Source organism: Passer montanus, unplaced genomic scaffold (genome assembly GCF_014805655.1).
Source record: "Passer montanus isolate IOZ18808 unplaced genomic scaffold, ASM1480565v1 scaffold20, whole genome shotgun sequence".
In the NCBI taxonomy this organism is placed as follows: Eukaryota; Metazoa; Chordata; class Aves; order Passeriformes; family Passeridae; genus Passer; species Passer montanus.
The window spans coordinates 13,697,354-13,751,463 of NW_024366592.1; the positions used below are offsets into that span (position 1 = coordinate 13,697,354).

Below are 54,110 nucleotides of genomic sequence, written 5' to 3' on the forward strand. Positions count from 1 at the left end.
TTTATTGGGCTGTTGGTAATGGTTACACTGTGTCACATTTTGGGTTAAAACCTTAGGTATTTCTGTCAGCTCTCCTTCAACAACAAACAAATTCATCTGCTTGATTTGGCTCTACCATGGTTCATTTCAGGATGAGCATTTGGTTGTAAGTTTCTTTAGGTGTGCAAACCTTCAAACACTACGGACAACTCCAATATTCAAGAGGCACCAGCCCACTAACTTCAACTGCTACAGTAGTGAGCCCATTAATCACACTTTTATAGCAGTGAGATAACCTTCTATGCATACAGCTCTGTTAAAAATATATATTTAAAATTAGAAAATTAAAATAAACCATGTGTGTTTTGCGATGGCATGTCTGCTCCCATAAATACTTTTACAGCCGCATAAAAATAGAAATATGAAATACTTAGCTTTTCCATAGGTTTGTTAAGGAACAGCCAGTGCTTTTATTAATATACTGTTTCTCTTTTTAATTGCACTTTTATTTAGAAAAATTCACAATCCTGACTTATGAGGAAAGTTATATGGAATCATACAGAAAACTGGAAATGCAAACAGACATGCCTCATTCCTCTAAAAGAAGACACCAGTTCTTTATATGCCAGTAATTTTTTAGTCTTAGGTAGCCATTTTCCCCCCTTTCTCTCTTGGAAATAATTAAATAAATTGAAGTTTGCTCCACTTCCTCCCTCATACATCCACATACATGCACAGGACCAACAAAACTCAGTAATTTTCCACTGGTACAACAGCCTTTCAGTGTTGCCATCTGCTGTGCTGGCAGGACCCACCAGAGGAGCATGGGCAGCAAGGCAGGAACTGGAATGTCACATTGTGAATATTCATTCCATTTTCACAGCTGGGCCTCAGTATCTCTCCCAGACTGATCTAGCCTCCTCCAGCTTCCTGGTGGCAGCTTTGGGGAGCAGACAGGAGTAAGGTACTGAAATCAAAGCTTACAACTTACAAACACCCAAAATCCCCAGTCAAAACCAGTCCTCATTCCTGCTAGGGGGTAGGGATGTCTGTCACTCCCACTGACCACCGTTACTGACACAGCTTTTTTAAGACTTCTGCTCTGGGAAGAGAACCTTAGTGAAATACCTCTTTTCTATCTCCATAACCAGTTTATTTTGAATTTATTTTATGTAGAGTGTCTTTTTCCTTCTTGCTAATTGTGTTTCTGGGTTATGTGTCCATACTTCCAACACGGTGAATGTGAGTGCACAACTTCATTAGCTTAGGTTTCAAATGCGGGACCTGTCACAGACATATTTTATGAAAAATCCTTTTGCCAGGATTGTTTTTCCTGAGAATCTGGGAAGCTTCAACTTTTCCATGTTTTGCTGCTTTGGAATGTGATTTGGAGAATTGTTTACCCAGCATGTGAAACTGTTTTTACTTGATGACCAATGGCAGCCACCTGTGCTGAGGCTGTGAGCAGTCACAAGATTTTATTATCTTCCTTTTTCCTTTCCTCCTTCTGAAGGATCCTTTATCTCTAAATATAATATAATATAATATAATATAATATAATATAATATAATATAATATAATATAATATAATATAATATAATATAATATAATATAATATAATATAATATAATATAATATAATATAATATAATATAATATAATATAATATAATATAATATAATATAATATAATATAATATAATATAATATAATATAATATAATATAATATAATATAATATAATATAATATAATATAATATAATATAATATAATATAATATAATATAATATAATATATCTAAATATAATATAATATAATATAATATAATATAATATAATATAATATAATATAATATAATATAATATAATATAATATAATATAATATAATAATCAGTCTTCTGAAGCATGGAGTCAAGATTTTCATCTCTTCCCCCCTCTTGGGACCCTCAAACACAACCACAGGACTGAAATTCAGATGTCCTAAAGGACAGTCAGTCTCTTCAGGAAGCACTCCTGCACCTCATTCAAGTTAAAACATGCTAAATTTAGGCTTCTGTTATTTCAAACCTACCAAGCAGGTAGGTTCAGAGTGCTCTGGAAGGTCCATGGTGGATTCTCTGGGTCTGCCTGTAGATCCTGAAATTGTGAGGTCTCTGGGCATGAAATCTGCTTTAGCGCATGGAACTCTACGTTCCTTATTTCTACATAAAGACTAACAAGGTAAAATAAATCAAATATGTCAGTTAAGTCCTCCTCATCAGCAACTCTCCTCAAGTGATGACATCAAGACAAAATTTCCCTCACTTCCACATGCTCCATGTCATGATGGGAGCAGATGATTGTCCTTTGTCACTCCTCCAAATGTGAGCTCACAGATCTGCTTTCTGCATAGCGCTGAGGCCAGCCTAACGCCTGACTGTGAGACCTGTCACAACCATGAGCCTTCAGTGAGTCTCCACTAGCAGAGCTTGCTGAGCGCCAAGGTTTATGCTGGGCTGGAGGGACAGGATCGTGGGATGCACTGGGAGGAGCATGGATTGCAGGTAGAGGGAGATCATCCTGCCCCTCTGCCCAGCCCTGTGTGACATATCTGGAGTGCTGTGTCCAGTCCTGGGCTCCTCAGCACAGAAGGGACATGGAGCTCCTGGAGCAGGGCCAGTGGAGGATGCACAGATGATTTAGGGCCTGGAGCATCTCTGGCAGGGAAAGGCTGAGGGAGCCGGGGCTGTCCAGCCTGGAGAGGAGCCCCAGCTGAGAGGGGCCCTCAGCCCTGGGTGTCCCTGTCTGCAGGGAGGGCTCTGAGCAGGGCCCAGGCTCTGCTCCAGGGTCCCAGCGATGGCACCAGAGGAACGGGCAGGGACTGATCCCAGCAGGCTCCACCTGGGCAGGAGGCAGAACTTCTGTCCTGGGCAGTGACCGAGTCCGGAAAGCATGGCAAGTCTCCCTCGCTGGGGATATTCCAGAACCGTCTGGACACAATCCTCTGCGGTGCGCTCAGGAATGGCACAACTGGAGCAGCGAACAACAGCCCCTACGCCCGCCGACGCCGACCGAAACACTGCCGCCGCTACCTCGGGACGGGGCTGGGCGGGGCGGGCAGGGGCGGGGCGGGGCGGGCGATGCGCGCCGGCGGGCACGACCAATGGCGGAGTGGGGCTCGGCGGTGCATGGCTCTCGCGAGAGCCGGCGGGTAAACATCGGCCCCCGCCGCGGGTCCGCCCGCTGCCATTAGCGCGGGGGCGGCGCCGCGCTCGGAGGTGGTGGGAGGTGAGTCCTGCGGCGTGTCGGGTCCTGAGGGGAGCCGGGCACCCTCTGTCCCGGCGCTGCCCGCGGAAGCAGCCCCGGCACGCTGCCACTGGAAATTGGAGATCTCCCCCCGCACCGTGAGGCAGCAAAAGCAGCCATCGCCGTGGAGGCTGTGGGAGCGCAGCTTCAGCCTCGGCTGCGGGGACGATCTGGGCTGGCTCTGGGCTGCGGGGCAGTTCGCCCGCCTTCGTCTCGGGTGACTCGTCCCGCAGCCCCCGGGGTGGCTTGTTCCCCTGCCGCCGGCTGGGAGGCTGAGGTGCCCCCGGGGGTGTCGGTGCGGGGACAGAGGTGAGCCCGGCGCGGGGAGCAGGGCCGGAGCTGTGCGGACATCCCGCCGGCAGGGTCAGGGCTGGGCTGTACTCGTGTTACAGAACGTGGCTCTGGGCTTAAGGGTGTCCTGCCCGCTTTAGAAATAACTAAGTAAAGGGACGAAATTATCTCCGTAACGCGCTTAGAACAACCTTCACAAGTTTCTACCCGCGGGAGGAGCAAATCCCAAACCTGCCGAGCCGGAGGAGTTTGGGGTTCAGGCCCCCGTGGTTTGGCTGTCCGGCTCGTTCTCTATGTCTTTAGACAATTCTCATTGACTCGGGTATAAGTTAAATGCTGGGAGCTTACAGAGGTCGCGCAGTTGTTGTTTGGTTTTACTTGATCTGGAACGCCTTGGATTAGAATAGCAGAGTTCACACGCGTGCCTCCGCTGATGTACCTGGCTTGCTCTTGCAAAATCCAGACTAGGAATAAGTGAGTCTTGCTGTAGCCTCTGAATCAAAAGCAATGCCGACGTTTATTTTTTGTTTGCTTGTTTTTTTTAGGAGAAGTTTACTGTAAGATATTTGGTGGGATCTTACTGTAAGATACTGGTTTTGCTTTTACTTTCTTTTTGGAGAGCAGTGGCGTTTTTTGTTGACTGTAGATGTTGGGGTTTGTCAGGTATACTGATTGAGTGTTTTGATTACAGTTTTTTTAAGTCACTTAAAACAGAGGGATCTTGTTTATGAGTGTTTATGACACTAATAAATCTCGCTAGAGTTGTGCCTGCTCCATAAAAGATGCCTGAATATATGCAGGAATCTGAAAAATTGTTTTCATTCTTTATCCTTCAGGAATGAAAGAATATCAGCTTTTAATTTTACTCTGAAGAGTGAAAAGAAATAGGAGCCCACAGGCTACTGACCTGAGAGGTCATGATCAGCAGGCACCCTCATTGTATTTGAGAAATATGTTACTGTATCCAATAGAATTGCTGCAGTTTTACCTTCTGTGCCATATGTCGGCATGTTTTCCTGTCTTTGTTAAAAAATGTCTTGGATAGGAAAAGTCAGATTTGCATACCTCTGTGAACTCATTTGTTTTTCATAATGTGCATGGCATGCTGTATGTTCAATTTAATATTTTTGCTTAACAGAGCTTAAAAAAATTCTAAACACTTATTTCTCAAACATTTCAGGGGAAAACATATCCCAAGCCACTAGCTAAGCAGTATTCTGACGCAAATATTTACAGAAGACAGGTATCATGCTTTATTTCTTTCTGCCCTTCTTTTTCAGGAAGTTAGTCTGTCTTAAACAAACAGCAAATGCACACCCCATCATTAACTTGCAGTGGACTTGGGCCGGCCTGTGGTCTTGGTGAGGGAATGTTCCCAGAAGAACAGAAATTTTGGATTTCTGTCAGATGATCTGTTGTGGACTTGCTTGTGTGACCTGACCTTGAATCTGCAGTGGAGTCCCTGGTGGGACTCTCCTGGGTTGGAACAATGTGGCATGTCACACTGGAGTTCAGTACATGTGACTGAGATGTGCTCACCTGTTCTTTCTCAGGAGCTCTGTGAAGCCTCCCTTGGCTCATCTGTCTTTTTGTCCCTAAACTTTGAATGATGGGTAGGAGTTTTTTTTAATCATTTAGGTTACTACTGTAGTTTGGGATGGCTCTTGAATCCTGTGGTGACCACAAGGAGCTTAGTCACTGTCTGTGTCCTCTGGATCTGTCTAGGCAGTGGGTTTGTCTTGCTTTCAAAGCTTATGTTCTCCCTACAGATTCAGCTTTTTCTCAGTCCATGTTTATTCCAATAAAAATGTTATTCTTCCCACCAAGTTTAAGCTGAGTGTTAGTTAAAATGTGAAGCCAGTTGATAAACTTTAATATTTGTATTCCAGGAGGTGCAGGGTAGACGTGGAAATTGCAATGAAAATAATTGCTTCTCTGAATGCAGTATTCATCAGCACAAAGCCTGCTAAGCTGATATTATATGGTAAATGGTTTGCTTTTAGCCTCCCAGAAAGAGGCTTTATGTCTTAGGGTAATGGCAGTTGACATAAATCAAACACACAATTGTCCACAAAATCATTTAATCTCCTCTTGTTGCTTGTTTTAACATATAGCTGCACTTAGAGCAGACCTGCCACTAGTGGTAATTGCATTGCTGTGGCTTGAAAATATGGGTTTGATAAATAAGTGGAGTCTAATTTTTGAGATGGGTTGGTGCAGGATTTTTTCAAGTCTGGTGATTAAATAACAGCTTTTGTTGTGCAAAAAATTGTTGTACTGGGGTAAGCCAATTTAGTATTGTGGGGGAGGAACTCGGGGAAGAGTTATTTATTTTGTGTTATGAATTTAAATAGTGAACTGTATTTAAGGTGGCAGAGTCTTGTCTTGAAGACTCAGAAATTAGTTGTCAAATGCAGTAGAGCAGACTTTATCATTTGATTGGTGCAGAAGTCCTGCAAGTCTGTAGTTTAAAACTACAGAATAACTTCTGGCAGTCCCACTGCTCCAATATTTGCATGGGGAAGTAATAGAACCTTTTCCTCTTAACAATAGAAAACAAAACAGGAAGTAGGGGAAGAAATAAATGATCAAGAAAAACTGAATTTCCTTGTCATAAATAATTTGAAGTATTAGTATGGGAAGTATGTGGTATGGAAAGCATTAAAATGGGTAGTTGTCATAGTTAACACTGTCTTACTTGTGAAATCGGGTAATCTTGTAAGGCATGCATTGATATCTCATTGAATACTTCTTACATATTAAAAAAGCAAAAGAAGATGGCAGATCAGGAAATAATATAAATTTTTATGCTTCAAGTAGCTGATTTTCAGATTTCTTGGTAATTTAGATGGTGGATTTTGTGTTCTGGTTTGTACTGTAGACCTGAAACTTTTGTTTGTGTTGTGTATCTTTAATATTTTTACCTACAGACTTGGAAATTTGTTAGCTGATCCATGGTTTCATGAAAGCTACAATTGATCAGAATGTGAAGAAAAGAGACCTAGAATTTGGAAGACTACTTCTGTGGGATTTTGATGGTCTAAGGAACAAGAATTGTCTTTATGTTTTTATTAGTTAAAAGAGCAGTAGTTGATTAAAATGGTAGCCTGGGTTTGTGGGATTTCACAAGAGTGAGAATGTCCTGAAGTAGTAAAAAGGGAATCAACTATTCACCTTTTAGTAACAGGGAACAGCCATGATGAAGTAATAGTTTGGTGTGTGCAGGTTGTGTGAACAAGTGGAGTTTATCAAAGGTGACAGAATGAATGGGAGGGAAGAATTAAAGGGATAACTCGAATCTGTATGGGAGAGGAAGAGTGTTTACTGTATTGCAACTTATATTAGCTATGTCTCTTATGCTCCAGAGTTTGAGCTTGTGATCACTGATATGCTGTAGAGGAGCTCCAGTCTTAGCAAAGACCTTGGCATATTGGAATATGTTAAATTTCATTCCACAGAAGGGGAAACGAAATTTTTCTTGTCTTTGACCAGATGAAAGGTTGTGAAACCTTTTTCTACTCTGTGTAATAAAGAGAGCTGTTTACAATTCTGAGAGTGCTGTGTGTAATGTCACATTAAGTACTGCATTTATAGAATGTGCCAAGGTATTTTAGCAATTAAGTCTCCTGGTAGGAAAACAAAACCCAGCCAGCCATCCCACAGACGAACCCTTGGAAAAATTTCTGGGCCTTCCCAGAAAAGTGTACTTTGTTGAAGGCCCTTTTAATGAGCCATTGTAGTAGAATAATGCTTATGAGAAACACAGTTATGCATCAGTTGGTTGCAGTTAAAATAAAGATACTGCATCACACCAAACCATAGGACACTCAGCTTCTGTATACAGGAATGTTTGGAAGGGGCAGGAGTCATAACTTCCATTCCCATAGCCAAGGGATGAGGAGGGAATGAAAGTCATCACTTCAGTAGGACACCTGACTACCCTGAATGGCTGCTGAAGGCAGAAACAGGAAAACAAAGGGGCTTGACAGGAGCAGCTTGTCACAAGTGGGGATCTGTGTGTGCTTAGGGGGCTCTGCTGGTGGTACAGGCTCCATGACCCTGTCCCTGTTGCAACAGAGAAGGAGACAGCTTCTTGGCATGCTTGTGCTGTGCCATGAACTTCCTCCAGGATCACTGAGAAACCTCCCAAAGTGCCAGATCACTGTCACTCTGGAGACTTGAGTCTGTTCTGTGGGTAAAAAGTCTCAGTGTTTTTATGGTTTTACTGGTAAAAACCTACTTAAATCTGAACTGTTAAATTCCAAAGGATATTTCCTTGTCTGCAGAAGGGCTGGTTTGTACAAACCAGCCAAAATGTGGATGGCCTCACCACAGAACCCTTTACCCTTTACTTGGGACTAGATGTCTTAGATTTCCATGGATCACACCTGCACACAGAGGAGGGGACAGTATGCAGGTGTCCCAGTGTTGCCACTTCATTACCCAGGGCAGAGCTGCCTCTTAGGCTGATTAGCTAGATTTGAACCAGACTCTGGAGAAGGCAGGGGCAGTTCATAGGTGTCAGTGTTCCACTATTTCCCATAAAAACTCAGGAAAACCTTTCCTTTCAGGAGAAATTCGCTTTTCCCAGGTTAGCCCAGTAGAAATGACAGACCTTAGACCAATGGCATCAGACTCCTTTTGCCTTTTTATATTGGAAGAGTGTTTATTACAGACGTTTCTTAAAAATTTGTTTTAATTACTTTTTACAACGAGCAGTTGCATAATGTGTTCCCTGCCCTTCCCTCTTGCTGATGCCTTATAAGGGAGTAACCAGAATGGCAGCCAAATATCAACCTGATGGTGAAAGAATTGTTCCACTTAAAATGTCACTAATTTTTAGCCTGCTGAGTCCTGTATGAAGAGGAAAGCTTACTTTAGTAGCTCCCCAGACAAAAGCATTGCACTGCATTGTTTAAAGACAGTTGTTGTTTCTTACAACAGAAACAACAGCTGAAGTTAAAGATTGCTCCGTTCTGTGCTCTGTGGTGTTCACAGAGCAGGAAAGGAGAACAAATTTAATCACAAGGTAAGGATTTAGTGGGATTACCTGTTTCTTCAAACAGTAGCAACTAGATATGTAGAATGAAGCCTGTTTAACAGTAATTAAAAGCATAATTTAACAAGCTGTAAAATCTGGAACTTTCAGGGAATTTTGTGTTCTCCATACGAGGTTCTCTGTGGGATGTGGGATGCTGCAGTCATTCAGCAGTGAGAGTCATGGCTGGTACAGACAGGTAACAGGCAGCTGTTACAGCACATTCCTATTCAGTGGAGGTAATGGCTGTGGTTTATCAGACACGGTGTAGCAAATACTCTTGGTGAGACTTAGCAAGGCAGTTTAAAAGGCTGGGAGAACTGGGGTGGGTCAGCCTGGAAAAGAGAAGGTTTTGGGGTGACTTTATTGTGGTCTTGCAGTGCCTGAAGGGAACACACAGGAAAGATGGAGAGAGATTATTGACAATGGCCTGGGGCAAGGGCCAAGGGCTCCAAAGTGACAGAGGGGTGGTTTAGTTTGGATATGAGGAAGAAACTGTCCCTGTAAGGGTGGTGAGGCCTTGGCACACATTGCCCAGAGAAGCTGTGGCTGCCCCATCCCTGGCAATGTTCAAGGATGGAAGGGGCTCTGAGCAAGCTGGGATAGTGGAAGGTGTCCCCACCCATGGCAGGGGGCTGGAATTGGATGTTCTTTAAGGTCCCTTCCAGCCCCAACAGTCTGTGATTTTCTGAAGTAAGGTTGCCTTGTGGTGCACATCCTATAGTTCTGTGTCTTGGAAGGTAGTCAAGTGCATCGCAGCAAGTTCTGACATTCAAGACAAGGAGAAAGAAAGGAATTGTATAATTTCTGATGTCATTAACTTGGATCTTTGTCACTGGTTTTTATTGGTTTTGTTTGTACTTGGTTGGTTCCACTAAAATGATAAAAAGCTCTGATTGAATAGGTATGTGGCTGTTCTTTGACTGACTTGCCATATTTCACTTGGGTAAATCAGAAGTTTTATTATGCCTAAGGAAAATTTCTCTTGCTAAACTAATGTCTGCTGATAGTTTAATTTATTGCCTTCACTTCATGAAATTAGTTATAACATGTATCTACATTTCCATGAATGCTGTTGGAAAGGAAATATTAATATTCAGGTTTATCGTGGGGGAGAGGAGAGAAAGAAACCAACCAACCATGGTCATATTGTAATCACAATTTCTAGTAAAGTCTTATTGTTTAGTCCTTCCCCAATCTTCACAGCCATAGGTAGTCTTAGGAAGTAGTGATTAAGGGCAGAGAAATGAGGCTTATTAAAATAGGAGTTCTTCATGAATTTGTCTCTCAAATCTCCTGTGAGCAAGGAATATAAATGACCACTTTATGTTGTGTTAGATGGTTCCTCTTATGGTTAATTATTGTATGGAAACTCCTGCTCTGTGTTTAATTTAACAGAAAAGGAGAGATCATATAAAGCCTGTATCACTTGAGCATTTTAGCCCACTTGTAGTCTGGATATGGTGACCTCACTGCACAAACAAAACAAAAACCTGCAAGAATTATGTTAAGGACACCTGGAATAATCCCCTGTAAGTTGCTTATTCTTTATGAAATCAAAGGAAATTGAAGTTGGACAAAATGACAATAAGCAACAGAGATTGAGGCGGTGGTTCCCAAGCCCAGTGATCCCCAGACTGCTGTCAAAGCACGGCACGTTCTCAGCCCATCATCCACCTCTCAGCCCTCTAGAGCAGGTGTTGGATATCACTAAGTTGTGATCAGCTGTGGTAGTAGGAACGAGCATCTTCCGAAATAGTTTCAGGTAGGAGATTGAATTGCAGGAAGATTTTGAGAAGGAGATCTGGAGAAACCAGTTGTTTGGAAGATGAATGGAATACAGAAGGGGATTATTCTGGCTGTTAAATCTTTCTTCTCTTTTCTCTTAGTCTTTTTTTTTCCCATGAGCCTGTGATAAAGGGAGAAGAACAAAGTGGAATGCTTTAAATTGTCAAGCTTTACTGGCAAATCTTCAAAGAAATTGGAAAATTTTTTACCTCTCTTATATTGCACCAGTTCTTGACTGCTCTAGTTCTCAGTAATTAACAGTGTTTACAGGCAACATTCACCCATTCCTTCAAGAGGAAGGAACACGCTGAAGTCACTGTGAGCCCCATATGCAAGGCTGTCTCCAGTATTTGAGGCCAGGTAGCTATGGTTTTGTTACAGGCGAGCAAATCTGCGGAATGAATCCTTGGATTCCAGCTGTGCTAGGCTGGAATGTAAGGAGGTGTCCAGATGAGGATTAGAATGTGTTTACCAGCTAATCAGTTTGAGCAGGTAAATCCTAGCCCTTCCAAGTGGTTGCTTATAGCTGGCATGTAATTTAGATGCAAGTGAACTTGTATAAAAGTTTCTTGTGACAGGAATAATGATGTGTGCTCTTCCCAGCCTTTCTCTGGGCTTTATCATGATGAGGAGTGTGAAATGAATGCCATTCTGATATGATCAGTTTAGAGGATTTCAGGCCATGGCTGTGTCAGTGAGCTAGACGAGTATGTGGATATTTAAGTTAACATATTCCAGCCCTAATCCCAGTTCCTTCCATGGGGATTGTTGGTGCTGATGCTGCTGTAGAGTGACCTAAAGGAACTTTCCACTTGGTTTTTCAGGAGGCATCTGAGTACAACCTGCCCAGTTCCCTGCTCCCAGATCAGGCAGGAAGCATTGTTGTAGTATTGCATTTTATTTAAATGGTATGTTCTGTCTCACCCCTCCAAAATGTATGGTATATCTGAAGCCTGTGGTCCTGCCCTGAACCATTATGTATCTGTAATCCCATTAGCCCAAGTCTGATTCTGTGCCCATTTTCATTCTCCCTCTCAAACAGTGCGAGTGAGACCAGTCGTACTCTTAGCCTTTCTTCCCTCTTAGCCCTTTTTTCTTCCCTCTTGTCCCTCTTCTAGGCCCTTCCCCCCCTTCTCCCTCAGTAACTATGCTGTTCCCGGGGATAGGACCCCAAATAAACCCTCTTCTAATCAGCACCCTCAGAAGCCGTGTGGAGTCTCCTTGCCTGCCTGCTGCTGCCAGTGAACTCACAGCCTAGGGGGCCCTCCGGGGACACCCTGGGGTGTCCCCCTCCAAAACGAACTACAACACATTGTAAGCATTGTCTCTGGCAGCCAGAGTCTTAGGCTCACACTTGGATACCTTTATGCCCCATTTAATCTCAGAGAGCACCTGATTCACATGAACTGACTGCTTTTACTCACAGACACGTAAACCACTTTTGTGGTGGCAGATGAAAAAAGAAAGAACAAATCCCTTTCAGAGTTCAGGAGAAAGAGGTGAACATTATATCACCAAAACCAGGGAAGAGAGGATTTCTTCTGTCTGAATACACACTGACCTACAGCATTGACTGGAGCTGCTGCTCACAGCTTGTGCTGCAGCCTGGCTGCTGGCAGAATAACTTTGCTGAGCATCTCTGTGCAAAGAGGTTCCTTGGAGCCTGTCAAAAATACTACTGCCTTCACCTTTGGTCCTCAGTAAGATAAAAAACTGGCGTTTCTGAGGGTACAAAGAAGAAATATACTTGTCCTTTTTATGTTCAAATAAGCAAAATAACATTTACTCTGTAAAAAAATCTTTACAGTCAAAAGGAACATTGGGGGGGAACGACCAATGGACACATTTTTTAAATGTGTATTTTGGATCACTGCATTTGAATTGATTGAAATAATAGTGGAATGTGACAAAGGAAAAAGGAAGTAATTATGAAGTAATTGAGAGGGAGGAATTGTTATACTCTAATAAAGATAAGTAGTTTTAGCTAGTTTTCTCTTTGCCTTTTTTGTTAAATGGCAATATTTAGAAGCCAATTTCTAAATTTGTTTATGGTTTAGTCCAGTTTCAGGTGTTGACCCCCAGGAACAGAATGAGCTTGTGCTGCTTGGGGAGAAAGGGCTGCGGGAGAAGAATCATAATAAGAATTTTGCTTATAATGTTTAAGAAAAAATATCCAAGAAGAAGAAACTTAAAGCTGTTAATATTATTTGTATTTTTTTCCCTGTAGAAGCAAATTTTTGAAATGAGTCCTGACAGTGTCTTTCTTATTTCTCTATGCCTGTAATTTTCTCAGTCTGAGAGCCAGAGTATAAATGTATTTTCTTGGTTCTTTTGCTGAGGTGCTCCTCATAAGTCCCGTCATCTTTAAAGATGTACAGACTAAGAAGACAAAAGCTTCTGTATCCTTACTTAGGACATTAGGGAGAGTGAATCTGCATCTGCCTGTGTGCAGCTGGAGAATGTAGTTGCAGGATGAGATTTTCTTAAGTCACTGTGGAATCCAAGTGCTTTCCTTCCCTCTCTTGTGTGCCAATACAAGGCTGGGTTTTGCCACAAAGGCTGGTTAATTAAGGACCACCCACCCCTCTTCTCCTTGAATCCTAAAGTAAATCCTCTTCAGATATTGCAAACTGGGAAACCCCAAGTAGAAACATTGCAGCTAAAGCTCCATATTTGTCTTGGATGGTAGGCCAGACTCCTGTCTGGAACATCTGAATGGGTACTTTGGGTGCAGCTTCCTTCTCTTCAGGGGTGGGGATGATCTTGTCAACAAAGCTGTTTTACAAGATGAAGTCACTGACACAAGTGGGCTGCCAGTATTTATGTACATCAAGGCAGGCAAACAGAAGCTTTTTGTCCTGTGCTATAGCAAGCATCTGCCTTTGCTTTCTCTTCCTTGGATAGATCAGGAAGGTAGTTTCTGTTTGACCCTCACTGTAGGGTCTTTAGTGAAAAAAAATTTAGCTAAGAAAGCTTTACTGAATGCATTCCAGTGATTTTCCAGATTAACGGCTATATATTTTTATATACTATTTATCTCCACGAATTACTAATATTCCTAACAACGGCATTGACTAATGTGTGAATAAAATAAACACATTTTTTTTTCATACAAATTTCTTGTAATTCTTGATTTCCTTTGGTACCTCAGTCAATGCTAATTCTAACCAGGAAGCCTCTTTTTTTTTTTTTTTATGGATCTACTATCCATATTGAATTTGGTGGTATAATTCTCATCAGCTTTGAGGGAGAGGGGACTGACAAAGAATAATCCTGCCTCTGTTGTGGATACTTAGCACATTTTTTAAGTGCTAGGCAGATAAGGGTATGCTGAGATGTTTTTCACAAGTGCTTTTTCAGTATTGAAATGTACTCTTTGAGGTACTGACCACATTTGACCTTGTGTACTTCACAGGCATTGTTCAATCAGTTTAGCAGCTGTTCACAAAGCACCAAAATTCAGAAGGCTTTCATCTCTGAATGAAACTCATTATTTTTGCTCAACTTGGCATCTCTGAATTTACTGAGCAGCACCAATCCCCTAATGTTGTGTGATTACATTCAGTTACCTTGTGCCATCCCAAAAAGTTCTGGTTAATTAATGGAGTTGACTGATGCTTTCAAAGCTATTGCTCTCAACTGTGACACATTCAGCTAAAATTACTTGTTTTCTTAAAGCAGAGTCTGAAATATTGTTACTTAGTTTTCTAAATTTGCCTTGCTTGCTTCATGCCCTTTTACTGGCAAGATAGAAGGCAAATGCAACTAATGATTGATTTCTTTGAAATGAAGTGGGTGATTCAAGGGGAACCTCTGCTTCTGTGCTAAATTTTCTTGAAGAAAAATGCTTGAGAGCTCTGAAACTTCTGTTCACTCCAGAAAGAAATACAGTTAGAATGGGGATGGGAATATTCCTGGTCTCCTTTTGCATGGTTCTGGCATGTTGGAAGTCAGTAAGTCTTGGTCTTCACTACCGGTGAAGTGCTGGATTTCAGGTATTACTTAAAGGAATACTTAGATTAGTTAATATTTAGCAAAAATGCACTGGGTTGCTTTCACAAAAGATGCTGGATAGAAGCAATTCATGTTTTGAAGAGTGCTATTTTGAGGGAGGAAAATTCTGAAGGGCAAGGACTCAACAAGGTAGGGAAAAAGAATGGTATCAACAAGCTCTTACAGATGCTTTTGTGATGTGGTTCCTAATTTGCTGAGAGCTGGACTGTGATCCGTTGACTCATTTCACATAAGCCACCGAGGAGCTATTTCCAGTTACTGCCTGGACCAGCTCTTGGAGCTGAAAGATGCCATCTCTACCTGCCAGCCATGCCTCACAAGAATCATAACAACTTGCATTTCAAATATTTCAACATGATAATTCAGCTTTTGAAGTTTTGGCACCTGTTTGGCAAGGGATGTCTCGAAAGAGGTATTTTTAGCAAATACTATATATAGAGCTTCAGATCTTCATCTTTCTTTATGTGAAGAATATTTTTACTGTCTGTAAGGTGAAATAAATGGGCAGGAGATCTTTCTCCTTTTTAATGCCTTTATTAAGAAGAATCAGCTCAGGTGGGGAGAAATCGACGGGTTGCGCTCTCGCCGCCGCTGCTCCCAGGCGTGGCACGAAGGAGGAGGACGATGCAGTTTTGTCCGCTGGTCTGCAGACAGAACTGGGGACTCTGTCATCACGGGAGAGTGGTTGAGTCCTTGGTTTGTTGGTTTACAAACCCGGGAGGTCTCTTTAATCAGTTTCTTTTCAGGTTAGGGTGAGAAATAAAAAGATTCAAGCAGGTACGGGACAATGCTCCCATGCTTAGACGTCACTTTAAGTCACTTTGTTGGCTCGTGATTTTAGGGGTTTTTCTTATAAAAACTGTGAAACTAAAAATCCAGGGTGCACTGCGTTTCTTATTTGCATGTTGTCTTTGGTGTCACTGCTCATCTCTTTACCCTGGAGGGTTTCCCTTGGTATCTTCTTGGCATGCGGCTAGCATCAGGGAAACAATCAGTTAATCACCCGCCATTAACAGGTATTGGAAAAGCTTTCTTTCGGCAGCGAACCTAAAGGAGGCTGACTCGGTCTGGCTTGGTTTTTTTTAACTCTGAAACTAAAAAAAATTACAATTTTCTATTCATAACATAAGGTGCCCAGAGTTAAAGGCTGTAAAAATGACAAGATGCTCAAGCCACAGCTGGATTAGCTGGATTCCAAGTGTCTTAAATTAGGTGAAAAGTCCACATTACAGACTTGCCTGGCCCTCTTCTGCTGGAGGGTCCAGTGTCCTGTGGTTGGAGTTGGGAATGAGGGATGCCACCTATTTTGTTCGCTTCATTGGGCTTTTAGAACATATTTAACTGAAAGTGAAATCTGTTTGTTGTACGACTGTTCACTGAGGATGAGTCTCTAAATGTGCTTGAGAAACCTGTTGCAGGTATAGCCAACAGTTAGAGGATTTGGAGATTATGAGGAGAAGCAAGCTGCTAAATCCAAAGACTCATTCCAGATATCCTCATCACAATGAGAGCTGGCATTGTGTCAGATGCCAGGCAGGATTCATCTACCTGGACTTGAGTGTTTAAAAGTTGCACATCCGAGGCAGTTGGACATTTTAACCATCCTGGTTGCTCAGTGGACTTGGAAAAGTACTAGAAGGAGATGTTTGCTTCTGCCTTCTGTAAGGGTGACTTCAGTTGGAAAAAATATTGGTGCAGGGAGGGCCTGGGTGGACTTGCAGTTGTGCTGCCTGGAGCAAACACCCTGATACTGCTGTGTGACTTTTGAGTAGCTCCCTGGAGGAGGTCAAATGTCAACAATAACAGGATCTAGTGGGTTCACGTGGTTTGGCAAATATCCCTGCAGGTTCAAGCAAGAACTTGTGAATTCCTGGCCTTCTTTTGTTTTGCCAGCAGAGTGGTCAGGATCTGTTTGTTTTTCTCCAGAACAGCATGAAGAATGTGCTCCCTCTTCAGCAGCTGAGAGTCCCAGGGCTCCTGTGATCCTCTGCAGTTGCACCTCTGAAAAATCCCTGGGCTCAGGTCAATTGAGCTTTTTCTTCTGTTTCCTGCTGTAATTCTAGATTTTCCCATAGTTCATTGTGGCATTTACTGTTAAAAATAGGATTCCATAAAGCATTTTTATGTTCCTGAAGTGCACACACTTTATTTTTCAAACGTGTCTGTGTAGAGCCTTGCCAGAGAAGCAGTGTGTCTTTGCCCAGCGCTGGCCTGATCTGACTGTAATACTAAACTCAAGGTGAGATTCAGGACTAATACACTAATTCTGTGTCTCAGCTCTTCCTTCAGGTTTTTGGCAGCTGCTGCAAATTACTCTTTGTGCCTCAGATGCCAGTGCTGCATAGTTAACTTTTGATTTAATTTATTTTTTGGTGGCTCTGATTAATTTTGTTATGCCTTGCTTTCTGCATTTCTGAAATCAGACTGAAATTGTCTGCATTTTTTCAGAACTGTATGTGGAGAGTGCTGTGTCAGTATGTGTGGCTCACCATCCCTGGAAGTATTCAAGAAGTGATTTTAGGTGGCGCTTAATGCTGTGGTTGAGTTGATGTGATGGCATTTGGTCAAGGACCAGACTTGATCTTGCAGGTCTCTTCCAACCATGATGGCTCTTGGATTCTCTTCTTTCTTGGATAAATTTCTGGTAGTAAATGGAAGGGGTCTGTTCCCTACAGGCTGCTGCAGATAGTTGTTTCAAGTCAGGGATCTTCCCTTGCTCATGCACCTTCAAAATCCTGCCACGACCGAAGGCTTGGTTTATTTAAATTCCTTCTCAGTCCAGGTGATACAGTTGCCAGCTTTCATTATTAAGTTCATGTGTGTTATGTTTTAATTTTCCAAAGTACCTCCAGATCTGGTTGGAAAGTATTTTAAAGGGGCAAAACATAATCTGCTTGAAGGCTGGGTTGGAAGGTACATGACACAGGAAAGCAGAATAAAGCCTGCAGCTCCAGTTCATTGCAAGATGGAGATCCTTTCTGGCATTATTAACACAAGGGATAACCCAAAGGAGAGGAAAGCAGCTTGAGGCTTGCTACCAATGCCAAGAGACCTTTGCAGCTTTGAGCATGCTGGGAAGAAAGAGGGCACACCTTCCCTCCTGGAAGCTGCCAGCAGAGCAGCTTCCCTGTGCTTTTAGGATTTGCTGAAATTTCCATAATTTGTTTTACAAAATTTTACTCAAGGGGATCAAAAAACCCCAAAAAAAGTAGACTAGCCTCCAGATCTTGCTTCCAACCCTGAGTTACCATCTTAGATCTGGAGAGAGTAATGAATTTTTTGTTATGGACCTAGGCTAGGGAGGTAGGGCTCGGTATCAATAGATCATAAAATGTGGAGTAAAAAGAAAGTGCTTGTTTCTTCCAGACCTTTTCTGACTGCCGGGGCAGTTCTAAAATAAGGGCTTTCACTTGCTTTTCATTTTGTAAATGAGTGCAAGTTAAAATATATTTTAAGGCTCAACTGAAGCAATAATTAATCATCTGAGGAACCACAGATGTAAATGTTTTTGATTCTGTGCTAATACTACTTTATTAGACTACTTTCTCTTTATTTTTTGGTGCTCCTAACATTTTCAGAAGTGAAGAGAATAGAGCAGAGCAGCTGCTTCCTTGTGATTTGTGAAAGTGGGACATGTTCTCTCTTACCCTGTGCTATATCAATGTGACAAGCCACATTCCTGATACTGTGTGTGGCTTTACTAGGAAACTGTAAAACTTTCCAAAGGTTGCCTATTTATCTGTGCTTTAAAATCAGCTGATTAATGTTATTTGCATATGAGCAACAGATTGTGTAAACATTGACTAGAGAGTCATTGGAGGAATGCTCTCAGCTGGACTCACAAGAGCAGCGTTTCTTCAAGGTTGTTGGAGCTCAGCTTGGAAATGCTATCACCAAATTTGGCCTCTTGCAGAGTATTGATATTCAGTGTCCTTCCTATTGCTCTTTCCCATATATTTTCCCCCTGTTTCTGAATTCGTGGTGAGATTTCAGCCCTGTCTTTGGAACAGTGCAAGCTGTCTCAGGTGCTTATCTTGCCACACACCCTTCCAAACCCACAATATATAGATCCTTGCTTGGCTGCAGCCCTCAAATGGGCAGCTCACACAAGTGCACTTAAAAAGGGGGGCCCACATGTCTCATATGTTTTAGGTTAAATAATGAATTTTCAGAATGAATTAATAACTTCTTAATACTTAAGACCCCAGTCTTTTGTGCCTGTGAACTCCTTTAACTTCCTAACATGACATGCTGGCTACAGGAATGATGTTTGCTGTCTTTTAGGGTGACTGAGACACACCCTAAGTACATGTTTTATTTTTCTTTCTGTATGGTTTGGTTTTGCACACAGGAAATAAAATAGAATCCATATCATCTATTACTTAATGCAGTTTCCTGTGCTGTAGCCACAAAAGCATCTTTCCTCTGTACATATGTCATCTGCAGACAGAAAACTCCAGATATTCACTACTTCAATGCTTGCATCACTGGCAAATGACAGCAATTTAATGTGGTTTTATTCTGCGGGATTTTTTCACTTCAAGTCACCATTAGAGGTTTTATTAGGGATACCTGAGCAGGCAACTCTTTTGGGAGGGTGGTTGAATAGACTGAGAGGAGATGCATTAAGGAATGAGTGAGAAATTAGGATGGGCCTTTAAGTGGATGTTTCTGATGTGTTCCCATAGATCAGGTACTGGGCATTGCTTTAAGTGTTTGAGTGATCATAAAACTATTCAGATTCAAGTACTGGTTGCGTAGTTGTGTCTGTGTGTGCTGCAGGGTGGACTTCTGCTGCAGCACAGCATTGCTGTTTGAGCTTGCTGTCCATACTGGGCTTTGCTCAGCGTGCTGGAACTGAGCTGTGCCCCAGGAGAATGCAGGAAATCTCACAAGGCAAATGGGAGCAGCACATGGTACAAACCCTTTCTGGACTTTGTAAATGTGGCTGGGGTGATCCATGGCAAGTGCAGCACATGGATGGGTGCTCAGCTGTCCGTCATGATTAGCCTCACCTTGACCATTTCCATCAGAATCAAATGGATTGTGTTCTGTACTGTTGCAGCCTGAAGTGAAGTGAGTGTCAGAAAGTAGTTACAGCCTGTGTTTTGAGAGCTTTGCACAGCTCTCCTCTCCACCAGCCCACTTCCAAATGGAGCCAGCCAAAGTGGGGGCAAGAGGGATGTGACTCATTGGTGAGAGTCAATGTTTGTACAACAGTTGTCACTGTGGGGCTCTGGGGTTTCTGTTGCACCCAATGTGACATAAATGGCCTCTGTCCAAAGGGACAGCCCTGTACTCCCACTGCCACAAGTGTATTCAGACTTTACTGGGATGTAGTCCAAGTCTGGCTGCCTGCAAAAGGGACAGTGCTGTTCTCCCCCTTGTCCTCTGTGCCTGTCCCTATTGCTCCTCTTTCACTGAATTTGTGGAGTTGGAGGATGGGACAAACCAATTTGCTGATCTTATGAAGAGTGGTCTCCTTTTCACAAGAGCATGGGCTGGTTGGTAGCTTAATTTTGTCATGCTGCTGCTGAGTTGCCCTAACTGGTCTCTGGCTGCATTATTAGGAAAACTGTAGGAATGTGTGGCTGGGACTTGAGGGATCAGCCCAGTGGAAAGGAAGGGACTTTGTTGGAACCCTGGATGCTGAGAATTTTCTAGTCTTTCTAAGAACCAATTGTAGACCTGTACTGACAAGTCCTTGAAGCAGGACTTGGCAGCAATGTCTGTCCTTTCTGGGTAAAGGCTTTGAGCATAGGGCCCATGCCCATAAGGAAATGTTAATGTTAAATAATATTTCAAAAGTGGAAATGATTTCATTCTTCCTACAGCTTATTTGGGTTTTTCTCTGGTTACTATTTATGGGAAATACCTGCTTGTATGCAATTTGGCAAGCAATTCAAATCACTGCCTGAAAGTAGTCTTTATTTGCCTCTCCACCAGTCTCCATCTTGACCCATTGTTTGTGCAAAACTGGTATTTCCGTTCAGGTTTCCTCCACTTGTATTTATCTGCACTTGACAGATAAAGAAATGGAGGCACAATGACACATGGTCGCCGTACAGACTATCATCTTGAAAAGGAACAGTGAGAGCCATTCTGTAGGAACACAAGTGTTTCTTCTCCTTTGCTTGAGGTGACCCCTGTTCCATGAAGAGTCCTTCTTCTACTGACAAGTCCTGCTCCTTTTCTCAGTCAAGAGAGTGCTTAGCCCTCAGGACATGCTCCGGTGTTTTCTGTTCTGAACGTTTCCTTGGTGGGAAAGGTTTGCTCCTAGAGAATTTGTTATCTTTTTTCTGCTTTTTTTTGCCATAATCCATTTCATCTTGAAAGCTTAGGAAACTGGCTCTTTAAATTTTATTTATTTATTTTTAATCTGGAAATTTACCCTTTCATGCATGTTTAACATACAGCCTTAATATCTTGTAGAAACTTAAGCAGATCTCTTCTGTTCCTTTCCCCCTACCTCCCTTGCAGATGGATATAGTCAGAGCATTTATCCACACCCTGGTTTGCTTCTCTTTTCCTTTAACTTGGAAACCAGATCATAGAATCAAATATCTGAGAAGAATTTAGAGGAAAACAACACCCATTCTGAGTGAACATTCCCAGGCCAAAACTGGAGAATTACTACTCGCCAGGAGCTAAGGCCCATCACAAACCTCATCATCTTTCATCTGCATGCAGTTCCTTTTTTGCCTTCCTCTTCTCTTCCTAGAAGAGTGAATATACAGTTATGTAGGAAGTGAATATGCAGTTATGTGGACATACAGACTGTCATAACAAAGTATTCCTGGTGCCCTTCAGCTGTGGAGGAGATGAGCAGTTGGGATGTGAAGGAAAGGCTGCAGAAAGACTCTGAGATTTCATAAGGCAGTCTGCCTCTGCCAGAGCTGTTTCCTCTCTACCTAAACCTCTAAAAATTTCAGAGGGATAAATTCCAGCTACCCGTTTGCTGTGTGTTTGTGATATATGCATTCTCAATTTGATAGAAATGTTGAAATACGAGACCACAGTTGTATTGACTGTTCTCCCCATAACCAGTCTGATGATAAAGCACAGTGGTAAAGCTTTCTCTTCTCAGTTATCCTTATTATCACTATGGGGATTAGGTGTTGTCATTAGGGTCCCTTTATGAGATAAAGCTTCATTCTCCACTTCTGTTGCTGGTGATTTGGTGGTAAGAGTATGGCTCAGCTACATCCCCACCATTCCAAATCTGCTTCCCAGCTTCAGGCACTGGCAGGGTGGTACCATGTGCTCCTCCCTTACATCAGGAAACCACACTCATCTTTTTGTCTCTGGGCTCTTGCCAAGTTGGTCTGCTTTGTGTGCCAACAGCTGTCTGCCACTCGAAATATCCTAGTTCAAAGAATTGAGTGCTGCAGTGATATTTGAATGGGCAAACGTGTTCTTGAGTGTTGTGTACACTGATAACAGACACTACCTGCATTTACAGTTTTGGAGGGCCAGCGGGATTTGTTGTGCTCATTAACCCTGACTGGAGGCACTGCACAGGCCATGGCCAGGCACTGATATTCTGCATCTCATTTAGCAGTCAGCTCCTTTGCTGGCACAGACTTATTATGTGTAATTACTTAATTTGATTGATGTGATCCAAAAAGAGCCTGGCAAAAGTCAGGGATTTGAACATACATCAGTGGAAAAGAAAGGCAAACTTGGTACTTTCTACAGCATTCTTCAGTGCAGCAGTCCCTCCTAATTCCCAAAGGTTCTGCTTCCCTAGGCTCCTTAGGAAGTAGAAGGGCTTTACAAAATACCTAAAATCTAAGCGCAGAGCTTCTTGAATGACATCTGAAAATGTCACGCAGTTTCCTTGAAACTTGTACTGGTGCTGTATTAGAAGCTTCTTTGCTTATTCATTGCTTTTGTCCCAACTTGTGCCTGTTTGTCACAAAAGATGTAGAGAAACTCCCTGTGACTGAATGTTACCTTTGGACAGTTGTACATGTTTTAGAATGGAACATGTTTTTCATTGGACCCGAGTAGACCTCTATCCAGAAAACCAATAACTGAGGAGGAACAGATTTATGATTGTTGACCTTGCTCTGTTTGTAATTATTTCATGAACCAAAACATTGCAGCAAGATATTTAGCATGGGCTTTTTTTATGCCCATTAATTCAATGGGTCTTAAAACAATGTTTTCTTACACCTGGATACAAGTACCTGCTAAAAGCTGTGAAAATGCTTAAGTGCACAGGAATGTAATTGCTCCAGTAAATAGAAAAGCTTCTTGTTTTTAGACACTTTTGAGAGAAGAAAGATTTGCAGCACTGTGAAACATGGGGAGAGCCAGGAGGAAGGACAGATAGAATGAGGTGAAGCAAGCTATGAAATGTTATTTCACTGCAGAGCAGTGTTGGCTTTCAGCAAGCTACTGATTTCTCTTGTCCCCAGGAAATTAAAATGCACCCAAATGGTAAATACTGGAAGTAAAGGAGTGGCTGCTTGGGACTGCAGGTCTGGTTCCCTTATCACGTCTCATGCTTCATTTAGTTATCCAGTGTTGTTCTGAGCTGACCTCCCACTTGGAGCACTCCTTGGAAGACAGCAGTGTGTGGAGACACCAGCACCTCTGTTCTCTTCCTGTTCCTGGCTCTAGCCCTCCATTCCTGCAGTTGGAGCAGAAGTACAACCCCCGTGTGTCCCCTTTCTCAGTGAGGTTGGGGTGGGTGTGGGAGTCCTGCCCACAACTACACACACATGCTCAGTGAGGCAGTTTGAGTGGGTACTGCTAAACCCTAATGGCTGGATTGTCTTAAGAAGTAAAGGGAGTAAAATGAGTTATTTGAAAGAGCTCAGGAAGATGTTGGGAAGTCATTGCATGTCCTTCAGTGCTGAGCGAGTGTTTTAAGTACAGAATGTCTTGAAATGTGCTCCTCACTTTGGGACAGAGCTATTGACAGTAGAACTTAAAGAATGTAATTGTATCACCGAAGGCTGAAGGCAAGTGGAGCTGAGATGGAAGTGACCTTATTAGTAGATTTGCTTTTCTAAACTTCACATGGCCAGTCTCCCATTGTTTGTGAAATCCAAGGTTATGACGTTTGGATCAAAAGTTTCTTTACTACTTGAATGGACAAAAGATTAACTCTCAAGGGAAATAAACATAGTTTATGGATCTTAGATAGGTGTAGGTAGACCTAGGGGGTTTTTAGTGCATATATTCCCCTGTATACTCTTGTATATCCATATATAGTTTCAGCCTGTACCTTTTCCTGTCAGGGAAATGAATTTACGCTTGCTGCTTGTCAAGAGCAGCAGAGAGCTGAATCTCAGCTGCTGTTCATGGGAGACTTCTGCTGCTCATTTGTGTTGAATAGCAGGAAATCCTGGAGTGCAGCGCAACTCCAATATTCAGTTTTTATTCCATATTAGGAAATATTTCCTTATCATTACTGTGGGTGTGTTGGAATGATTTCTGAGATTAATTTATACGAGCCAGATTAAAAGACGAGGAGGCCATGCCTGCTTGTTTCCTGCTTTTGGACTGACTCCATGGGAAGGGCCTAGGAGGCTCAGCCTGGGGCAGGGTGGCCCTTGTCAATCGCTGCAGGTGAAACCAGCCTCACCCAAACTATTTTAAAAAGAATTTATTTCAGCCTGGTAGTGGTTCCTCAGTGTGGGTTGTGCAGCTTCTTGTGCTGGCACAAAGCATGGAGCGGCAGCGGGAAGGAAACAAAACAGATGGTTGGATGGCAAATGGGATGGCTCCTTTCAGAGACAGTCCAGGCTCGTGCCAGCTTACAGCATGCACACAGCCCTGGCCTGGCCTGGGAGGAGTTCCTGCTGTTTGGCAGAGGGATTTTTTGCCTGCTCTAATCAGAGCCCCACACTGCTGTTTTGGGGTGTTTTTAGGTTTAGGAATCAGCCTCAGGGCAGGAAAGTACCTTCCTTCATCTTGAAAACATCTATTTTGGGTGCATTAAAGTCTTTTGGTGTTTAGGGAGCATATTGGAGCTGGCTGCTGACACCCCAAAATGCTCTCTGGGTCTTGACATCCCCCAGGTTTCCCTGGTGTCATCATCATCACAGTGGCTGCAGGACTTGTGCAGTGTTTGCATCCTGAGTCCTGTGTGTCTGACAGTGTCTCCCCAGGGTTTTCTCACAGTCCTGGGGATCAGGGAGTGGGAGTGTCTACTCCTTTTGGTTCAAGAGTCGTGCAGCACTTTCTGCTTTTAGCTGCGACTATAAAGATGCCTCAGGCAGATGCCCCATGGGGGAAGAATGGCTGAAAATGGCTAAAACACTTGAACATCTTTGACTTTTAAATAGCCAAGCCTGTTACAGTGGGGCTAATTTTACTTAGTTTCTTAATGGTTTTTAAAATAGAACAAATATAATTAAATTTGTAACTTTAAAGTAACAAAATTTAGTCAACCGTAATGGGCATCGGGGAAGGAAGGCTAAAGGAGATGAAGTAAATAAACAAGGTGAATGAAATGCTGAAGTGTCAGTGATGGCATGGTTTGCTTCTCTTTTCCTTTAACTTGGAAACCAGATCATAGAATCAAATATCAGAAGAATTTAGAGGAAGACAACACCCATTCTGAGTGTGTGAACTTTGTTTTCCCTTCCCAAAAGGAGATTTGTAAAAACTGAAGGGTGTCTGAAGGATCTGGTCATGGCAATAATGTTGAAGAAGAATCTGCACCGTGAAATATCTGATTTGTTTTATCTGCCAGGGAATGTTGTTTCCTGTCAGTAGCAGATTAAATGAAACAGGGGCTTGTGAATGGTGATATTACTGAAAACATGAATTATGGAGGAACAAAATACTTATTTTTCTGTCTGAAACATACCCAGAGCAGTGCTTGGCAAACCTGCTGATCTGGTAATTACGAACCTCAGTAACAACAGATAGCATCATCCTGAGGCTGGAATGGGACTACTAGGTCAAAACCCATTGAGCTGAAGGGGTTTTTTTGTTGACATGAGTGAACTTTGTACAAGGTTCTGTTCTAAGCACAGAAAGCTGTATTTAGAAATAACACAATTATAAAGATCACACCCCAGGAGTTGTAAAATATTGGCCCATAATTGGCATAGATGGGACTAGTGAGGTTTTCTTGTCAGCTTGCTGCTTGGAGGCTTCAGGGTCCTGTTGAGTTTTGAGTGTTTCTGGAGGTTAATCAAAAGCTTTGGAAATGGATTAAACTAGGTTATAGAAAAAGAAGATAGAACCCCCCTGTGCTGGGCTGCACCCAGAGCCCCAGGGCAGCAGATGAAGGGGGGATTCTGCCCCGCTCTGCTGAGCCACCCCCTGCAGGGCTGCATCCAGCCCTGGGATCCCAGCACAGGAAGGACTGGGAGCTGCTGGAGGCAGGCCAGAGCAGGGACGCCAAGGGGATCAGAGGGATGAAGCAGCTCTGCTGAGAGGGAAGACTGAGGGAATTGGGATTGTTCAGCCTGAAGAAGGGAAGGCTTTAGGGTGACCTCAGTGTGGCCTTCCAGTGCCTGAAGAGAACCCACAGGAAAGATGGAGAGAGACTCTTGACAAGGGCAAGTGACAGTTTCATGGAGTGACAGTTTCATACAGACAGAGAGGAGGTTTAGATTGGATATGAAGCAGAAATTCTTTACTCTGAGGGTGGTGAGGCCCTGGCACAGGTTGCCCAGAGAAGCTGTGGCTGTTCCATCCCTGGCAGTGTCCAAGCCCAGAAGGGGGTCTGAGTATGCTATAAAATGCCTTTATTTCTGACACAGCAACGGTGTTTCTGGCAACCAATACCCTATTGTCATATCAGATCCCATGAAAAATCCACAGGAAAAAAATCCCACCCTCTCAGAGTGCAGCAGGCAGAACCAAAACAAAGAGCCTGGAGCAGAGTTCAGCACTCCTCCTGCCCCAGTGTGGACGTGTGAGTTCCCTTCTGTATGAAACCCCTAATCAGTTCACCTAAAAGCCATTGGGGTCTGCTTAAATTAAGCCTAATTCAGGATTTGTCTTCTACACAATCCATTGCTGAAATGAAAGGCTTAAATAAAAAAAAAAAAAAAAGGAAGACAAGTGCCTGAAGTGCAAAGTGCCCACAGGAAAGATGCAGAGAGACTCTTGAGAAGGGCCTGGAGTGACAGTTTCACACAGACAGAGAGGAGGTTTAGATTGGATATGAAGAAGAAATTCTTTACTCTGAGGGTGGTGAGGCCCTGGCACAGGTTGCCCAGAGAAGCTGTGGCTGTTCCATCCCTGGCAGTGTCCAAGCCCAGAAGGGGGTCTGAGTAAGCTGGGATAGTGGAAGGTGTCCCTGCCCATAGCAGGAGGGTGAAGAACAAGGTATTTGAGGTCCCTTCCACCCCAGGCCATTCCATGGTTCTGTGATGTGTACTTCTGTGTAATATTCCAAAACTAACTTTAAAACAACCTGACCAAGGAGGAGTGGGGCTGAGATGCTGCTTTTCATGCTTTTCTTCTATGAGTCTCTCCTAAAGTGCCTCAACCCACTTCCAGGTAGGGCATGAATCTTAGGACAAACTGTCCTGGTTTTTTTTTAATCTCCCCTGGATTTCTTGGATCAGCTGCAGGGCATTCAGAGCTGCCCTGAGATGTCTTTTTCCAGCATTTAGAAGTGTTGTTCCAGTACATCCAAGTTCTTTGGGTTCAGGATGAAATCTCTCAAGAAGAGCAGTCTTTCTTCTTTCTGCTTTCTTCCCAGTTTTTAGGTGCCCAGTGACTGTGTGCCCTAAGCCATAAATACCACTTGGCCAAGTGTAATTTTGTGGAGCAGATTTAAAATTCAAATATATTAGATGGTTATCTTTATCCTTGAAATAACTTTTCTGGATGGGGGTTAGGGGCTTAGGGGGTTAGGGGTTCTGTTCCATTTGCTGACTCATTTTATCCCATCTTTTTTTTTAGCATCTAGAATTTTTGGAGTCTGAAATTGTCACAGAGTTGTGACAAGTCCAGCTCTGGGAGCTGCCTGATCCTTCTCTCTCCTATCCCTTTTCCCTCCCCCAGGCTGGGCCCAGGACATCTGCCAGAGGGACATTTTCCCTATTTGTGGACAAGCACAGCTGGGTGAGCTGTCTGGAGCACGCAGTGCTCTTTGCTATGATTCACTCTTTGTTTTGCCAACATGTTATTACTTTTTAGAGAGTGGATAGCACATCCTCCTGTTATCATGGAATAATTTTATAAGGTGATTTTTAATAGAGTTTCTTATATCTAAAGAACAGTGCCTTTACTGTGAATTCTGGAGTGCCTAAGAATTTGGAGATGGAGAGTGGGAAAGAGGAATATGTATTTTTTAAATTTTCTTTTTGAAGTGAGTAATGATTTAACTTGCTCTCTTTCAGTACATGTTACCATGGCGATGACTGCAGGGACTACAACATCCTTTCCCATGAGTAACCACACCCGGGAGAGAGTGACGGTGGCCAAACTCACACTGGAGAACTTCTACAGCAACCTGATTATACAGCACGAGGAGAGGGAAACCAGGTATTGCCTCTGCTTCCTCTCCCAGCTCTACAGCTTTTCTTGCTGTTTGTTCAAGGGCACTTCAATCCCCAGGGATGGGACAGCTCTGGGAAGTTTTTCTGTATGTGGTGGCAGGGAGTGAATTCTAGAGGCCACAGGCTGTCTTTGGGGGCACCTATGAACACCCCACTCACTGAGTGGTCAAGGAGCTCCACTTCTGACGTTTTCGTGCAATCCACCTCCTCATCAGTTACTTTGTGGAAACTGCTCTGTGCAGGGTGTTATTTTGCAGTTACCTGAGGTTTCACCTTCTTTATGAGGTTGGAGACCTCTCATTTTTCTGCATGTGCCCCAGGGAATGAACTCTGCAGAGCTGCTGAGGGGTGGGAGCTTGGTTTGGGGTGAGGCCGCGACTTATGGTGTCTATTCCTGCTCTGTACCATGGAGCTCATGCCAAGACTTTCAAACCCTGCAGAAGGGAGTGTATAGGAGAGAGGGAACAGGGCTGAGAGGTGTTTGATGGGATGATGGCGTAAGGAAAGAAGGCAAAGAGCTGGTGTAGAAATAAATGGCAGCAAATGACTAAGGGGTTGATGATGGAGGGTTTGAGAGGCTCTCAGGTGGGCAGGAAGACTTTTGGGGGATAATGTAATCCCAGTCTGTAAATTCTGCTTGGGTAGTGCAGCCTGGTACTCCTTGCATGGGAGTATGGGATGGTCATCACCACTCAGCTTCTCCCAGCAGTGCCCAGTCCTGTCTCTGAGGTGTGAAGTGCCACTTGAATTAGGTGTCAAAGCACCAAGTGTTTGATTATAATGAATCTTGTGTTGGATTGTCATTAATGTATGAAATTATCATTCCCCTGGTAATATGTTTTTAATTGAAGGGTTTTCAGTCAAGCAGCAGGGTTTCTCTCTTCATCATATTTAGTCATTATTCCATGTAATGGAGTTGCTTCTGCTTAGGAGACTAGACTGTCTATCAAGGGCCTGTAATTTAGAGGATCCTGCTGCACTTCCCAAAGTGCTGAAAGGCACCAGCAGCCTGGCTCCAAGCCTTTGAATTCTTGGCTGCTGCAGGGGGTAACCAGCCTTCAGAAAGCTGCACCCTGGCAGCTGTAAAGGAGCATCCTGTGAGTGGACAGAAAGGGGTCCATTGCCATATGCTGACCCCCTGCCACCTGGGGGGTATTGCCAGGCTTTGCTCCCCTCTCAGAGCCTCCCAGCCTAGCATGGCACTGGTGGAAGACTTGGAGCTGTGAGCCCTGGCCTGGGCAGGACTCTAGTGGGGAGAGGATGGTGCATCCAGGGGGTAGAGTTTAGTTGGCATGGGAAGAAGAGGGGCAGGACCAGGTGTGTGACCAGGGGGAGGTCATCACCCAGAGGGGATGGAAGCTGGAGCTGGGCAGCATGTGGGAGATGGAGCTGAGATAGAAATGGTGAAAAAAATGATTTTTATTCTGGCTTTAAATCCTAATTGATAAAAACAGCCTTAATTCAACAAGATACAATCACTCTAATAACATACTTTTTCATATAGGTTTAATGCCTGATTCTGCAAGTACATGAGCGTATACTTAAATTTGCTTCTACATTTTCCTCAGCTTTGTTCATAAATGAGTAACTGGATGGAGTGGGGCTGTCTGCCTGTAAATTTCCATCTGAGACAAATTCTTCAGTACTTGGAGTATGTGAAGCAAAGGTGTTTACTTATGGTGTTTTGTTTGGTTTTAATAAATGTGCAATCCCCTGTTTCTCTCCTTGGCAGGCAGAAGAAGCTGGAAGTGGCTATGGAAGAGGAAGGCCTTGCAGATGAGGAGGTAAATCCTGCTTAAATAACCTTACAAACTGCCTTGCTTTTGTCCCACTGCTTCAGATGAGCATTTGAAGAGCTCACAGAAACATCAGCCAGCATGACAGAAGGTTTTATTTTGTACACAAATGTCACCCTATTAATAACCTGTTTATGTTAGAGAAGCTGGGAATATGCTTGACTGATACTTGCAATAGCTATCCAAGGCTTTTCATGCTACCTGTAGTTCTTATGAGATATGGCCACAGCAAGTAGCTAGCAAGCTTTTCAAGGATTAAAATTGTTTGCTGTTATATTTGGTAAGAAAAAAACAGTGGCGTCTGGTTAGAAGTGGGTAGAAAGCAAAATGCTGAACCATTTTTTCTTGATTTAAACAATAAGCTGTCACATCTTTGCTCTGTTTGGATGCATATGAGGAGGGATCTCAATATGGTTGCCACCTCTGAGAACTTTGGTCAGTAAGTTGCTTTTCTGAGGTCATTACACCATGTCTGCCTTCAGGGTAGGCTGAGAATTAAGTAGGAAGAGTGTGTGTTCTCGAGTTTTTGTGCCTGCTATAACTCTTGAGAAGTGGGAATATGAGTGTGGATGTGTATTGCCATCTTGTGGCTTTAAAGGATGCTGTAATCTCAGCACAGAGTCTGGCAGGTGTCTATCCAGGACCTCCCTGGCAGACTCTGAAATCTCAGCATCTTTGGGTGCAGCATTTGTCTTCTCTTGGGGTGAATCCTGGTGACATTTTCATCAGACAAAATAGATGATGGCATTTGGACAGATTTTTCTTTCAGAATTGAGTGCTTGCCTGCCATAAACCAAATGGATTTTGTAGTAGATCTGTAACCAGGGCCTCTGCTGCTTGCTAAGCTCCTTGTTGCCTGTCATCACTTGGGATACAAGTTTCAGCTTTTGTTGGTCCTTCACACTGCCCAAAGTGAGGAGTCCTTGCCTCAGGCAGTGACTTTGTCTTTGGGACTCATACACTTTGTTTGGACCAGTATGATAGTTTTTCTTCATATTTTTTTTTTAATAACTAAGTAATAAAATTAAAATACCACCACCAACCAAAAAAAGGTGGGAAGCTGTGCCTAAGGCTTCTATAGAAAAGACCATACTCAAGGATTGTGCTTTGAGAAATTCAGAAGGAAATGTAGGAGAAGTTTTTCTCCTGTTGGGATTCCAGAGAACAATTTCCCAGGAAGGGAGGGTGCATATCTTGACTCTCTACTGACAAATGACTGACAAATTCCTGTGCCTGTGTCCTCAGAAAAAGTTGCGCAGGTCACAGCATGCTCGCAAAGAAACGGAGTTTCTGCGGCTCAAGAGGACCAGGCTCGGCTTGGATGACTTTGAGTCTTTGAAAGTCATAGGAAGAGGAGCATTTGGGGAGGTTTGTGGCATTCTCGCTTGAACAGGAGACTAAAATGGGATTGACCACTGTAATGAAACATTCTAATTGCAATTTGATGAATTGTTTTATTGCAGAACAGCAGCTATTTGTGCCATTCTCCAAGTGTGATAAGTCTGGTGATTAATCACATGCATTGATTTCCCAAGGCTTCTGGAAAGACACTTTCCCATGGCTTCCCACACTGATGTTGCCCACATGGCCCTCTGCAATTTTGGAGTGGCACAGCACCTCTTGATAACCCTCCATTCTGCCCTGTGTCACATCAGTTATTTCTCCTGAATTTCTCCTGAATTTACACAGTCTAAGCTACCTGGAATTCTCTTGCCTGCTAACTTTTCCTAAAACAAAAACTGTTCCTCATTAGTGTTAGTGTTGTACATGGTGCAGAATAATTCCTTTTTCAGTATTTAACATATTTAAATGTGTTTTTAAATATTTAACAAGAGAACTTTTCCATACCTGGCAATTGGGAGCCTTCAAGTGGATTTCTGAGGCAAAGAGCACTGACTGAGTTCTCTCTCTTGGTAAAGGTCCGCCTCGTTCAGAAGAAGGATACAGGTCACATTTATGCAATGAAGATACTGAGAAAAGCAGATATGCTGGAGAAAGAGCAGGTTTGTGATCTCTAAGTCCCCTAAATTTCAAACTTACCCTTTCTAGAAAATGTGTTCTACCTTTGAAAGCCCCTACAATGGTCTGGCAGTCCAGAGAGTCTGTGCTGTTGCTACCGCAGCACAAAAGCAGCAGAAGTTAGGAAATAAGGTAATGCAACTGCATTTAAAAAAATAGTTTCTTTACAACTAATTTGGAACAGTGACAAAGATTTTATTTTTCTCGCCTTATCAACACGGAGCTTATAGTACTGAATTTGCAAAACTGCATTTCAAGGAAAATACTTCTGGAAAAATAATCCTGTGCCAAAGTAAAAATGGAGGTATTCAATGTTTTTGTAAAGAAAACCAGCAGAAATCACATTGTTCATCATCATTGTTTTCCTTGGGTTTGCTTTATAGTCGGGTTAATCCTGTTGGGGGTTTATTTGTTTTGATTTTGTTAGTTTGGTTGGTTTTTAGCTAGCATTTCACTGTGAGGACACAGCAAGTACTTTAGCACCACAAAGCAAAGAAATCAAGCAGATAAAAGAGGACTTTTTTCATACTAGTCCAAACCTTACTCATCATTTGCACATCATTACCCTGCAGTAGTGGTGCTTTTTTTTCCTGCACAGATTATTTTGTCTTCTGCAGCCCATGCCCTGAATTTTGGGAGCCAGAGGAGCAGCAGGGTGTGCAGAGCAGCCAGAATTTGTGTGGTGCTGCCCCCATTTCAGAACCTGATATGGGAAGGAGTCTGAGCTCATGCTCTACATTCAGTTTGAGACAGTGATCTTCCCTGGCCACTGTTTATCTGCTGGAATTTTCATTGCCTGCCTTGCGCTGTGGAGAAACAAGAGAGGACACATGTACAAAAAAAAAAAAATCATCTTTTAGTATTTTTTTCCCCAAGTCTGGTAGCACTGGGAGAAATCCTGGCTATTTTTAGGCAAAGTTTTCCTGTTGTATTTTAGAGCTGCATTGAGGAGTTGAGGATGGAAAGAAGTACTTTCTAATGAGACTAAATAAATCCAAGCTGGAGTGTCTCCTGCAGAAGAAGAACCTTCGCCCCATGCAACTCTATGACAAGGTTCATGTGAAGATGTTTCTCATCAATAGAACTGGGGAACAGATGCAGAAGACTGTGTGCTGCTTTTCTTACAGCTGTCAAGAAATATTTTTCATGCATATGTCTCTAATTTTTCCTCCAGGATGAGGGTATATTGTAGTGAAAACACACACCCCTCCTCCAATCTCCATTATTCTTAATTTCCAGCAAATTATAGGGTAGCAGCTTTCCATTTCCATGGAAAATACTTTTTCCATGTATTTTCCAAAACCTTAGCTGGAACTGAAATACCCTGAGCAAGGTCAGATATTCCTGAACTTACTTGTACTTTTTCCACCAGCTTTGTCAGTTCTTTCTAACAAGCAGAAACAGCTTAACAAGCTGTGCTTTGTGTTTCTAGAGAAACACTAGGATCTTGTAAAAAATAATGGAAAATATGAGTATGGAAAGAGCTAGAAAAATAGTTCCTTTGCTAAAGGTCATGAAAATGTGCTGTAGGGCTAGGAATGTAATGTGATGTTCCTTGTTGAAATATTTCAATATTTGCCTAATAATAATAATAATAATTTTTAATTTTAGGTGGCCCATATCAGAGCAGAAAGAGATATTTTGGTTGAAGCAGATGGAGCCTGGGTAGTGAAAATGTTTTACAGCTTCCAGGATAAAAGGAACCTTTACCTGATCATGGAGTTTTTACCTGGAGGTAAGCTGGGTGCTGTGGTATCAGGTAATACAGGTACTTCTTCCTTAGCTTTTGCTGGCAGCTTTATAAAATATTAGAAACAAACATGCTGTATAATTTGTGAAATATAAAAATGTGAGCACTCTTTTAAATGAAGTTCCGGTCATGTGACCATTCTTGATTTTTAGGGGAAGGAAAAAGGTTGAAGGGGTATTAAATAGACCTGAATTAAATAATTATTCTAATAGAAATTTCTGCTTTTTTCAACTGAGGCCATTAACTGTAAAAACATACCAGAAGAAAAGCCCTTGTTTAAACAGTTTGTGCAATAAATCTAACTTATGTAAAAATCCGCTGTATTTTCCCAGGCTATCAATTAAAATTTCTGTTTAGGATTTTCAGCTAAAAAAGTAAGTTGGATTTGTAGGTCCTTGCAGTATTAGTTTTATGATTAGCAACTAAAAGGCCAGTTACAAGGTTAAATTTGGATTCTACTGGGGTTTCTTACAGTTTTGTGATTTAAAATGTTGTGATCCCTAAGCTGTATTTTCTTCTCTTTGATGAGGTGACATGATGACCTTACTAATGAAGAAGGACACTTTATCAGAGGAGGAAACGCAGTTTTACATTTCTGAGACAGTGTTGGCCATCGATGCCATTCACCAGTTGGGATTTATCCACAGGGACATCAAACCAGACAATCTCCTGCTGGATGCCAAGGCATGTACTGGGCTCACCAACTGCTGGTGCTTCCAAGATCCCAGGCTGCACATCTGCTGCAGAGGAGTGGGAGCCACTGGTGCCACTCCAGAGATTTAAACTGGCTGGAGGGAAGGCTGGGAATGCCCAATGTATTTTCTCTGGAGACCATCAGTATGTTTAAACAAAGCTAAGTCTTACTCAGAAGCCTTTTAACCATTTTAAGGCAAGGCTTATAAGGGAAAAAAACCCACTCAGGGTAACCAGATGCTGATGTTATGCACATTAAAAGGTGCATCATTCCTTTCATGCATCTTGAAGTAGCTGTGGACAATTCAGACAATGCTAAATGTTCAATTCCTACAATTACATTTACTTCATCACCCACTCACCTGTGGAAGCTCCCTCAGTTAGTCTGACCATTCTGGCTATGAAATGCACCAAGTCAGCATCACCAAATCATGGAATTATGTAGGTTGGAGAAGATCTTTAAGATCATGGAGGCCAGGCATTATTCCTGCATGCACAGGTCTGTCAGGTTTGATGGGTTCTGTCAGCACTGATGTCTGGAAATCTGATTAAAGCCAAGGTTATTATCAAAACAAAGCAAAGGAATTTTGTCCTGGAGGCTTGCTCAGTCACAGTGGTATCCAGTTCAAAACAAAACCAGGCAAAGTAGCTGCCCTCAGCTGTTGGGAAATAGTAGATATGACCTTTCCTGGGAGGCCATAGCATGTTGGAGAGAAAACAGACCCTTCCAGTACACCAAGGTTCAGTCTTTGCTTCCCTGCTTGTCCTATGCCAGTCCATCATGGTTTGAGAGGGCATGTGCAGTGGTTAAAACTTTTTTTCCCCCCAAGCACTACCTATCTAAATAATGGTTTTGTGTTCTCTGATTATGTTTTTTTAGGGTCATGTAAAGCTGTCTGATTTTGGGCTCTGCACAGGTTTAAAGAAAGCCCACAGAACAGAGTTTTACAGGAACCTCACACACAACCCACCAAGTGACTTCTGTGAGTATGAGCTGTCCTACTTGAACATGTAAATGGTTTTGAGCTGCTGCTGTACATTGAACCTGTGTTTCTGCTGGGATAAGCAAGATGGGGCAGGCTGATTGCATTTAATTGGAAAACTGGAAATGCTTGTTCCCTGGGTCATGGGGGCATTTCACATGCAAGAAATGATGATTTCTGATTCTTATTATATTCATATACAGATATGAATACACATAATGTAATCTATCTATATTGTAATGTATTTTTCATTATGTTAGTGAAGTTATAGAACTGCTCTTTCAGGAGGAACATGGGTTCCATGTGCCAAAGGACTGAAGTCAGTGACAGTCTTATGAAAGTTTTCAGAAGCTGATCTAAAAATTTTAACAAATTCTAATTTAGAATTGCAAATTCTAATTTAGATATGTGTCCTACTTGAGTTTCAGCTGTGCATTAGATAGTAGTTATTCACATGTTACCATTTTCCGTTATAATCAAGTATCTGTTTCTAGACTAGGGTTCTAAATATACAAGATAGTTACTTAAAACTGGAGCCCTGTAAATCTTTTTTATCTTAATTCTCACAAATACACTTGTTATTTAATAATTACTTTGTAAATTAGCATTTCAGAATATGAACTCAAAGAGGAAAGCAGAAACATGGAAGAAGAACAGGCGACAGCTGGTGAGTTAATTAAATAATGTGAAATTCTTGGTTTGCTTTTAATCTAGTTACAGGAAGTGTTAAATTAAAACTCAGTGCTAATGCTCCTGGTTTTTAAAACCTGGAAGGCCCTCATCTGTGCTGCTCTACAAGCTCCCAAAATCACAAATAACTCAAAAGAAGGGGGTCCAGGTTGGAATAGCAAGACCCTGCTCTTCTCTGTGCCTTTGTTTGCCTTGTAAGCATCTGGCCCAAGCCCTCAGGTGTCCTCAGCCCAGTGGCCAAGCTTTGTCTGGGGCTCTCTGCAGTACTGGCCTGGTGTGGACAGTGTGGACTCATGGCTCTGATTCCTGCAGCTCAGTCACAAGCAGATGTGTGGCTACAGAATTCCTTTTTGGAGAGCTCTGGGGAATTCCCAATCTGCTGAATGGGAATGTGGTGGAAAGGCTGTGAGAGAGTGTTGGTGCTGGAGTGCTCCAGCCTGGGTTTGTGGTGAGGAGAGGTCACATAATGAGGGGACTTGTGGCATAAATTGAACCAAAGCAAAGTGTCTGTCAGCCATGGCCTTTCAGACTTCTATCCCTGCCCATGATTTTCACCAAAAAGCCCCCAACTCTCAAATTTTGGGACCCTTTATTTTCACGCCCTTTAAAAAACGTGACCTACTGCAGTATTCCCCAAAAGTTTTTGGGTGGTCTCTTTTTATCTCATGAGACAAAATGTGACTATATTGCAGCCACCATGCTGCCTTATGGGGCTGTATTTCACAGCCTTATTCCAGCCTGGAATTAGATCCTTGAAAAGAATTTGTCTCAAGTCCAATAAAGGCCGATGTGACAGAGCCGTGTGGTGAAGAACAGTCCCACAGAGGCAATAAAAGGCCAAAATGACAACTTGCATTAACACTGTTGGGAAAGGAGCCACATTTTTGGTTTTCCATTGGTTCAATCCTAAATATCTCAGGTCTGTTCAATCAAACAAAGTGTTTCTTTATGGTCAGACAAATTAAAGTAAAATATTTTTGTGGCAAAACTGCTTTTGGGGGACTTTTTTGTTCTTTAAGGGGTTCTTTTTGTTGGATTTTGTTTTTTTCTCTCCCTCCTGCCCCATGGAAGATTTTTCATCAGTAAAGAGAAATTCCCAATACATGGCTTGTGTATCATGAGTGCCACACCTGGGAATCTATCACTGATTAATGCCTTTAAAAATAAACAAAAACCACTTCTTGGGTATTTTTGTAATGCAGCTACCTGAAACTTAAGCTAAGATGACTTTCTGATATTGCAGTTGCAATATTCTATGATTTCATCACATTAAAGAGGATCATTTCCATTTATTTTTGAGGTTCTCTGTGTTTAGTAATGTAAAAGAATAATATTCTTGGGACTTGAGTTCCTGTAAATTCTCAAATTATGCATTCTTGCTCACCCAAATAACAAGATCCTGTATGTAAATCCACAGGAAAAGGTACTGCAAAGTAAAACCACGGTATTTCTCTTTTAAAGAGATGATTCCTTTTTTCCAGGCATATTCTACTGTGGGAACCCCAGACTATATTGCTCCAGAAGTGTTTATGCAGACTGGGTACAACAAACTGTGTGACTGGTGGTCCTTGGGAGTGATTATGTATGAAATGCTAATAGGTATGTTAAAAACCCCAACTTAAGAGTTGTTGAAAGGTAACAGGGTCCATTTGTTCAGAAGAGGAAACCTCTGGCTAATACTTGTTATATTTGGGAGCCCCAGTGGCAAAAGCAGAGGCCCAGGTCACTGCTCTCCTAGAAGAAGTTTCATAATTTTTTATTTATTTGTGCAGGGTATCCACCTTTCTGCTCAGAAACGCCACAAGAGACTTACAGGAAAGTTATGAACTGGAAAGAAACATTGGTGTTTCCTCCAGAGGTGCCCATTTCAGAGAAAGCAAAGGATTTAATTCTAAGGTCAGTGAGAAAAAAACAATTCTGGCCTCTTGCCCAGCCAGGCTCATCTTCCATCAGGGTAAATTCCTTGTGTGTAAAGGAAGCTTTATGTTGGAGGAAAGGCTGATTTCTTCTGTCGCAATCTTTGATGGATTTTTTAAAGTATTTTTCTCTTTGCCACTTGTTTAACATGAAGAAGTGATCTGGAATGATTTTGATTTGTACCATGGTATAAGGAGAAACAGAGCAGACCAAAAATAAAGTGATCGACACAGATTTTTTTTCTTCTCTGAGGTGGCAGGAAAATAACCACTCACCAGCATTTCATGCACTGAACAGAAATCTTGGGATGTTTTGGGACTGCTTTCAAAATCCCAGTTTTTAGTTTTCATTGAGATTTTCATGAAAGTTTTGGTGACAAGGTCAGGCAGAAATGACCCTCTTGTAAAATTTTACAAAAATAACCTCATTTTACAGAAATGACCCTCCTGTCCTGGGAGGACTTGGGGGCCACATTGGTTTTGGGTTTGATATTTTTTCCTTTTTTTCTTTTTAAAGCTAATGCTGTAGCCTTATATAATTTTGTTAGAGGCAAAAAGGGGAATGTACTTCACAAAACTAGAATTTATAATTAGTTCCAGCAGTGCTCCAGTAACCTACAAAAATGTAACAAATACAAGAAACAGTTATTCTGCATCCAACTAGGGATACCAACAGCTCAAATAATTTAATTATCACTAATCCTCATGAGTAAGTCTATGTCAAGCAGTTAATATTGTACTTTCAGTATCTATTTCTCTATTGTTCTGCTCAACCTTCCTTGTCAGCATCCCAAGTTCTCTGCTGAACAGAGTAGAGCATTACTGCTGAGGATTTCTTCCTCCTCAATCCTGGCTGTGTTTGGGGATGTTTTAGAGATTTCAGTGTATTTGTTAGTATGCCTTGCTCATGCATCTACTTACACAATGACTACTTGAATTTATCAGTTTACCTCCACAAGGAGAAGAGTTAAAATTGGGCTAGAACATCTGAGTTATAAGTAATCTATTAAAATGAGGTCAAAACAGGTTGGACAGCAACCACCTGGGCATTTTGGGTATTTTGTCCATTACAGCTTGGACAGGTTAGGCAGTGTGTGTTTTTAGCTTAAAGGGAGATGCAGTTAAAGCTGAAGGAGTATGGGTAGAGACAAATCCAAACTAAAACAAGCTCAAGTTCAGACAAAGCCTGACATATCCTGTGGCTGAGTGTTGTTACAGTTTTGAGGTCTGTTGTTAGTCCTTTGCACCACCCAGTCTTCCGGGCTGCAATACAAATACAGGGAGGTTTTCTTCCAAACTGACACCCAACTACAAGAAAAAGAACTTTAGTTTATAACTGGATACTGTTTATAGCCCTACCTACTGTGCTACATATGCAGAAGATGGCTGGGATTTAATGCATTTGTAGGCAAATGTTGGTATTCCCATCTCCTGGATGGGATACTTGAAAGGCTTTGCCAGTCCACAGGAGAAGGGTCAGCCTCTGCAGCTCCCTGGAACAAATCCCTGAGGTCAATGAGTTGCTGTCAGAGAGCTTTCACTTCCCTATTTTCCTTCTTTAGGATTTTAGGCTTTTCCTTCTGGCCTGCTGGAGCAGGTAACAGTCCCCATCTCACCAATCCTCTGTCTCCAGTTTCACCTTTTGCTTCCTGTTATTTCATGTCTGCTTCTCATAAACTGACAATTTCTTGTGGAGTCTGAGCTAAGGTTTTGCAGCAGGGCTGTATCAGAAACAGGCCCTGGGTCTTTGCACCACCTGCACCTCTGAGGAGAGGGAAGGGGGAGAATAGGGACATGGCATGTTTGGAATGGGCTGGCTCACTGGGATTCTGAAATACGACATCAGAGAGCAGACCTGATTTACTAAGTGTATCTATTCTTCTTAGTTTCACTTTGAAACAGAGATGTTTAAATAGTTGAGAACATGCCAGGGCAGTTCTCAGTAGTAGCGATTTGAGCCTCCATTCCAAACTGACCTTATAGGGCCAGAACATGCAGCAACTTTTCACAAACCTGGAAGATGGGCATGCAGCAGTTTAGAAAAGGTGTCAGTTATTGGCATTGTAGCTTTTTGTTTCAGGATTTAACAATGTTCTGCTTCTACTATTTCCCTTCTCTCCTAGATGCAATGGGCTGCTTTGATGTTACCCCAGTTGGTGAAACAATTTGACAGAACTTCTTGAAATTCTTGTTACTGGGTACTGTTGCTTCTGTTGGAATTTATCATAATATTCCCTTTGTTTTCTCCCCTTTTCCAGATTTTGTATTGACTCAGAAAACAGAATTGGTAGCAATGGAGTAGAGGAAATAAAAAGTCATCAATTTTTTGAAGGAGTAGACTGGGGACATATCAGGTATGTATATACCCACATATTTTACAGGGAGAATAAAAGCCATGAAAGTAAGAATTTCATGTAGTGTGATGTCAAGGACAATTATTTTCAATTTATCTTTGATTTTGAAAGGCAGCTACTGACAGTAGGGGGTGACACTGGCCTTGTTAACATGCATAGAAATGGCCAATTTTAACTTACGTGAGATAGCTCAGATTATTCCAGACGGCCCAGAATGGAAACAAATTGGTGTAGGGTGGCTGTGGATTTTATTGTAAGTGTAGTAATTAGACCTGTGGTAAGTTTACAGGTGTAAATCACTGCCTTTCCCACAGTGTTGTGTCCCAGTGTGAAGGTTTTGCTGGCACAGATCTTGGGCACTTTCAAAAGCTCCTTCAAGGGCTTCCTGACTGTGGAGGTGCTAAAGCAGAGCGAACCTGGTGTGGGAGAGAGATGCTGAATGTCACAAAGAGGAGCTACAGTCCAAAGGTTTTGGATGAGGTCCAGGCTAATGAGCACTGGAACTGTAAAGCTCTGAGTGCAAGTGCAATCCTGCTGGGCTGGGTTTGTGAAAAAGGGTAACCACACTGGTGGCTGGTGACAAGATCAGGGTGATAGCTGTGTGGCAGGTAAGTGTGGGATGCTCTCTGAGTAGGAAAATGATGTTTGCCCCAAACCTGAAGACACCAATGGGGATAGGTAACCAAACAATCTCCCCATGGTGTCAGCAAACAGGAGTCAGATTCATCTGTGATGCACTCAGTGGAACACTTGTGCTCTGCATTAAGGGAAGCTTTAAGTGTAAAAAGCTAAGTTAAAAATGGAATTTAATGTCTCATTTCCCAATATTCACTCTTCTGGCATTTATCTTTATTTGCAGGGAAAGACCAGCTGCAATCCCTATAGAAATCAAAAGTATTGATGATACTTCCAACTTTGATGAATTTCCTGAATCGGACATTTTACAGCCAGGTGAGACTGCCATTGTAAATTCCGAATCTCTGTCTGTGACATGCCAGAATACTGCACAGATGCCTTTGTTGTTGTTTATATTAATTTTTCTAATGACCCAATCAAATTAGTCTGTAGATCAAGTCTCTATATTTTATTTGCAATATGAGTGTAAACCTTTGATCTCTCATAGCTGCAAAGCCCAGAGATTTTAAGAGTCCAGACTCTTGTTAAAAATGGTTTGCACAGGTAGTGAGCACAGAAAGCAGTGGAGTTTCTGCCAGGCACTCTGTCTTACCAGATTCTGGTAAAATATCATGCACTGGTTTGCTTTTCATCTTCAGTGACTTTTGAGGTTTGTGCCAAACATAATTGTTGAGATAATTTGTGGGTAAGAATTTTCCGACAGTTGATTACTTAACGCAGTATTTGATGAGCCTGAGTTGCTCTGTAAATCACTTCAGGGTTTTTTTAGCTGTTGATTTCTCTTGGTAAGTTACAGGAAATTTTCATATCTAAAAGGCTTGGTTCTGTGACAAGCCTTTTAGATATGAATAGTCTCAGGTCCAACTGTTTTCAGTTACTTGAAGATTGGCAGATGATTAATTGATGTCTGCTAAGTGTAGCTGTGTTAACAGCCATAAGAATTATCCAAAAGCTGTTGGTAATTTTTTTTTCTGAAATGGCTTTTATTTAATGGTGAGGAAGTTTGTCCTTTTAATGCAGAACAACCCGTCTCCAGTGTCAAAGCTGGTTATGTCCATATTTGGATAATGCCAAGAACATTTGTATTATTTTGGCATTTCAGACCCACTGAAAATGGTATTGTATGTGTAGATACTAAAAATCAGAACATCAGAAATGTCATGAGGTTTGTAATTGTGTGTCCTGTGGGTGTGTTAGAGGCTTCTGTCAAGGTATAGAAACCTGGTAGAGTCTGTACACATAATTAAAAAAAAAAAAGGCAAAACAAACACCCCCCCACCTTTTTTCTGCTTCTGAGTTCTATAGTGAAATTATAACTCAGACCATTGAAAAAAGGCAACTGACCTGATTAGAAGCAGGATTCCTTCCAGGAGTTTCTGCTGACTAAAGAAATAAAGAGTTCAGGGCTGTTTGGCTCTGTGAAAAGTGCTCTCAGAAGCAGCCTGGGTTTAACTCTTTTAATGTGTGTTTGCTTTTGTTTCTGAATTCTAGTGCCAAACACAACAGAACCTGACTACAAATCCAAAGACTGGGTTTTCCTCAATTACACCTACAAGAGGTTTGAAGGACTCACCCAGCGTGGCTCCATCCCTTCCTACATGAAAGCTGGGAAGTTGTGAAACGGAACACAACTCCCCAAAAGAAATTGCAAACACAAACCTCAGGTAGCTGCATCACCAGGCCCACTTGGCGTTAGTTATCAATACATCGACTCTGGTGTGCATGGATTTCACATGGAAATTCTACAAGATTAGGATTTCTAAGACTACTACAGGAATTAGTTGGCAGTGCCAGCTGGCTTTTTTTTTTCTTTTTTTTTCCCTTTACTTTTTTTTTAAATATTTGAATATTTTTGTTAACTTTATTATACCAAGGTACTGGAATAAAAGGAACGTGCATCGCTTTTCCTGCACTGCCTATGTGTGGATAATGGTTAATTATGCCTCTCTGTACTGTGGCTTTGTTGGTACTGTAAACCATCTAATCCACCCAAGAGGGAAACACATCATTTGATGCAGCATTGGTGTTGAACTGCTCAGCTGGTGGGGTTTAAATATGCAGTAAAAAGAAAACTGTCCACATTTGCAAACCTCTCTGAGCAGTTGCTCAAGGGTGTTGCATTTGTGGTCTGCAGATCCCCCATGAGTGTAGCACATGGAATTATTTTAAATAGCAGTGTCCTCTGGGCCTCCTTGTGTCCTGTGTGCCCTCTCTTACCCCGAGTGCAGGACTTTATCACCCTTTATATCATCCCTTTTGTCCCTTTTCCCACAGTGTGTGGCAGTGAGGCAGTCTCTGTGATCTGTTTAAATGATCGTTGGCAGTATTACTGTTAGAGGTGATGATGCCTGCTGGCAATTTCAGAAGAAAAAAGGAATCAGAATAAAAAGTATCAATATTTTTAGCAGAAGAGAAACACTCTGATAGGAAGTTTTGAGGAAATGGCAGTTTCCAAGACTGCATTCCTGCCTCTACTCAAAGGAGATCATCTTTGAGCTGCTCATAATTCAAACATTCTCTTCTCTCTGTGCAAAATGTGTTCTAGAGAAGTGATCAGATCGGTGCTTTTGCTTTTTTTTGCTCCCTGAGCAGCTGCAGGCAGAAGGGATCCTGCTTTTGCCTCTCCAGAATCACAGCCTCTGCTCACATAGAGGAAACTGAGTGTCCCACTAGATTCAGATTCTCCAGTGGGCTCCTTTTCTTCCAGGATCTCCTCTTGGCATGGCCATGGGATTAGAAAGGATCAGCTGAGCCTGCAGCCCAATTTCCAGGGACCACCTAAATGTTCTTGTGGCCAGTCTGCAGGATGGTGACAACCTGACAGCCAAGCTACGTGTCCTTTCCCTGGGCAGAAGAAACAGAAGCAGAAATACCTCTATGGGCAGGCTCTGGTTTTGTTCATCAGCCCAGCAGCAGTTGTACTCTCTGAGCAGTTTTGAATTATCTGGTCACTGGTGACTTTCTCTGCCTGTAGTTAGAGCTTATCTGCTGGGCTTTGAATCTGTCATAGTACAGCAGAGATCTCTGCTGTCATTTTCTGTTGGAAAGAGGTGTACAGCACTGAACAATTCCCCAGTGGCTGAACAAGCATAGTCACTCTTGCTGTCTCCCTCCTCTGAACACCAGTGAAAGGCACCTAAAAACCTCTGCAGCCCCTTCTGAGAGGAGCACAGAATGTTTTGGCATACAGCAGGAAAGATTCCACTGGACAGATTTTTGTAGCAATATGGAAACTACTGTTATAAAGCCCTTAGAGAAATATTTATTGCTGTTAGGCACTGTGGTATCAGCTGTTCTGAATTATTTGTATGCTCTGAAAAACATACTGGGATGTTGATCTGTTGCATAAAAGCCCATTTGCCAGCAAGATTTCTGTGCATCAGTGCCTGTGATGGGCAGGTATTCTTCCCTGATCCAGCCTTTCCTCCATGGTTTTGTCTCCCTTGAAGCATCTAATATCTAATACACCAAACAGTTTCAGTCTTCAGCTCTTCAAAGAGGAGTAGCCACTGCCTCAGGCCCATCCAGTATTAGAGCAAAGCTAAGCTGAGCTTCTGCCTGAATGCTGGACTGAGGTGGGAACAGCTCCTTGATCTCCCAGATTTGCTTCCCAGACCTAACACTAATTAACATCCCTGTACTGCTGTTGGGGCAAGGTCCTTAAAAATTCTCAAGTGTTGTTCTTAGCCTTGTCAGTGTGCTGAGGCTGTAGAAAAAACAATAACTCACTTAAATCCACCTTTCAGGCATTGTTCTGCCAGTGCCCCAACAGCTCTTGAGGCTTCTCGGGAAAGGAAATGCCTTTCCTGAGGCCTTGACTCCAAAACAGGGAAACTCAGGAAAAAAAATCCTGAGACACAGATTTGGCCTCAAAGGACACTGCTATTCAAAATACTTTTCATTAGTTTTAATTTCCAGTTTCATCCATGGGGCACCGTGTGCACTGGAATTGAAATTCCTCAACTGCCACCTTTCAGAAGAGCACAGTAACCCCATTAACATGATCTACAAAGAAGTCTGTGCTCAAACTTGTTGAGACAAGCTCAGTTTCATGGAAACTGCAAATGCTCAGTGATACTGGTAATTTTTTTTTGTGGTACTTAGAGGAGGGCAGAGAAATACACACTTAATTTAAAGCTATCTATTAAACAACATCTGTACATACTCGTTTACAAACTCGGGAAAAAGCTCAACCCTTCTACTTGCAGCTACTACTGCTAAACTACTACTAAAGATAATACTAATTTAAAACTGCAGATGATTAATCATATCAGTGCTCACATGGGAGTTATATCCATAAGGAAACAGCCTGCAGCCTATCTAGCATAAACTCCCACATTGTGGTAGTTGAGTCTTAAAATTTTTTTTGTAAATGTAGCATTATTTTAATCAGTAAGTCAAGTTAAACAATATTAACTACTGCTTTTAGGATGATAGGGATTTTTTTTAAAGGTGAAACTGTGACACTTTACTGGACTAAAGAGAACAGCACGTTAATCTACACTGGCTTTCAAAAACAAAAAAAGAAAGTGCAACATGTCTTTAATTTTGTTATTTCTATCTGATTCCTTTGGATGGTAGTGTGTTTTCCTTTGGCAACATTTGTCACTGTGCCATTTATTTTTCTTATTCTTGGAGTACCAAAGATCCTGAAATGGCTTGATGATTGCAACCATGTGAAAATTTATTTTCTGGAAGTAGTTTTGTTAAACTTTTGTTAAAATGCTAAATTGTGTATGCAAATTGTTATCAGAGGTTTGCTGGGATGTTTACCTATTCCAGCAGGGAAAACTTGAGTGCATTGATGGAAGTGGAGAGCCTGAATCCAAATTCTGGTTTGGGATTCCCTGAAAGTGGGGAGGAAGCTTGGATTGGGAGCTGCAGCTGAGCTTTTGCAATTTGTTCCATCTCCAATCAGCTTGAGTGAGTGGCCTTAAGTACAGGACATCAGCAGAGGTTGTCTCATGTGTAAAAGGAGTTAAAAAAAATTGCCAGCATTCAGAAATCAAATCTTGTTGATACTGCATTTGCACTGTTAAATTTGCCTTGCTGGAGAGTTATAGAAGTGTTATTTTTATAGGTCAATTGTTCCCCACCTGAGCCTTTGGAAACAGCTTGGGATAAAGGCACCTGCTGGGGGAAGTTCAGCGGGGGGTGGGGCCACCAGGAATAGGCACCAGATGCAGCACACAACTCTGCTGTCAGCTGCTTCCCTAGGGCTGATACTCCTCCTGTGCCCAGCAAGCAGAGAATGCTGCAGTCTAGCCCAGGCAATGCTTAGGAAGTGCTCTCACTTTCTCAATAACACAAGCAATTACAGGTGTTGTAACACACTGTACCTTGTCCTTCGCTGTTGAGATCTCACAGCAGCTCATTCTTGGAGTCAAAATGGCAACTGCTATATTTTTCCTAGACTGTTTCATTAGTTGTGGTTGGGAAAGTGGGAAAGTTACATAGAAGCATTATAAAAATTTATATGAGGCTTTTTACAGCATTTGAAAATAAAAGTAGCATTCTTTTTGTAAAGTTGTAGTTTTTTGTTCCTTTCACCCCAGTGTACTGGATTTCTTTTCCAGAATGGGAGACCTCTAAGGAATTGAGATCCTATTTTGTGGATTCTCATCTTGAAATCCATGGACAACAAAACACCCCAGTGTTGTTACACTCAATAAGAAAGTAGAGAAAGCAAATGTTGTTTGACTTATCCCACCTGCAGTCACGTGAAGAAGCTGCTTCTCAAATGGTTATGATCTCCAGAGTCTTACCTTCCCCACAGGCTGTAATTTATCCAGGAAAGGCTTCCAGGGGCAGTTGTGTCCTTTGATCCACTATAGAAGCCTTTCTGTCCTACTATTCCACTTTTCCTGCCAAGTTCAGAGCAGCAGCAGCAGAAGCACTGAAAGTTGTGTAAAAAGATGATCAGAGTGGAGCAGCTGAAAGCCAAGAGAAGTGAGCAAACACTGCCTGGCTTTGTCTGGAGCCCTCCTGAGAAGAACAGGAGGCCTCCCTTCCTCCACTCCAGAATTGCTGCTCTCAGTAAAGGGAAAAATGCAACAGAATTTTTCAAATTCTATTTAATGGGATCACCCTTTTCTTCCCTTGACTGTGCATGATTGTATGGCAGAGCTACACATCATAAGAAAATATAGGTTTAGTTCTTTGCCTCTTTACATTACCAAATCAGATATTCCTCAGAAAAAGTGCTTGAATGGCAAATATGAAGGCTATGCCTTCAGCATGGGTCAATCTCTTTCTAAATCTTATCTTAGTTTAGGGTTTATAAGACATACTACAAATATCTACATTTTTCATTTCTTTATTCTTGTACAAAATGTGCCTAGTACCTAAGCAAAACAATCATGCTTCAGACAATAAAAGGCTTTTTCTGACAATCTTCCTAAGGAGGGAGAATGGAGGAGTATCCAAAACTGTCTTGGGAGTGGGGGCAATAGTGGCTCCCAGCTCTGGACTAGGCAAGGATATATTTGCAGTTCAGGAAGTGCTTAATGTATTTGGAAATATAGAAGTCTGTCAGACAGTGGAAGGGGCTGCCCAGGGAGGTTTGGAGTCCCTATCCCTGGAGGTTTTTAGGGAAGGACTGGATGTGGCACTCAGTGCTCTGGTCTGGGTGATAAGGTGGGGATCGGTCACAAGCTGGACCAAACAATCTTTTCCAACCTTCATGGTTCTGTGATTCCATTTCTCTAAGGTAGTGTGATTCATCACACTTGTAAATTTTAAATATCGGAGAGGTATAAAATGCCTGTCCCACAGCTGAATTTCCCAGGGAAAATCAGGTTCTGAGGATGGGTGCAGGCCCTGTTCCTTCTAAGCCATGCTGGGTTCAGCCATGCCAGGCTCTGCAGCATGGAACGCCTGCTCCTAAAATCCACCAGGTTGCAGGTGCTTTAATATTGGGACAGCTGAAGGGCAAATTGGTGTGTCTGTCACACACTGAACTGGCACCAGGGTTTGGATGCTTCATCACTCAGGAACACTGCTGCAGTGGGTGTGACAGGAAATTAATCTCTCCAACACAGAGGGAGCTCATCCCTGCTGCCTCCTGCTCCTCCCAGTGTCACTCCTCAGGTTATCTGAACCCTTGGAGGTCCCTGTTCCCAGGGTAGATGGGGCACACAGACTTTAATCTCCTTGTGCTGAGAAGGGAATGAGCACAGGGTTCTCCTTTCCCAAGTAAGCCCGAGCTCTGCTAGGAACAGTTTGTTTCGGATCTGAACCAATCCTCAGTGCCAAATCTTGTTTCTGTACCAGATGCTTTAATCTGTTTCTAGTGAGCCACCATCTGCTGTGGCTTCTGCCTCTTCCAGGAATATGTGCTGGCTCTCTGTGCTGTCCCTAGGCAGTTCACTTCCACTGGCAGCATCTCCTTCCCCTCCAGGTGCCTCTGCCCATCCTCCCAGCTCCAAAGACAAAATCTTTGCCCTTGCCTCTACATTTCCTGCCCTTGGAATTGAAGGATGAGGGCGGGTCGTCAGCAGAGTGAGTGCTGAGCCCTTGAAGCTGTTGTGTAAAAGTGTAACCACAGCCCCTGCTACACATCTTGCAAGAGAGACTGCAGCTACAGAGAGAGCGTTACAGACACGTGGAGGTAACTTCCTTCCTTCCTTCCTTCCTTCCTTCCTTCCTTCCTTCCTTCCTTCCTTCCTTCCTTCCTTCCCTCCCTCCCTCCCTCCCTCCCTCCCTCTGTGCAGGATCTGCCCCCAGCATGATTGTACTGGCCAGGTGATGGAGCTCCAACAGGAGGTAGATGCCAAGATATTCCCCCCGACCTCATCTGGGCACGTGCAGCCATGCACAAAACTGAGTGGAAATGGGAGCAGTGATTTAGCAAAACTGCAACAGTTTTGGACACTTCATTTCCCCAGTTCTACTTCTGACTTCACTGTCTCTATTTAATACTAGTGGATGATCAGATAAGAACCTCAGTGACTTGTTTGATCAGGATAGGGTGAAATCACTCGCAATCTAGACACACACGTCAAGATCTTCAGTCCATGAGGCTTTCTTTGAGGTCTCATCCAACTCCCATTGATGTCAGCAGAAGATCCCTATCTAAAGCCCAAAGAAACCAGGAACAAGGATGGTCTTCAAAGCAAACTGGTTGCTGATGCCATGCTTTGGTGTGCCTTACAAATGAGATGAAAAGATTTCACTACTTATGTAACTCAGCTGGTTGAAAAGCAGTGTGTGGAGAGGAGGCATTTTGGCTTCAAACACAGTGGTGAGAAACTTGCATAGCACTTCTGCTGTTAAACAGGACGATATTACCTGGTTTTTAATAACCAAAATCAAACTAATGACTTGAGGAAACTTTGCAAAATATACAATTTATTTAAATGCCACTTTTCAGCTCTCATTCGGCATTCAGAAACTACCAGTTTCTGCCAAGAACAAAAAGGCTATTTCAAAACTGAAGTTCATTTTGTTTTTAAATCAGAAGTGGCACCATCAAATTGAGAGACTTTGGGATAAGAGATTTACAAGCAAGTGTATTATTTTGCAGGCAAAAACCTTGCCAGACTGCACTCCAAAATTAAGAAGGGACTTTGGAAAATGTTAATCCTTTTGATTGTCTTTAATTTTGTTAGAAAATCACACTCTAAATTGTCATCCTGCTGGCTCCAATACTGAGATTAGAGAAGGAGAGCAAGTAGGATTCAAATGCTCTTATCAAGCTAAACTTGTTTCATCATGAAAGGAATTTGTCCATGATTCCCAGATGCCCAAGGCCAGAGTATATCCCTGTCACAATCCAGCTGGATAATGCAGAACAGCACAGTTCATTGCTAGTGAAACCTTTTTTATTTTTCTTGGGTGCTGTTTTTTGCTTCTTTGAGGGGCTTCCATACTGATTATTGAGCACAAATAATTTTAAAGAGCTTATTTTTACTATTGGTCAATGACAGTATGATTATGCTATTGATATAATTTTTGAATGACTAATGACTCTCTGATTTGGGGAAGAAATATTGCTTTAAAGTGACAGCAGATTTACCAATACATAGACAGAGAATTTGTAGCAAAGTCAGTAAATTGCTTGTGGTGTCCTTAAAAGTAACCCAGTGGCCTTCAAGCAGAATGAAATACAAATAACAGACTGAAACAGATTTTTTTTTTTATATTAATTCTTGTAACTAGCTAATTTGTTCATATGTCCTCTACAAAACCACACTTGATTCTGTACTTTCAGCCATATAAGACCATGGTCTGAGGGGAAACCATAAACATTTGTGTTCTGGAAGAGAAGGTTATGAAAAATCTCTGTTTGTACTCACAAAGCTGAGTCACTTCAGTTTCCTGCTATTAAGTTTCAGCAGAGAAAAGTTCTCTGGCTCGCCTCAAACAGTCACCCAGAGGTGTTTTTGTGAGAAGTAACACAAGTCACCCTAATACAGAAAGTGACTCCCATTGTTCCCTCTCCCAGGTTCTCATCAGTGAGGTGTGTGTGGGGTCAGCTTGGCCCCAGCAAATACACAAATCCACATCGTTGGGACAGCATCTCCCATGTCCTGGGAAGCAGCTATACTTTGGATGTGATTGAAGAGGAAAAAAGGAGGAATAATACAGACACTTTAACTGCTCAATCTCAGGCTATTATTTAACCGCCCTGAGGTTTGATTGTTATTTTTACCCCTTTAGCACGTTGTTGTATAAGTTGTTTGGAGAAAAGAGGCTATCTGTGGCTTACATAAAGCATTCTGTTCCCTATTTTCTTACTGAAAGCTGCTCAAGAGAAAGTGCTCACCTTAAAATGGGGCAAAAATATCAAGTGTGACCTACTCAAAATCAGTGCCTTACATAAACTGGGATCCTGCTCTGCCAAGACTGGAAGCAAATTGTGCTATAAACATCAGTTACTGTCATGTATTAAAGGTTCAGTGAAGAGCCCAATCATCACCTTTGAATAAGAAATGAGTATAATAAATGATGTCTCAGATTTGTGTTAATGATCTGGCAGCCTTTTATGTTTGTAGGAATTATCCAAGTGCTGGCTGACATGACACTGACCATGGAGGAAGAACACGACAGGCAGAAATACTGCCAAGAGACTGATCTGATTTTCTGACCTAGTGCCAAAAACTTCCACAGTGAATTGCAACTGCACTAAAAAAATATGAAACAAAATGTGAATCAGGTACAGCAGTTCAGTTTCTAGTGAGTCAGTTAAAAAAACCCCAAAGATTTTAAATGTCCTCATTAATGTTCCCATGTGGAGAGAATTTGTATTTAATAGCTGTTTAGCTATTAAGCTTGTTAAAACAGTTTCAGGGAACTATTTAACTCCTTGAGCTTTATAACAACAGCCATCTTCAGTTTTCTGTGGTTCACAAGTCCCTGAACATTTTCAGTCAGTGTGGCTGACTCACTTCTGAAATCCCCTTAGCATTTGGGTGTCCACTGATGATGCAAACCTGGAGGAGGGAGCTCCCAGCTTCAAAACTGGGGCAAGACAGTATTTTAGCAGGACAAAAGATGACATTTAAGCTTCCTGGAAATAAATCCTTAAAAAATTTTCTCAGTATCAGTTGTGGTATATGAATAAAATGTGTGCATTAATGGTAGCAGTTTTCTCAAAGACATCGACAGCATCTTAATGGATTATTAGCTCTCCCTTCTGTTTTTTATTTCATTTAGGGCAGAAAGGGTTTGTAATTCCTTCTGTTCAATGCAAGCTCTGCAACACCAGCTGAACCCATCATGATGGAGATATACATACATATACATATATATAGTTGCAGTAGTAACAGTGGGATTACAAAGAACATAAATCTCTAAAATGAAAAGCCAGATTTCCAAGGGAAAAAAGCACCCTATGAAGAAGTGTGCATTGAGACTGTCACAGAAGTACCATGGGATTTCTTCAGCAGCATCCCCAGCTTGGAGTCACAATTCTCTGGCCTCTTCCCTGGAATATTCTGTCAGAGCCATGCACCCACTCCTTCTACATGCTCTAATCCTTGGGCTGGGCCATGGGCAAGATGCTGAGCTGCCCATTCCCACACAGACAAGGAGCTTCCACATCAGATGGGAAATGTGCTGAGAGCTTCCAATTATAAAAGATGTCACTAATGGAGTTCAGGATTGCATCTGAGGAACCATCCTCAAGATTATAGTCTGGAGTTTAGACAAGTGAATTCTGCCTACATCTCTGAAAGCTATGAAGGAAACAAATCCTTGTTTTCTGGTTGGTTCCCCCCCCCAACTCTACCTAACTGATTTTGCTGATTTTCCACCACATTACATAAAATTCATAGGTGTTGGAATGCATTTGGCTCACAGTGTTTTGTGAGGATTTACTTTTGCAAGCCCTTAGAATCACAGAATCATTTTGCTTGGTGAAACAGATGGAGATCATTGAGTCTCATTGAGTCTCATCGAGTCCCAGCTGCCAAATCCACCACTAAAACACATCCCCTAGTGCCACATCCACACATGTTTTAAATACCTCTGGGATTGGTGACTCCACCACTTTCCTGACAGACTTTTCCAATTCTTCAATGAATAATTTTGTCCTAACATTTAATCTAAACCTTCCCTTGCACAGGTTGAGCCTGTTCCCCCTCATCCTATTGCTTTTTACTTGGAAGAACAGGCTGATCCCAACTGCCTTTTCATGTGTGTTTAGTAATATTTTCTTACTTTTAGAAAAGGGTGTTTTTTTCTTAAGAGTCTGCCCCCAGATCTGAAAAAACTGATTTCTTGTCTGCAGCTCTAAAGACATAAATTTTAACTTAGTGACCACTAGAACTGATGATGAAAGAACATAATGTCCTTTGCAGAATATTACAGCTACTCTTGCCAGCTCCACAGGATCCCCATTACTAATAACTGACAGGGGAAAGCCCCCAGAACAGTGGGAGAAGAACACCTGCAGAAGGAGCTTCCTCCACACGTCACCAACTCTGCAGCTCTGGCCTCACTGGTGAGCAATAATTTGTGTACTTTAAGTTCCCTCTTGCCTGAGTTCATAGAATCATGGAGTATCCTGAGTTGGAAGGATCACTGAAGTCCAACTCTTAGCCCTGCACAGACACTCCAACAATCCCATCCTGTGCCTGAGAGTGCCATCCAACTGCTCCTGGAGCTCTGGAAGCCTTGGGGAGGTGACCATTCCCTGGGGAGCCTGTTCAGTGCCCCAGCACCCTTGGGGGGAAGAATCTTTTCCTCATATCCACCCTAACAGCTGACACACCCTGACACAGCTCCAGCCATTCCCTCGGGTCCTGTCCCTGGTCACACAGAGCAGAGATCAGAGCCTGCCCCATCTCTTCCCCTCGTGAGGAAGTTGCAGAACTGCTGTGAGCTCTGACCTCACTCTGCTCTTCTCCAGCTGAACAGACCAAGTGCCCTCAGCTGCGACTTTTGTGGCTTCATTTCCAGGTCCTTCAGCATCATCTCCTTCTTTGGACATACTCTGAGAGCTTTAGATTTTTCTTATATTGTGGTGCCCCAACACAGAGAAGCAGCACCTGTACAGCCCATGGAGATGGCACAGGTCAGGATTTGTGTGCTTGAGCAAAAGCCTCTTCTATCACAGCTGCAAGTGGAACTCAGTGGGCACAGGCTGCACCAGCACGGGGCAGGACAGTGACAGAGGCTCTATCACGTGGAAGAGGCACTGCTGATGTTCATTTTTGTTGTAGAGGTTTAATTTCATTTCATAGACTGGTTCTAGTGGGATCTGCTGGAGGGAAGGAATGCCTTGGAATAGCTGGAACACACTAATCTTTTACAGATGCACCTTGAGGTCTTTGTGCACAAGGAACACTCCTCGCTGACACAAGCACTCCAGGGTGTGAACCAGAGCACAGTGATGGACAGATTCACTTCAGAAGTGTGTTCCTGGTACTGCCAAAAACCAGCTACAGCTCTGCTAACACTCTTCAGCACACTTGTGAAAGTTATCCCTATTTTATGCTACTTTTCACTGATAGATGGGACTGCTCTCTGACCACTCACAGAAGCCTCTGCCAACCAAAACTATTCCAGGATCCTGACGCTTCTTCAGATGAAGCATCCTCTGTACAGCACCCAGAGAAAGGAACATCAGCCCTGCCCAGCCTGGGGACATGGTGAGGGTGCCAGCCCAAGTGTTGGAAAATCGGAAATATGTCAAGATTATCTTAAATCAGGATATTCTTTCATGTAAGATCTTCGTATATTTCCAAGCCTAACCAGCAAAAATGGATATCTAACCATTGGAAGAGGCAGCTGCCAGCATCCCTCATTCAAGGACATCCTAGAACTAACATGTTTTAAGATTGTAGTAAATCAGTGTTGATGTATGTCTATGTATACATTGCTAGCTTGGCAAAATACTCCAGGTCGATCACGTCTGTATGTCAAAAAGACCCTGCCCAGGTGAATACATGCA

The 54,110-nt window shown here is 42.4% G+C and overlaps 1 protein-coding gene across 4 annotated transcripts; it reads left to right on the forward strand.

The window, feature by feature from the left end:
- The first annotated feature begins 3,117 nt into the window (after positions 1–3,117).
- On the forward strand, positions 3,118–42,626 carry STK38L (serine/threonine kinase 38 like). Of its 4 annotated transcripts, XM_039708046.1 has the most exons (15): positions 3,178–3,244; positions 27,381–27,440; positions 27,719–27,863; positions 29,610–29,661; positions 30,919–31,041; positions 31,593–31,676; positions 33,304–33,427; positions 33,972–34,126; positions 35,016–35,118; positions 35,724–35,785; positions 37,290–37,407; positions 37,581–37,704; positions 39,983–40,078; positions 40,938–41,029; positions 42,206–42,626. In XM_039708046.1, exons 3-15 carry the CDS (start codon positions 27,730–27,732, stop codon positions 42,331–42,333), a joined length of 1,395 nt encoding a protein of 464 aa, XP_039563980.1. In that variant the 5' UTR covers positions 3,178–3,244; positions 27,381–27,440; positions 27,719–27,729; the 3' UTR covers positions 42,334–42,626. The 4 variants fall into 4 exon arrangements, with proteins under 4 accessions (XP_039563979.1, XP_039563980.1, XP_039563981.1 ...); XM_039708045.1 differs by lacking the exon at positions 27,381–27,440 and having other exon boundaries at positions 3,118–3,244; XM_039708047.1 differs by lacking the exons at positions 3,178–3,244; positions 27,381–27,440 and adding an exon at positions 3,256–3,571.
- The last annotated feature ends 11,484 nt before the right edge of the window (positions 42,627–54,110 follow it).

What these genes read in the sequence shown, in the direction of transcription:
- STK38L (XM_039708045.1), top strand. Translation starts at nt 27,730, where the DNA reads ATGGCGATGACTGCAGGGACTACAACATCCTTTCCCATGAGTAACCAC. An exon ending in CACGAGGAGAGGGAAACCAG is followed by an intron (nt 27,864 to 29,609) that starts GTATTGCCTCTG and finishes TCTCCTTGGCAG; the next exon opens with GCAGAAGAAGCTGGAAGTGG. An exon ending in GAAGAGGAGCATTTGGGGAG is followed by an intron (nt 31,042 to 31,592) that starts GTTTGTGGCATT and finishes CTCTTGGTAAAG; the next exon opens with GTCCGCCTCGTTCAGAAGAA.